The 72,089-nt window shown below is 36.0% G+C and overlaps 6 protein-coding genes, 1 long non-coding RNA gene and 1 pseudogene across 7 annotated transcripts; 2 read left to right on the top strand and 6 right to left on the bottom strand.

Moving 5' to 3' along the window:
• The first annotated feature begins 8,026 nt into the window (after window positions 1-8,026).
• LOC139839611 (probable alpha,alpha-trehalose-phosphate synthase [UDP-forming] 7) lies at window positions 8,027-13,237 on the top strand. Its single transcript, XM_071829722.1, has 4 exons — window positions 8,027-8,165; window positions 8,360-10,430; window positions 10,511-10,784; window positions 12,441-13,237. Exons 2-4 carry the CDS (start codon window positions 8,452-8,454, stop codon window positions 12,750-12,752), a joined length of 2,565 nt encoding a protein of 854 aa, XP_071685823.1. The 5' UTR covers window positions 8,027-8,165; window positions 8,360-8,451; the 3' UTR covers window positions 12,753-13,237.
• A 1,105-nt stretch (window positions 13,238-14,342) lies between these two features.
• Window positions 14,343-17,429, bottom strand: LOC139842553 (ATP-dependent zinc metalloprotease FTSH 2, chloroplastic). Its single transcript, XM_071832678.1, has 5 exons — window positions 17,401-17,429; window positions 16,462-17,311; window positions 16,062-16,375; window positions 15,641-15,881; window positions 14,343-14,829 (listed from the first exon to the last, which is right to left on the bottom strand). The coding sequence occupies exons 1-5, from the start codon at window positions 17,427-17,429 to the stop codon at window positions 14,488-14,490; spliced, it is 1,776 nt and encodes a 591-aa protein (XP_071688779.1). The 3' UTR covers window positions 14,343-14,487.
• Window positions 17,430-42,401: 24,972 nt separating this feature from the next.
• LOC139845279 (uncharacterized) lies at window positions 42,402-47,614 on the top strand. The gene is made up of 3 exons (XR_011758266.1): window positions 42,402-42,736; window positions 44,618-44,937; window positions 47,480-47,614. It is a non-coding gene; the product is annotated as an uncharacterized lncRNA (long non-coding RNA).
• Window positions 47,615-51,398: 3,784 nt separating this feature from the next.
• LOC139839610 (ATP-dependent zinc metalloprotease FTSH 2, chloroplastic-like) lies at window positions 51,399-54,716 on the bottom strand. The gene is made up of 4 exons (XM_071829720.1): window positions 53,526-54,716; window positions 53,126-53,439; window positions 52,712-52,952; window positions 51,399-51,894 (listed from the first exon to the last, which is right to left on the bottom strand). Exons 1-4 carry the CDS (start codon window positions 54,684-54,686, stop codon window positions 51,553-51,555), a joined length of 2,058 nt encoding a protein of 685 aa, XP_071685821.1. The 5' UTR covers window positions 54,687-54,716; the 3' UTR covers window positions 51,399-51,552.
• Window positions 54,717-56,665: 1,949 nt separating this feature from the next.
• Window positions 56,666-60,287, bottom strand: LOC139839608 (conserved oligomeric Golgi complex subunit 5-like). The gene is made up of 3 exons (XM_071829718.1): window positions 59,180-60,287; window positions 58,184-58,657; window positions 56,666-57,770 (listed from the first exon to the last, which is right to left on the bottom strand). Exons 1-3 carry the CDS (start codon window positions 60,263-60,265, stop codon window positions 56,832-56,834), a joined length of 2,499 nt encoding a protein of 832 aa, XP_071685819.1. The 5' UTR covers window positions 60,266-60,287; the 3' UTR covers window positions 56,666-56,831.
• A 1,197-nt stretch (window positions 60,288-61,484) lies between these two features.
• Window positions 61,485-64,706, bottom strand: LOC139839609 (uncharacterized). Its single transcript, XM_071829719.1, has 4 exons — window positions 63,536-64,706; window positions 62,588-62,699; window positions 62,436-62,500; window positions 61,485-62,220 (listed from the first exon to the last, which is right to left on the bottom strand). Exons 1-4 carry the CDS (start codon window positions 63,550-63,552, stop codon window positions 61,707-61,709), a joined length of 708 nt encoding a protein of 235 aa, XP_071685820.1. The 5' UTR covers window positions 63,553-64,706; the 3' UTR covers window positions 61,485-61,706.
• On the bottom strand, window positions 63,592-64,955 carry LOC139842552 (F-box protein At3g07870-like). The gene is made up of 3 exons (XM_071832677.1): window positions 64,894-64,955; window positions 63,662-64,668; window positions 63,592-63,608 (listed from the first exon to the last, which is right to left on the bottom strand). The coding sequence occupies exons 1-3, from the start codon at window positions 64,953-64,955 to the stop codon at window positions 63,592-63,594; spliced, it is 1,086 nt and encodes a 361-aa protein (XP_071688778.1).
• A 3,755-nt stretch (window positions 64,956-68,710) lies between these two features.
• Window positions 68,711-69,926, bottom strand: LOC139842551 (F-box protein CPR1-like; annotated as a pseudogene).
• Window positions 69,927-72,089: the final 2,163 nt, after the last annotated feature.

Here is a 72,089-nt window from a genome sequence, read left to right as displayed (position 1 = left end):
CACGATACTCGATTCACCCCGGTGCCAATAAGATGTACCACGACCTTAAACAACTATATTGGTGGCCGAACATCAAAAGGGACGTAGCTACTTATGTTTCCAAGTGTTTGACATGTTCCAAAGTCAAAGCCGACACCAAAGACCGTCCGGACTACTTCAACAACCCGAGATCCCGCAATGGAAGTGGGAAAGAATAACGATGGATTTTATCACCAAACTACCAAAAACGACGGGCGGTTATGATACCATTTGGGTTATTGTTGACCGTCTCACCAAATTCGCACACTTCCTGGCCATGAAAGAAACGGACAAAATGGAGAAACTTGCACAACTTTACATTAAGGAGATCGTAGCCCGACACGGTGTACCTTTATCGATTATCTCCGACCGAGATGGCCGTTTCGTTTCTAGATTTTGGCGTACATTGCAAGAAGCGTTGGGAACGCGTTTAGACATGAGCACCGCATATCATCCTCAAACCGATGGACAAAGCGAACGTACAATTCAAACCTTAGAGGACATGTTACGAGCTTGCGTGGTTGATTTCGGAAAAGCTTGGGACAAGCACTTACCTCTCGCCGAGTTCTCTTACAACAATAGTTATCACGCGAGTATTAAAGTCGCACCTTTTGAAGCGCTATATGGCCGAAAATGTCGTTCACCTCTTTGTTGGGCCGAAGTGGGCGACGTACAAATCACTGGACCCGAACTTATTCACGAAACCACCGAGAAAATCGTTCAAATCCGAGATAGGCTTAGGACGGCCCGAAGTCGTCAAAAGAGCTATACTGACAAACGACGCAACGATCTTGAATTTCAAGTCGGTGACCGAGTAATGTTAAAAGTCGCACCTTGGAAGGGTGAAATCCGTTTTGGGAAACGCGGGAAGCTAAATCCGCGGTATATTGGTCCTTTCGAAATCTTGGAGCGTATTGGAACCGTTGCTTATCGTTTAGATCTTCCGCCTCAACTGAGTTCCGTTCATCCTACCTTCCATGTATCTAACTTGAAAAAGTGTCTTGCCGAACCCGATATCGTCATTCCTCTCGAGGAACTTACTATTGATGACAAACTTCATTTTGTGGAGGAACCGGTTGAAATTGTGGACACCTCCGTCAAGACATTGAAACAAAGCCGAATCCCGATTGTTAAAGTCCGTTGAAACGCCAAAAGGGGACCCGAGTTTACTTGGGAAAGACAAGATCAAATGCAAAGGAAGTATCCTCATCTATTCGTGAATTCAGAAACGCAAGATCTCGAGGAAGAAACAACGACTACTATGCCTACTTAAATTTCGGGACGAAATTTCTTTTAAGGAGTAGGTAATGTAACATCCCGCCTTTTTCCATTTACTTTTCCGTTATACTAATTTAAACTCCGTTATATGTTTATAACATCTCCCGTTGATACGCGTTTTAAATTATCTCGTTTAGGTAATTCACGCACCCGAACGAAAGTTGAGGGACTAAACTTGACAAGGGATCAAACCCTTGACTAGGTCAAAGGGTCAAACCCCCTTCACCCATTCATTATCATCTCCATCTCTCTCTTTCTCTCTAGCAAGAACACACACCCAATTTCCAAATTCATTCAATCATCATCTAAATTCAATCTAGGAGGCTTACAACAAAATAAATTACATATTCGTGATCCTCTCTTCATCCTCTTCATTTTGGTACCAACTTCATCTCGTTTGGGTAACATTTCTAAAACTCTAGATTTCTCTAAATTCGTGTTTTTGACTTGAAATGATGTTAGTTAGTGTCTATGGCTCATTGTGATGTCGTGTATGTAATTTGTATGCTCGATCTCGTTGTTTTAGTATAACTAGCATGAACTTGAATTTTGGTGTGTTGTTCTTGAATTTTGGATGATCATATGTTGTTAGATGTTAAAAGTTCATGTTCTAATTGTGTTCCTAGTATCACTAGCTTCAATTTGATGTGTAGGTTGATTAAGGAAACTTCAAAAGCATGATTATTGATTTTGAGATGTTTGACTAGGGTTTGATGGTTCTTGACATGAATTTTTGGATGCTTGAATGCCATGGAATGTTAATTGTTAGTGTTTAGTTGTAATGTACGCCTCATTACCTTCAAAACGGCATATCATATGTGAGAATTGGATTCCCGAAACTCAAAATGCATTTGATGAACTTGAAAATTTGAAAATAGACTTTTATTGATCACTTGACGAGAAATCGGTTGTTGAAAATGATGTTTTTGATTGATGATACATGTTTAGTTGTGTTCCTTGTCAAAAGAGCTTTCCAACGGTATAAGATACGCCTTCTAGTTGCTTACGGTTTGCGTGTTATGGTTGTTTGAAGTTTTGACCAAGACTTGAACATTTGAAACTGACCAGGTACCAGGCCACGCCTAATGTCGCGGCGCGACACCTCTGGCCGCGGCGCGACATATGCCGTGGTCAGGTTCTGACCTCCATGTCCAAAATACGAAAAATGTTTGGCATACTACGGACCTCCGATTCACATGAAACTTGTTCTAACATGCTCATATATGATTAAAAACCTCAGAAAAATAGTTCGGGACCCGACCCGAACATGTTGACTTTTTCGTTGACTTTGACCCGACCAAGTTGACTTTTAATCAAACTTAATCAAATATTTGTGCAATCGTTCTAACATGTTTTTATACTTGTACCTTGCATGAAACATGACAATTTGATTCACATGCTATTATGATCGAGTCTTAACGAGCCATAGGACTAATTGAACATCTTTGACCTATCGTGTTTACCGTTATTGATACAACCTATTGTTTAGGTCAAGACTAGCATTGTTCTTTGCACACGTTTACTTGTTGAAGTACTTTACTACTCGTGCACTCAAGGTGAGATCATAGTCCCACTTTTACTCTTTTGAACTTACATTTGGGATGAGAAAACATAAACATTTCTTTACTAAGTGAACACAAGTACAGGAAAACAAACATTCTACATACGAGTTTAGAACAAAATCCTCAATTCGATTATCATTAGTTACACTTGCCGGGTGTAAGCGAGAACTTATGTTGTATGGATCCATATGGGTTTGACAAACCCTCATTCAAACGGTTCGCTACCGTTTACGAATGAAATATATTTTCGAGAAACAGTGTATGTTCTAGCTGTAGCGACCCCGACAAATCGTCAAATGACGGCGTCATCTACGTATGGTCCCATTACATGGTCGTAAGTCTTTATAACAAAGTTTGACCGAAAAGTATGTCGCATTCATTTCATAAATAAGGGTGTTTCAAAGTTTACAAAAGTAGTTTCCATAACAAGTACATAACAATGTTTAAAGTTTGTATGAAACACATGCGACACGATTAAAAGTAGTCAAAAAGACGCTCCACGTATGCAAGTATACTCGACATCCAATGCAAGTATCAAATAGTATGAGCGGAAGCATGTATCACCTAAGTTCAAGGACCTGAGAAAAACATAGAGAAACTGTCAACGAAAACGTTGGTGAAATCATAGGTTTAAATAAGTAAATGAGTAATAGTAAGTTGAACCACAAGATTTGCAACATCGATAAAGCCATAGTACATTCTAAAAGTTAATATTCACGAGCACCCAATTATCAAAGCTTAACGTTCCGTCCGTTGAATACCCCATCAATTAGTGCTAGAACAACACTGTTCCCGAAAATATATTTCATTCGTAAACGGTAGCGAACCGTTTGAATGAGGGTTTGTCAAACCCATATGGTCATATAACATAAGTTCTCGCTTACACCATCTGATGTAACTAATGATAATCGGATTGAGGATTTTCGTTCTAAACTCGTATGTAGAATGTTTGTTTTCCCGTTCTTGTGTTCACTTAGTTCAAAAGAATCGTTTATGTTTTCTCATCCCAAAAGTAAGTTTAAAAGAGTAAAAGTGGGACTATGATCTCACCTTGTATGCACGAACCAAAAAGTACTTCGACAAGTAACGTGTGCAAAGAACAATGCTAGTCTTGACCTAAACAAACAGGTTGTATTAATAACGATAAACACGATAGGTCAAAGATGTTCAATTAGTCCTATGGCTCGTTACGACTCGATTATTTAGCATGTGAAATCAAATTGTCAAGTTTCATGCAAGATACAAGTATATAAACAAGTTAGGAAGGTTGCAAAAATCATTTGGTTAAGTTTGACAAAAAGTCAAACTTTGGTCGGTCAAAGTCAACGAAAAAGTCAACACGTTCGGGTCGTGTCCCGAACTATTTTTCTGAGGTTTTTAATCATGTATGAGCATGCTAGGACAAGTTACATGTGAATCGGAGGTGCGTAGCATAGCAAACATTAATCGAAAATTGACCAAGTTGGACAGACCCAATCGGCGCGCCGCGCGGGTATATGGCGCGCCGCGCGGGTACCTGTGCAGATAATTCTGGCAGTTTTTAAGTTTTATGCACGAACCTAACTTCAAACAATCACCATTTATGATCCGCAAACAATCAAGACAAATATCTTATACCGTTGGGAAGGTAATTTGACGAGGAAAACAACTAAACACATTTCATCAATCAATCTACCTATTACAACAACCAAAACCGCATCTAATGCTTAACATTAACCGCATACAAGTTCATAAATGCAATTCAATGATTCGGGCAACCAATTTACATGAATGATATGCCGTTTCGAAGGTAATCAAGCATACAATCCAACTAAACACTTACCAATAATAATCCATGGCATTCAATGCATCAAAAGTCCATTTCAAGTTCATCAAACCCTAACCCAAATTCACCAAAATCACTAATCAAGTTCATGAAGTTTTCTAAGGCAACCTACACATCAAATTGAAGCTAGTGATGCTAGTAACACAATTAAAACATCAACTTTTAACATCTAACAACATATGATCATCCAAAATTCAAGAACAACACACCAAAATTCAAGTTCGTGCTAGTTACACTAAAACAACGAGATCGAGCATATAAATCATACATTCGTGTTAGACTTGAGCCATAGACACTAATTAACACTTTTATAAGTTAAAAACATCAAGAACACAAAATCTAGTGATTTTAGAAAGTTACCCAAATGAGATGAAGTTGGTACCAAAATGAAGAGGATGAAGAGAGGATCACAAATATGTAGTTTATTTTGTTGTAAGCCTCCTAGATCGAATTTAGATGATGATTGAATGAATTTGGTTTTGGGTGTGTGTGTTCTTGCTAGAGAGAAAGAGAGAGAGATGGAGGTGGAAATGAATGGGTGAAAGGGGTTTGACCCTTTGACCTAGTCAAGGGTTTGATCCCTTGTCAAGTTTAGTCCCTCAACTTTCGTTCGGGTGCGGGAATTACCTAAACGAGATAATTTAAAACGCGTATCAACGGGAGATGTTATAAACATATAACGGACTTTATATTAGTATAACGGAAAAGTAAATGGAAAAAGGCGGGATGTTACACTAGCACTAAGTGATGGGGTTCAATGGAAGGAAATGTTAAGCATTGATAATTGGGTGCTCGTGAAACAAACTTTTGGAATGTATTACTATTAATTCATTGATGCAAATCTTGTGGTTCACTTGTACTTACTTACTTAAACCTATGATTTCACCAACGTTTTCGTTGACAGATTTCTATGTTTTTCTCAGGTCCTTGAACGATACATGATACATGCTTCCGCTCATTATTTTGATACTTGCATTGGATGTCGAGTATATATGCATACATGGAGCGTCTTTTGACTACTTTTAAATTGTGTCGCATAAGTTTCATTTGTACTTAAAACTTTGTATCGTAACTTGTGGTGGAACTATTCTCGTAAACTTTGAACAATCTTTACATTTGAAATGAATGCGACATATCTTTTGGTCAAACGTTGTTTTAAAGACTTATGACCACGTAACGGGACCTAAGTAGACGGCGCCGTCAAACATGATTTGGTCGGGTCGCTACATACAAAACATGAAATCAAAGAAGATTATAAAACTTATGAACTTTTAGTCTTGAAAATACTTAAATGTAGAACCATAAACTAACAAGTTTAGGTTCTTGTTCTTGGTTCTTCATCAAACAAGAGATGGAAGTAACCAAGATCCATGAAGATTCAAACTAGGAAGTTTGATCTTTAACAACAACAAACAATAATCAAGTAATAAACAAATGATAATGATGATGACTAGTTCGGTTTTCAGAGGAGAAAAGAAGGAGAAGTAATGTTGCTACTTACTAAGTTTGAGAGGAAATGCTAGAGAGAAAAGTAAGTGCAAGTAAGTGTGTGTGAAAATGAAGTGAAATACAAGTAGATATGTAACAAGAAAATGAAAACGAACTCTCTCCTTGATGTATGAATGCCGACGGTTTTACAAGCAAAAATGGGAAGTGAAAACTTGCTTTCTAGTGTGGGATAATGATGTTAGCTAGAATGAGGTATAAGTTAAATTGCATGGGAGAAAGGTGTAGCATGCTTGAAGTGTTTTGTCTCTAAATTAAGTTTTTTTGGCCTCTGGATCAATTCAGCAACAATTAGAGAAAAGCAAAAGTGTATAAGTGTTTCAAATATCTCCGTGAATATACCTGCAAATTCGCAGATCCTAATTTGAAGTATCGAGCATGAATTTCGAGGTCAAAGGTTTGAAGAAAAAGTCAACTGTTTTGAGATTAATCAAATTCGAATGAATCTGTGTGTTTCAGGATCAAAGGATGAATGTCGAGTGTTATATGAAGGATTTCAAGCAAGTTTTGTGTTTATTTCATCTTCCAAAACGTCCTAGATCTCAACTTTGATTTTTGGTGTTCATTCTAAAACCGCTAATATTCATCATTGATTCGGGATTTGAAAGCTGTTATGAATCGAATGTTTTCACAAGTGAATTGAATTCATGATCAAATCACGATGTTAATTGAATCTGGACATTTACGAAGCTTAGGTTTTAGTTTTGATTCATGATTCTGAACTCAGGTTATATTGAGAAACACGAGGGCTGTGTTCTTAGATTGAGAAATCATCTGCAATTGATTCAAGGGTTGCGATTTATCCCTTAAATTTCAACTTAAATTAAGGATTCAAATGAATATTCGAACTATAGATTTGACAATTAATACTTGATAATTGGTATTTATAATTTATTATAATTTGATTATATTATAAGTATATTTTAATTATTATTATTATTATTATTATTATTATTATTATTATTATTATTATTATTATTATTATTATTATTATTATTATTACGGAGTATTGTATCATGGAATATATTATAAGCAAGGTTGTAAAAGACCCGAGTCGGGGACGCGCCGGTCAAGACCTTAGAGGGACGAGTCGGTCGAGACGGTGACTTTTCCTACTTTTGAGAATGTTTTTCACTTTGGGTGGAGAAATGACTTGTCTTTATTCTCGGATAGGGGAAGGATTGTCTACATCTCACCTCTCATACACCACTTATGTGGTATTGAGTTTTGTTGTTATTGTTTATTACAATTTCGATATAATATTATGAGGAATATTCATTTGAATCCATAAATTAAGTTGAGATCAAAGGGACCAATGAGAGCGTGACATGTGGCGCGAAATCACATGTGATTGAAAAAATTCCATAAAATATTTTTTTTAGAAAATTTTTTTTTGAATTTTTTTTTCTCAAATTCTTTTTCTACAATCACATGTGATTTAACTTCACAATCACATGTGATTGAATTGTACAATCACATGTGATTGAATTTAACATGCATAATCACATGTGATTGACATGCATAATCATATATGATTGGATTTAACATGCATAATCACTCTGATTGACATGCAGAATCACATGTGATTGTACAAAAAATTTCGAAAAACAAAATTTAAAAAAAAAAAATTGCGAAATTTTTTTTTTTCCAAATTTTTTTTTAAATTTTTTTTTTCAATCACATGTGATTTTCGCGCCACATGTCACGCTCTCATTGATCCCTTCGATTTCAAGCAACTCATTACTCCCTATATTATTTTATTCCTATGACGAATTAATATCCTCATCCATATATGACTTTACTTGTACACATTTCTACATCATTCGTTTCATATAAAACTACACTTTATTCATCAACAAACCCTAAATGTCCATTATCTTTCAAAACACACACACAAACACACAAGATATTAAAATCTTTCATTAGATTTTGAAGATCGAGCTTTATAGAGTGCAAAGATTTACAATTTGCCAAAGGTCAGTCTCGCAATCCCTTTTTTAGGGCGTTTGATTTGAATTTATTCTGTTTATATTGGTTAAATTCATGATCTGTGATCTTCTTGATTTACCTTATACTGTTATTATTATACTGATTATTTGTATATATCCGTTTGGATTCGATTGCGTTGTTAATTGTAATGAAAATGATATACGTCGAATTTCTGTTGTAGGTGTTCACTGAAATTGGCTCATTTGTTAGGGTTTTTAAGAGTTGTATAGGTTGGTATATTTAGGGTTTTTGTTTGAGACGTAATAAGGAAAGATGCAGTCGAGATCGTATACAAATCTGTTGGAGTTAGCTTCAGGAAATTTCCCTGTAATGGGGCGAGAACGGGAGAAACGAAAGATGCCGAGAGTAATGACTGTTCCTGGAAGTATTACAGAGCTTGATGATGATCAAGCTAGTAGTGTTGCATCTGATAATCCTTCATCACTTGCTATGGATCGAATGATCATTGTGGCGAATCAATTGCCATTGAAAGCTAAAAGGAGAGCTGATAATAAAGGGTGGAGTTTCACTTGGGATGATGAATCGTTGTATTTGCGGCTCAAAGATGGTTTTCCAGATGATATGGAGGTTTTATATGTTGGTTCATTGAATGTGGACGTTGATCCGATTGAACAAGATGATGTTGCTCAAGTTTTATTGGATAGATTCGGGTGTGTCCCGACTTTTCTTCCACCTAGTTTGATGGAGAGATATTATGATGGTTTCTGTAAAAAGCAATTATGGCCTCTTTTTCATTACATGTTACCGTTTTCTGCTGATCATGGAGGAAGATTTGACCGGTCAATGTGGGAGTCTTATGTTGCAGCAAATAAGCTATTTTCCCAGAAAGTTATTGAAGTGATAAATCCAGAAGATGATTTTGTTTGGATTCATGATTATCATTTAATGGTCTTGCCTACCTTTTTAAGAAGGCGTTTTAATCGTTTGAGAATGGGGTTTTTTCTTCACAGTCCATTCCCATCTTCTGAGATTTACAGGACACTTCCTGTTAGAGAGGAAATCCTCAAAGCTTTACTTAATTCCGACCTAATCGGTTTCCACACATTTGATTATGCACGACATTTTCTTTCTTGTTGTAGCCGAATGTTTGGTTTAGAATACCAATCGAAAAGGGGTTACATCGGGTTAGATTATTATGGAAGAACTGTTGGAATCAAGATAATGCCCGTCGGCATCCATATGGGTCAAATTGAGTCAGTGATGAAACTTGCTGACAAAGAGTGGAGAGTTGGTGAACTTAAACAACAGTTTGAAGGGAAAACTGTGTTTCTTGGAGTTGATGACATGGATGTTTTTAAAGGTATCAATTTAAAGCTTTTAGCAATGGAACAAATGCTTAAAGTTCATCCATCATGGCAAGGTAGGGCGGTTCTTATTCAGATTGCAAATCCCGCTAGGGGTAGAGGCGGGATTGATTTGGAAGAAATACAAGTTGAAATTCAAGAAAGTTGTAAACGTATAAATGATCAATTTGGAAAGCCTGGGTATCAGCCTATCGTTTATATAGATACCCCTCTGGCTATCAATGAACGGGTTGCTTATTACAGTATAGCAGAGTGTGTTGTTGTGACAGCTGTACGGGATGGTATGAATCTAACTCCTTATGAATATATCGTGTGTCGTGAGGGAATATCTGGGTCAGATTCAAATGGGCCTAAAAAGAGCATGCTGGTTGTATCAGAGTTTATTGGGTGTTCTCCTTCTTTAAGTGGTGCAATTCGGGTCAACCCGTGGAATGTTGAGGCAACTGCTGAGGCTATGAACGAGGCTATATCTATGAGTGAACCCGAGAAACAATTGAGGCATGAGAAGCATTATCGTTATGTTAGTACTCATAATGTTGGTTATTGGTCTAGAAGTTTCTTGCAAGATATGGAGAGAACATGTGCAGATCATTTCAGGAAAAGATGTTGGGGGATTGGTTTGGGATTTGGGTTTAGGGTTGTGTCTTTAGATCCTAATTTTCGGAAGCTTTCTATTGACGATATTGTGTCGGCTTACATAAAGGCTAAAAACAGGGCAATATTGTTGGATTATGATGGGACAGTGATGCCACAAAATTCGATTATCAAGACACCAAGTAGAGCAGTTATTAACATAATGAATAAGCTTTCAGGAGATGAAAATAATAAAGTGTTTATTGTTAGTGGACGAGGTAGAGAGAGCTTAAGCAAGGCGTTTTCTCCTTGCAAGAAACTTGGAATTGCAGCCGAACATGGCTACTTTATGAGGTGGGTTTTGATTGGTTAATGCCTGATTCTATAAATTTACAACCTTTTATAACGTATGTGACTATTATGTGTTGTTTCAGGTGGTCACAAGATGTAGAATGGGAAACGTGTGGTCAAAATAGTGATTTTGGATGGATGCAAATGGCTGAGCCGGTGATGAAACTGTATACAGAGGCTACAGATGGTTCTTCCATTGAAACTAAGGAGAGTGCATTAGTGTGGCAGTATCGGGATGCGGACCCGGGGTTTGGATTTGCTCAGGCGAAGGAGATGTTAGATCATCTTGAGAGCGTCTTGGCAAACGAACCTGTTGCAGTCAAGAGTGGTCAATATATTGTTGAAGTCAAGCCTCAGGTATGGTATTTTACATATTTAACCTTAAAGGTGGAAATAAAGGTAGTGTCAGGTTCTTGCAGACCACTTATATCTCACATGTTACATTTTTTAAAACCAATGATTTCAATTTATATCTATTTAATATTCTATTCTATATTCTATTCTATATTCTATTCTATATTACTATAATAATAATAATGCTCTAATTGTAGGAAAAATAGTTGTGGAGGTCTTATCACTAAGATACACGTGGTTGACTTTTGACCAGTTTGACCTTTTTAAATTTGAGCTATTAATATTTAATTTAGAAATGTACTTGTCATAGATGCATACATGTGATCCACTCATAGATAAAAGAGTCAAAATGATACCTTATTGTATAATCTTAACGCCTCATGTTGCTCTTATTTCGCTAATCAAATCACCTGCTAGTCTACTCTTCTAGATACATTTTAGATATTGGAGTTGGCTCTTTAGCCCTTTTTACAAAGGGTTGATTTAGCTAGATTCTATATCTAATGGATCAATTGGGTAATATATTATAAACAGCTAAAAGGGAATGGGTCAAATGCATTGAAAATTGGCACTGTTGTGCTCTAATTTTTACGTCTTAACTGTTTTACAAAAACAAATAGGTGATTGTAGTTAAATGTATTTTTTCTGTCATATGCCATAATTAAATATATTTATATTTTATATTATATATATTATATATAACAAGGAATAAGGATGGTGGAAAAACTGTCAGACGGAATGATAGGTCATCACAAATTTACCTGTCCTGTTTTTACCTCATTAGAAAATTACATCGCTACACAATCACTCTTCCAGCCTATTTTGTCACCTCTACTGGAGATGAATCAACCAACCCAGTGAAGTTAAAATCGGTCAGATAAGTAAATAGAATTTGTTAATAAGGAAGTGGACTAATATGCTCGAAAGTAAGCCAATGATATATTCAAGGGTTTACAACGATTTAAACTGCTTTATTTTGAAAATTCGGATGAATTATCTACTTAATGGATTTTGTAGATGAAATTTGAATAAATTGGGTATCATAGGGTCTGTGGGTCACCCCAGCCTGGCAGCCTGAAGTGACGTCTTTTGGACCGTGCTGAAGATGTGCCCTTTTTGACCCGGTTTTGTCTTTTCCTTGTTGAACGGAACCCTGGTGTCAACCTTGATAGTTGTTTCGTTATAACTACAGTTTGAGATAAAGTTTTAGGCCCACTTTGCCTAAAACTAATCATCCCTCTTACCCGTGATGACTTTTGTACTAAAGTTTTTAACATGTTGATTTCTTGACTTGTATCTTATCTTAAACCGTTAATGATTAAAAGGTTACGGTAATAACAGTTTAATATGACTACTTTTTGTTAATCCTTGCTTAGATTGTTGGGTCTTATTGACAACTGGGCCTCACCTGTGCCTGACCATACCTTCTTGGACCAGACCTCTCTGACTGTTACCAGCTGCTATATTACTGGTTCTTGCACCATTTATGCTTTTAGGCACCACCTTTCCTGATCGAATAAGTTACACTGCTTTTTTTGTAATTGTGTTTATCATCAGCGAAAGAAGTTTATATTCTGCTATATATAGAAAGTCAAGGTGTTTGACTTATACAATTAGTAAGGCGAGGTGCATAACATTTTTCACACTATATGATTGCAGGAAGCAAGTAAAGGTCTGGTAGCAGAGAAGATCTTCACATCGATGGCTGAAAAAGGGAGGCAGGCTGATTTTGTCCTTTGTATCGGTGACGACAGATCTGACGAAGATATGTTTGAGATTATTGGCAATGCTATATCGAAAAACATGATTTCAGTCAATACTAACGTGTTTGCTTGTACCGTTGGACAGAAGCCTAGCAAAGCCAAATATTACCTGGATGACACGAGTGAAGTCATCTTTATGCTTGAAAATTTAGCTGAAGCCACCGACACCCCTGTTACATCTGAAGATGAAGATGATGAAGATGAATAGGTCCCCCATTCAACTCTTTCATAATTTTTCTTTCTCAAGTGAACTCTGTCAAAAATATGTTTCTTTGCTGCTGTTAAAAGCATGTGATTCTTAGGTCAGGTTTTAGGTTTTAAAGGTATTGACTTTTTGACCAGAAGGTCACGGGTTCGAGTCTACCGGTTACTACTCATTTTAACCATCTTTGCTTTTGGTGTCCATTCTTGTCTACTTCATAAAGATGAAAATATTAGGGTTGAAGGGGGTGGTGGCTGACTTATGGTTTTTTGCAGCATGAAAATAAGTTGGCGTTGTGCCGAGGTGTAGTAAAATGGTTGAGATGAGGAGTCTGGCATGACCTTTTCATCTTTGTTTGATCTGTTTTTGCTTTTCTTATGTTTTCATTAATTACTATGCCTGTTTGGACATACTCTGTATATTCATTTGTTTGGAAAAAGGGATTAGTTTTGTACATTGTGTACCCTTGAATACATATTTCATTTTCTTAAGATCTAATTGTATACTAGCATGTTTGGAATTCTGACCTTTGATTGTGTGTTATAACCGGTTAATGTACTTAACAAGTTCTAGGGAATTAGACAGTCACACAAGAGCTAAATGTTGTCTGAAATCGGAATGATACGAATATGGAGCATAATGACTTGCAATATGAAATTTAACTGGTTTTTCTGATTTCAATAATCTAACATCTTCAAATCTAAATTCTTAAATTATACTGTAATTATTAGTAATATAAGTTACCATGGTCCATATTGTACCAATGCTATAATGGTTGAACTCTGAATAGATAGTGAAACATGAAAACCTGCAGCATCCCATTAGTCAATTGATTGATTTGGGTACAAGTCAGTTTGGGTTGTATTGGTGGATAATATTTTCTCGACTCGTGTTTAGAAAAACGACTTATGTTCTATTCTAAGGTAGAGAAATGATTGTCTACATCTCACCTCCCTCATACCTCGCACGTGCGGGATTGAGTATTGTTGTTGTTGTCAGCTTGGGTTGAATGGATCCGATTTGGCTACCTTTTGTCTGTTAAAGTTAAGAATAGGTGAAACTAAAATAAGTAGCTTTATAAATAAGGATTAAACGGCAAAATTAGAGTTGTTAGGATGCTTTCACAAATGTGTTGTATAAAAGCGGTTAATATTGACTTTGACACGACGGTTATTAAAAAGTTAACTGTTTTTTCGAAATCCTATAATGGTGTCAAATCCTATAATGATTTTTACATGCGGTTCCACTTACGATGTCAATATCGTTATGCCCCAAAGGTTGTCGTTAGAAGATCCTATAAATAAACATTTAAATTGATCAGGTATGTCAAAATCCGCCCGAAGTGTGTTCTTAATACATACATCTCAAATTAAATTATCCAAAGCATGGTAATATTAATTAATTGTTAAACATATTTGACACGCTAAGCTATTCTTATAACTGTAATTTGTTCCAGGTCAATCCAACTCAACTTAACCTGTTTAGACATATAGCAAAGGATTACCCATTTTGACTCGGTTACCCTAACCCACGTTTGTTTCGACTTTTGACACCATTAGTAGAACCAGATAACCACAACAAAAGAAACTATAAACATTAGGAAAAAGCAGCTATCTTTTATATGTATGAACCACTTGGTAGTTAAACATTACAATTTACTACCAAATAAACAATCAAAAACTGTAACCAAGAATTATATTACATATCACAGTGTTGTAATTTAATTAAAGTATCCTATCATTCATACACTTACTGGGCTCGGAGAAGCAGGAACAACCCGATTTTCAACTGGAATTTCAACGAATTCAGAAAGGATTGCCCGAAACTCATCTCCACTCATTGTTTCTTTCTCAATAAGAACCTCCACTATTTTGTCCATAGCTTCGCGATTGTTTCTGATATGCATCAATGCAATTTCGTATGCACTGTCTGAAAGCTTTTTAATTGCTGTATCAATATCTTCAGCTAGCTTTTCGGACATTGAGTTTCTAGCCATCATTCTCATTATAACATCTTGACTTTGACCAGATCCATCCATAAGTGACCATGGACCAATTTCCGACATGCCAAATGTTACAACCATCTGCATAGAAAGAATCAGTTAACCCACATCACAATATCAATCGGGCATAAACAATTAAAGCCAGGAATAGATAATTTTACATATATCCTGATAATTAGTTCTCTTACATTGGACATCTAGAGGTACCAATATAGAATGATCTAATTAAAAGTAAGGTTGCATTTGATAAACTGAATGATTTAGCGCTGAATGGTTCATAATGATTCGGAGTCTCTGAATAAACTTGGTTATGAATGAAAATAAGTTGTTTGAAAATTATTTTGAATTAACAATATTAATTGGGGTAAAAATACCTTTTTAGCGTGTTAAATGAATACAAAATTTAATATACTTGTTAGTTAAGTCATCTGCATATGATTTGAGGAGGATATTACAGAAAATTTAGGTGCTTAATCGTTAAGAGAGACTTTCAGTGAATGCTGAATGGTTCAACATTCAGCGCTAAACCATTCAATTAAGAGGTAAACAAGCACACCCTAAGTCTATCTAGGTAATGTATACGACCTGCTAATTTTTTTAAGAAAGAAACTACAGTTATTAAAAATACAACTTTTATAATCATCTTTGACTCGTTACCTTATTAAAAAAAAGATTAAACTTTTGTTGCACATTAAGTATTTCATGTCAAACCCAATCCGACCCATACTCAGCCCATTTTAACACAAATCTATTTTCACCCATTACCTGACCCGACCATTTTGCAACAGTGAAAATCATGATACCTTAGGAAGTGAAAGCACCCTAAATGTTAAATGGATGCAAATTTGTACGTTAGATAAAATTCTTATAAAAGATAAAACAAAACGATTACCTGTTTGGCTAAACCGGTGATCTGTTGCAGATCACCGGCTGCACCAGTAGTCACCTCTGGCTCACCAAATATGATTTCTTCAGCAGCTCTTCCACCAAGTCCACCAACGATTCGTGCAAACAGTTGTTGTTTAGAGATCAATGTGGGGTCATCAGATGGTATAAACCAGGTCAACCGTCTTGCTTGACCACGTGGGACCAGGGTCACCTTTTGGACCGCATCATGGCCTGGTGTTAGTGTTCTGCACCACAAACAACAAAATATCAACCTCTATATCTAAGTACTAGAATCTACATAAAGTGTCTTTTAGGTTTCCAATCTAGTCTCAAGAACTTATGTAGAGGTAAAACTAAGAACATTTAACCAGTAAAAATATGAACTTGTTAAAAAATAGATACATAACGATATAATTAGGACGTACCCACAAATGGCGTGGCCAACTTCATGATAGGCTACAAGACTTTTGCTTTTCCCATCTGTCATAACAGTTCCTTCCATTCCGGCAACGATTCTATCAATGGAGTCGTCGATTTCTTTGGATGATATTGCGGTTTTTGCACGTCGACCAGCTAATATAGCTGCTTCGTTTAAAAGATTTGCCAGATCAGCTCCACTAAATCCAGGCGTTCTCATTGCAATTACCTCAAGAGAAACATCGTTGTCAAACTTCTTGTTCCCAGCATGAACCTTCAAGATCTCTGTTCGTCCTCGAACATCTGGAACATCAACCGATACCTAACCCCACATGTTTCAAACATTTCATCAATTTCAATTTCAATACTAGTAATAAGAAAGTATTGTATATTCATGTTTATAAATACCTGTCTGTCGAATCGTCCAGGTCTCAATAATGCAGAGTCGAGAATATCTGCACGGTTGGTAGCTGCAACAACAATAATACCCGTATTACCTTCAAACCCGTCCATCTCAGTTAAAAGTTGGTTAAGTGTCTGTTCTCTTTCATCATTCCCCCCTCCAATACCGGTCCCACGTTGCCTTCCAACCGCATCAATTTCATCGACAAACACAATACACGGTGCGTTATCTTTCGCCTTTTTGAAAAGATCGCGAACTCTCGAGGCACCAACACCAACAAACATCTCAACAAACTCTGAACCCGAAATCGAGAAAAACGGGACACCCGCTTCTCCAGCAATAGCCTTAGCAAGAAGTGTTTTACCCGTTCCAGGTGGGCCCACAAGAATAACACCTTTCGGGATTCGAGCACCAACAGCAGTAAACCTCTCGGGTTTCTTTAAAAACTCCACAACTTCCATAAAATCCTGCTTTGCTTCGTCAACACCCGCAACGTCATCAAACGTGACACCAGTGTTCGGTTCCATTTGAAACTTTGCTTTCGATTGACCAAAAGCAAGTGGGTTCCCAGGCCCACCGGGCCCACCCATTCCACCACCAGACCGTCTCGACAAATGGAACAAACCACCAATCAAGGTCAACGGAAAAGCAAGATTTCCAATTAAATTGAACAAAAAGGAACCCGAATCCTCTTGAGCATTATGTGCTGCAAAGTCAATATTTTTCTCCCTAAACTTTTGTAAAAGTTCTTGACTAAGGCCCGGGAGTTGGACCCTAACCCTCTGAACACGGTTTCCCAATTCGGGAGAAACCGCCTCAACAATCGCTATCGTGCCATCGATGTGAAGATCTTCTCTGCTACCAGACCTTTACCGGCTGCTATATTACTGGTTCTTGCACCATTTATGCTTTTAGGCACCACCTTTCCTGATCGAATAAGTTACACTGCTTTTTTTGTAATTGTGTTTATCATCAGCGAAAGAAGTTTATATTCTGCTATATATAGAAAGTCAATGTGTTTGACCTATACAATTAGTAAGGCGAGGTGCATAACATTTTTCACACTATATGATTGCAGGAAGCAAGTAAAGGTCTGGTAGCAGAGAAGATCTTCACATCGATGGCTGAAAAAGGGAGGCAGGCTGATTTTGTCCTTTGTATCGGTGATGACAGATCTGATGAAGATATGTTTGAGATTATTGGCAATGCTATATCGAAAAACAGGATTTCAGTCAATACTAACATGTTTGCTTGTACCGTTGGACAGAAGCCTAGCAAAGCCAAATATTACCTGGATGACACAAGTGAAGTCATCTTTATGCTTGAAAATTTAGCTGAAGCCACCGACACCCCTGTTACATCTGAAGATGAAGATGATGAAGATGAATAGGTCCCCCATTCAACTCTCTCATAATTTTTCTTTCTCAAGTGAACTCTTGTCAAAAATATGTTTCTTTGCTGCTGTTAAAAGCATGTGATTCTTAGGTCAGGTTTTAAGTTTTAAAGGTATTGACTTTTTGACCAGAAGGTCACAGGTTCGAGTCTACTGGTTACTACTCATTACCATCTTTGCTTTTGGTGTCCATTCTTGTCTACTTCATAAAGATGAAAATATTAGGGTTGAAGGGGGTGGTGGCTGACTTATGGTTTTTTGCAGCATGAAAATAAGTTGGCGTTGTGCCGAGGTGTAGTAAAATGGTTGAGATGAGGAGTCTGGCATGACCTTTTCATCTTTATTTGATCTGTTTTTTGCTTTTCTTATGTTTTCATTATTAATTACTATGCCTGTTTTGGACATACTCTGTATATTCATTTGTTTGAGAAAAAGGGATTAGTTTTGTACATTGTGTACCCTTGAATACATATTTCATTTTCTTAAGATCTAATTGTATACTAGCATGTTTGGAATTCTGACCTTTGATTGTGTGTTATAACCGGTTAATGTACTTAACAAGTTCTAGGGAATTAGACAGTCACACAAGAGCTAAATGTTGTCTGAAATCGGAATGATACGAATATGGAGCATAATGACTTGCAATATGAAATTTAACTGGTTTTTCTGATTTCAGTAATTTAACAGCTTCAGATCTGAATTCTTAATAACTGTAATTATTAGTAACATAAGTTACCATGGTCCATATTGTACCAATGCTATAATGGTTGAACTTCAAGTATTTCGTGAAACATGAAAACCTGCAGCATTCCATTAGTCAATTGGTTGATTTGGGTACAAGTCAGTTCAGGTTGAATGGATCCGATTTGGGCTAGCTTTTGTCAAAAGTTAAAAATAAGTGAAACTGGAATAATTAGCTTTATCAATAAGGATCTAACTGTTTTAAATTTACCCTGTGTTCTCGAGTTTTTTTTAAAGTGGAAAGGAATGGAGTGAAAAGGGATTGAGAGAATAAGGATGAAAAGGATAGTAATATAAAATAATTTATATATATTCTTGAGATGAAGCGAAAGTAAAAGAAAAGATAGAGACATAACCACCTAAATATCTTGATTTGTATAAATTAATAACACTAAACAAATAAAAGCTACTCATAATATAACATAAACAAATATAATTAACAAGTGAAAAATAAAGAAAAAAAATATATTTAAGTTTCAAAAACGAAAAAACATGTATATGTTGTACTATTGTTGTTTAACAATCAGACATGAATTTATCTTCAATATGTAAATGATTTATTTATATATTTATTAAGTCAAATAAAAAATCAACACATGTGACGAGATAGGCTACTGCAATTATTTCGTAAGGATTGATACTCGATAGCCGTTCCATTTTTTTTAAGAATAAATATGGTGGAGCTGTTATAAGAGAGGTCAGAAAAGATAATCCCTTCAAATCACCCCAAAATTGAGGTGATAGTAATCAGGATGAAATGGCCTTATGTTTCCCCTCTAACCCTCTCCTCCCCTCTCTTTTCTATCATGAAAAAAACTAAAGAATGCTTAATTAGTGTTTTATCCTTCCCTCTCCTTTCCTTTCTATGCTAAAGCCCTCTCATCGGTTCCACCTTCACTCCCGCCCAGGCCACCGCCCTTGTGGGCGCTGATGGCAGGCCTCCGCCCAGGGCATCGTCTCTTGTTTCGTGCTTTTCTGAAATATTTGTGGACGGAGAATATTATTATTATTATTATTATTATTATTATTATTATTATTATTATTATTTTATTTTTATTTTTTGAGCTTGAAAGCCATGAAAATGGAAAATGGAAAATGGAAAATGGTGATGTATGTATCGTATCTTGTATCTGTGTATGCATATGTAGATGACTAGATGAGGAGGATGGAGACAAAGATATTTTTAATCTTTTATTATTATTATTGTGGGTCCCACAAAGTTGTGGTCAAAATATTTCCTTATTTTTTGTTTTATTTAGTTTTTGTGATATTTGATTAATTTTTAAGTTTTAAATTAAATGTAATTTAATAATAATTAGGAGTAATAATTCTTTTAATATTTTTATATATATAAATTGCGATAAATGGTCTCAAAATTTGATTGGCCAATACCTTCCATTAACAATAACTACTATCAATACCCATCTCCTTCTCTGACCCGACCCATCTTCCTTTAAACCCTATTATATCGCCAATATTAGTTCTTCCAGAACCTCCCGTACATCAGCTCCATCTTCATTAAAACCTAAAACACAACCCACGCTCTTTTTGTTAACCCTAAATTAAAAAATACTCATCCGCTCCCAAATCAATTACAAGTCCAAAATTGATTAACCACCTCAATTTTCATTAAAAAAAATCCTTCATTCGCTTACTTGCATATTACAATCAAAAGTAAATGGAAAAAGTCGAGGTTTCTAGTGAGTTAATTGGTGACTTTTTTATTGCTATACGGGGGAAATGGAAAAAGTCGGGTAATGAATCGATTATTGTCAATGTGTACGGTCCGCATGATGACGCTAACAAATGTAAATTTTGGGATTCGCTTGACAAGATTTTGTGTATTGATGGTGTGTCGTGGGTCATCTGTGGGGACTTTAACGAGGTTAGAGATAAGTCGGAAAGATTGAATTGTGAATTTTTTGATAATCGGGCTAAGAGGTTTAACGAGTTCATTGACAGAAATAGTTTAGTGGACATTCCTTTGGGTGGGAGGAAATTTACTAGGGTTAGTGATGATGGGATGAAAATGAGTAAGCTAGATAGATTCTTGATTTCGGACGACTTTCTTAACCTTTGGACCGATCTAAAAGTGGTGGCTTTAGATAGAAGTGTATCGGACCATTGTCCTATTTCGTTGTCGGATGGTGAGGTGGATTTTGGGCCTAAACCGTTCAAAATCTTTGATGATTGGTTCGTGGTTGAGGGTATTGACAAGGTTATTGCCGATTCTTGGTCTGGTCCAATGGGGGTAACCGGAAGGATTGCATTTTCCATAACAAGTTAAAAAGATTAAAAGGTGACCTTAAAGAATGGAGTAAAGTTCACTTTGGTAAGCTTGATAGTGAGATTGAGACGGTTAAAAAGGTAGTAACGGGTCTTGAATTGAAAGCTGAAGTAGGTTGTTTAAATGATGAAGAGCGAGCTAAATGGCTAAACTCGAGAAAAACATGGATGGAAAAAGAAAAAATTAAGACAGGGATGCTAAAGCAGAAAGCCCGTGTTCGATGGATGATTGATGGAGACGAAAACTCAAAATATTTCCATAATTCCTTAAAGAGAAAATATAATAAAAACAACATCCGGGGGATTAATGTTAACGGGTCTTGGTGTGAAAATCCTAACACAATCAAAGAAGTTGCTTTCAACCATTTTAAGAGCATTTTCGAGGTGCATAATTCGGATGGACCAAGCCTTGAAGGGCTGTTTTCTGAATCGATTACATCAGCGGATAATGAGCTCTTAGAAGCTCCCTTCACGGAAGAGGAAATTTGGGAATCGGTCAAATGTTGTGGTAGTTCGAAGGCCCCGGGACCGGATGGGTTCAACTTTAGTTTTTTCAAAAAGTTTTGGTCCATAATCAAAGATGATTTGGTAGGTGCAATCAACTGGTTTTGGGTTTTTGGTGAGTTTTCAAAGGGTTGCAATGCTTCTTTTATTTCCCTTATTCCGAAGAAATCGGATCCGCTGAGTTTTAGTGATTATCGTCCGATTAGTCTTATATGCAGTTATTATAAAATTATTACGAAAATGTTGTCCTTGAGAATTCGTAAAGTGGTACCTCGTCTTGTAGGGATGGAACAAGTGCGTTTCTTGGGGGTAGATATATTCTTGATGGTGCGTTAGTTGCTAATGAAGTGGTCGAAGATCTTAAACGAAACAAAAAGCACGGCCTAATTTTTAAGGTAGACTTCGAGAAAGCCTTTGATTCGCTTAATTGGGATTATCTTCTTGAAGTGATGAAATGTATGGGGTTCGGTACCAAATGGTGCAAGTGGATTTCCTCGTGTCTTTAATCGGCTACAATCTCCATTCTCATAAACGGGTCTCCGACAAGTGAGTTTAATCTTAAAAGGGGCGTTCACCAAGGTGATCCTTTATCGCCTTTTCTTTTTATTATTGCAGCGGAGGGACTTAATATCCTAACGAAAGTGGCGGTTGAGAGAGGAATGTATAAAGGGGTGGAGGTGGGTAAAGATAAAGTCGTCATATCTCATTTGCAATATGCGGATGATACGATTTTTTTGGCGAATGGAGTAGACGTAATGCGCGAAATTTAATGTACTAGTTGGAATGTTTTGAACGGGCTTCGGGGTTGAAGGTTAATTATAATAAAAGTCAATTATTTGGGATAGGCATTAGTAATGATAACGTGGAAGCTCTTGCGTCTTGGTGTTCGTGTCTCGGCGGTCGATTGCCTTTCATGTATTTGGGTATTCCAGTGGGTAATAGGATGAAGAAATTAAATGATTGGTCCCCGGTGATCGAGAAATTTAACAAGAGGTTAGCGGATTGGAGAGCGAAAATGATTTCTTTCGGTGGACGGTTAACTTTAGTTAAGTCGGTTCTCTCTAGCCTACCTCTCTATTACTTCTCGCTCTTTCGTGCCCCTACTTGTGTGCTTAATTCTCTCGAGAGTGTGAGACGGAATTTTTTGGGGCGGGACGGGTTCTAATTCTAAAATGTCATGGGTTAAGTGGGAAAAAATCCTTCTTCCTCACGAAGAAGGAGGTTTAAATATCATGTCCTTAAAAAGTAAAAATTTGGCTCTTCTTTGTAAGTGGTGGTGGAGGTTTAAAACCGAAACTAATGTAGTGACCCGAACTTTTCCATGTTTATATATATATTAAATGAAATTGTTATTTACATGATTAAGTGTTTCCAACATGTTAAGCAATCAAACTTGTTAAGACTTGATTAATTTAAATAGGTTTCATATAGACAATTGACCACCCAAGTTGACCGGTGATTCACGAACGTTAAAACTTGTAAAAACTATACGATGACATATATATGGTTATATATATAGTTAACATGATTTTATTATTATAAGTATGTATCTCATTAGGTATTTTAACAATGAGTTATATACATAAAAATGAGACTATTAATTTAAGAAACTCGAAAACGATATATATAACGATTATCGTTATAACAACGTCTTACTAGGTACATATGAATCATATTATGATATTGATACACTTGGTTAATTATGTTAAATGATAAGTAAATATATTATTAAGTGTATTAACAATGAAATACATATGTAAAAATAAGACTACTAACTTAATGATTTCGAAACGAGACATATATGTAAGGATTATCGTTGTAACGACATTTAACTGTATATATATCATACTAAGATATATTATATATCATAATATCATGATAATATAACAATTTAACATCTCATTTGTTATAATAAATAATGGGTTAACAACATTCAACAAGATCGTTAACCTAAAGGTTTCAAAACAACATTTACATGTAACGACTAACGATGACTTAACGACTCAGTTAAAATGTATATACATGTAGTGTTTTAATATGTATTCATACACTTTTGAAAGACTTCAAGACACTTATCAAAATACTTCTACTTAACAAAAATGCTTACAATTACATCCTCGTTCAGTTTCATCAACAATTCTACTCGTATGCACCCGTATTCGTACTCGTACAATACACAGCTTTTAGATGTATGTACTATTGGTATATACACTCCAATGATCAACTCTTAGCAGCCCATGTGAGTCACCTAACACATGTGGGAACCATCATTTGGCAACTAGCATAAAATATCTCATAAAATTACAAAAATATGAGTAATCATTCATGACTTATTTACATGAAAACAAAATTACATATCCTTTATATCTAATCCATACACCAACGACCAAAAACACCTACAAACACTTTCATTGTTCAATTTTCTTCATCTAATTGATCTCTCTCAAGTTCTATCTTCAAGATCTAAGTGTTCTTCATAAATTCCAAAAGTTCTAGTTTCATAAAATCAAGAATACTTCCAAGATTGCAAGTTTACTTCTTAGTTTTCTAAATCCATTTCAAGTAATCATCCAAGATCAAGAAACCTTTGTTACTTACAGTAGGTTATCTTTCTAATACAAGGTAATAATCATATTCAAACTTTAATTCAATTTCTATAACTATAACAATCTTATTTCGAGTGGACATCTTACTTGAAATTGTTTTCGTGTCATGATTCTGCTTCAAGAACTTTCAAGCCATCCAAGGATCCTTTGAAGCTAGATCTATTTTTCTCATTTCCAGTAGGTTTATCCAAGGAACTTTAGGTATTAATGATGTTCATAACATCATTCGATTCATACATATAAAGCTATCTTATTCGAAGGTTTAAACTTGTAATCACTAGAACATAGTTTAGTTAATTCTAAACTTGTTCGCAAATAAAAGTTAATCCTTCTAACTTGACTTTTAAAATCAACTAAACACATGTTCTATATCTATATGATATGCTAACTTAATGATTTAAAACCTGGAAACACGAAAAACACCGTAAAATCGGATTTACGCCGTCGTAGTAACACCGCGGGCTGTTTTGGGTTAGTTAATTAAAAACTATGATAAACTTTGATTTAAAAGTTGTTATTCTGGGAAAATGATTTTTATTATGAACATGAAACTATATCCAAAAATTATGGTTAAACTCAAAGTGGAAGTATGTTTTCTAAAATGGTCATCTAGACGTCGTTCTTTCGACTGAAATGACTACCTTTACAAAAACGACTTGTAACTTATTTTTCTAACTATAAACCTATACTTTTTCTGTTTAGATTCATAAAATAGAGTTCAATATGAAACCATAAAAATTTGATTCACTCAAAACGGATTTAAAATGAAGAAGTTATGGGTAAAACAAGATTGGATAATTTTTCTCATTTTAGCTACGTGAAAATTGGTAACAAATCTATTCCAACCATAACTTAATCAACTTGTATTGTATATTATGTAATCTTGAGATACCATAGACACGTATACAATGTTTTGACCTATCATGTCGACACATCTATATATATTTCGGAACAACCATAGACACTCTATATGTGAATGTTGGAGTTAGCTATACAGGGTTGAGGTTGATTCCAAAATATATATAGTTTGAGTTGTGATCAATACTGAGATACGTATACACTGGGTCGTGGATTGATTCAAGATAATATTTATCAATTTATTTCTGTACATCTAACTGTGGACAACTAGTTGTAGGTTACTAACGAGGACAGCTGACTTAATAAACTTAAAACATCAAAATATATTAAAAGTGTTGTAAATATATTTTGAACATACTTTGATATATATGTATATATTGTTATAGGTTCGTGAATCAACCAGTGGCCAAGTCTTACTTCCCGACGAAGTAAAAATCTGTGAAAGTGAGTTATAGTCCCACTTTTAAAATCTAATATTTTTGGGATGAGAATACATGCAGGTTTTATAAATGATTTACAAAATAGACACAAGTACGTGAAACTACATTCTATGGTTGAATTATCGAAATCGAATATGCCCCTTTTTATTAAGTCTGGTAATCTAAGAATTAGGGAACAGACACCCTAATTGACGCGAATCCTAAAGATAGATCTATCGGGCCCAACAAGCCCCATCCAAAGTACCGGATGCTTTAGTACTTCGAAATTTATATCATATCCGAAGGGTGTCCCGAAATGATGGGGATATTCTTATATATGCATCTTGTTAATGTCGGTTACCAGGTGTTCACCATATGAATGCTTTTTATCTCTATGTATGGGATGTGTATTGAAATATGAAATCTTGTGGTCTATTGTTACGATTTGATATATATAGGTTAAACCTATAACTCACCAACATTTTTGTTGACGTTTTAAGCATGTTTATTCTCAGGTGATTATTAAGAGCTTCCGCTGTCGCATACTTAAATAAGGACGAGATTTGGAGTCCATGCTTGTATGATATTGTGTAAAAACTGCATTCAAGAAACTTATTTTGTTGTAACATATTTGTATTGTAAACTTAAATAAGGACGAGACAAAGTGAAGTACGCTACGCATACCTTCACAGGTTCTGCGTTAACATGGTGGAATACCTATCTAGAGCAAGTGGGACAAGATGATGCGTACGCACTACTGTGGTCAGCATTCAAGCACTTGATGAACGAGAAGTACCGTCCCAGAACCGAGGTCAATAAGCTCAAGACAGAACTTAGAGGGTTACGAACCCAAGGATTTGATATTACCACGTACGAAAGACGATTCATAGAATTGTGCCTATTGTGTCCGGGAGCGTTCGAAGATGAGGAAGAGAAGATCGACGCGTTTGTGAAAGGATTACCGGAAAGAATCCAAGAAGATATAAGTTCACACGAGCCCGCCTCCATACAACAGGCATGTAGAATGGCTCACAAACTAGTGAACCAGATTGAGGAAAGAATTAAAGAACAGACGGCTGAAGAGGCCAATGTGAAGCAAGTCAAAAGAAAGTGGGAGGAAAACGGTGATAAGAATCACCAATACAACAACAACAACAGCAATTACAATAATAATCGCAACAATTATCCCAACAATCGCAACATCAATCGCAACTACAACAAACGGCCCAACAACAACAACAACAACAACAACAACAACAACAACAACATCAACTACAACAATCATTACAACAACAATAACAACCGCCACAACAACTACAATCAGAAGCAGCTATGCCAAAGGTGTGAAAAGTATCACTCGGGGTTCTGCACCAAATTTTGCAACAAGTGTAAAAGAAATGGTCATAGCGCGGCGAAGTGTGAGGTCTATGGACTAGGGGTTAATAGAACGATAGGAACAAATGGTGTCGAAACGAGTAATGGAGGAGCAAGTAGTGTCGGAGCAAGTTATGCCAATGTAGTTTATTATAAATGTGGAAAATCGGGCCACATTATTAGAAATTGCTCGAACCAGGAGAACACGAATGGACAAGGCCGCGGAAGAGTTTTCAATATTAATGCGGCAGAGGCACAGGAAGACCCGGAGCTTGTTACGGGTACGTTTTTTATTGACAATAAATCTGCTTACGTTTTATTTGATTCGGGTGCAGATAGAAGCTATATGAGTAGAGATTTTTGTGCTAAATTAAGTTGTCCATTGATGCCGTTGGATAGTAAATTTTTACTCGAATTAGCAAACGGTAAATTAATTTCAGCAGATAATATATGCCGGAATCGAGAAATTAAACTGGGTAGCGAAATATTTAAGATTGATTTGATACCAGTAGAGTTAGGGAGTTTTGATGTAATAGTTGACATGGACTGGCTGAAGAAGGTGAAAGCAGAGATCGTATGTTATAAAAATGCAATTCGCATTGTACGAGAAGAAGGAGAACCCTTAATGGTGTACGGAGAAAAGGGCAACATGAAGCTACATCTTATTAGTAATTTGAAGGCACAAAAACTAATAAGAAAAGGTTGCTATGCTGTTCTAGCACACGTCGAGAAAGTACAAACCGAAGAAAAGAGCATCAATAATGTTCCCGTCGCAAAAGAATTTCCCGATGTATTTTCGAAAGAATTACCGGGACTACCTCCACATCGATCTGTTGAATTTCAAATAGATCTTGTACCAGGAGCTGCACCAATAGCTCGTGCTCCTTATAGACTCGCACCGAGCGAGATGAAAGAACTGCAAAGCCAACTGCAAGAACTATTAGAACGTGGTTTCATTCGACCAAGCACAACACCATGAGGAGCTCCTGTTTTGTTTGTCAAGAAGAAGGATGGTACATTTAGGTTGTGTATTGACTACAGAGAGTTGAACAAACTTACCATCAAAAACCGTTATCCACTGCCGAGAATTGACGACTTATTTGATCAACTACAAGGCTCGTCGGTTTATTCGAAGATCGATTTATGTTCTGGATATCATCAAATGCGAGTAAAGGAGGATGATATTCCAAAAACTACTTTTAGGACGCGTTATGGTCATTACGAGTTTATGGTTATGCCGTTTGGATTGACTAACGCACCAGCTGTGTTCATGGACCTTATGAACCGAGTGTGTGGGCCATATCTTGATAAGTTTGTCATTGTTTTAATCGATGACATACTTATTTACTCAAAGAATGATCAAGAGCACGAAGAACATTTGAGAAAAGTGCTAGAAGTATTGAGGAAAGAAAAACTGTACGCTAAGTTTTCAAAGTGTGCATTTTGGTTGGAAGAAGTTCAATTCCTCGGTCACATAGTGAACAAAGAAGGTATCCAGGTGGACCCGGAAAAGATCGAAACCGTTGAAAAGTGGAAAACCCCAAAAACTCCGAAGCATATACGTCAATTTTTAGGATTGGCTGGTTACTACAGAAGATTCATCCAAGATTTCTCCAAAATAGCAAAACCCTTGACTGCATTAATGCATAAAGGGAAGAAATTTGAATGGAAGGATGAACAAGAGGAGGCGTTTCAATTATTGAAGAAAAAGCTAACTACGGCACCTATATTGTCATTGCCTGAACGGTTGTGTATTAATGCAACGAACGAAGGTGATTGCTTATGCGTCTAGACAATTGAAGATTCACGAGCAAAATTATATGACGCATGATTTGGAATTAGGCGCAGTTGTTTTTGCATTAAAGACTTGGAGACACTACTTATATGGGGTCAAAAGTATTATATATACCGACCACAAAAGTCTTCAACACATATTTAATCAGAAACAACTGAATATGAGGCAGCGTAGGTGGATTGAATTGTTGAATGATTATGACTTTGAGATTCGTTACCACCCGGGGAAGGCAAATGTGGTAGCCAACGCCTTGAGCAGAAAGGACAAAGAACCCATTCGAGTAAAATCTATGAATATAATGATTCACACTAACCTTACTACTCAAATAAAGGAGGCGCAACAAGGAGTTTTAAAAGAGGGAAATTTAAAGGATGAAATACCCAAAGGATCGGAGAAGCATCTTAATATTCGGGAAGACGGAACCCAGTATAGGGCTGAAAGAATTTGGGTACCAAAATTTGGAGATATGAGAGAAATGGTACTTAGAGAAGCTCATAAAACCAGATACTCAATACATCCTGGAACGGGGAAGATGTACAAGGATCTTAAGAAACATTTTTGATGGCCAGGTATGAAAGCCGATATTGCTAAATATGTAGGAGAATGTTTGACATGTTCTAAGGTCAAAGCTGAACATCAGAAACCATCAGGTCTACTACAACAACCTGAAATCCCGGAATGGAAATGGGAAAACATTACCATGGATTTCATTACTAAATTGCCAAGGACTGCAAGTGGTTATGATACTATTTGGGTAATAGTTGATCGTCTCACCAAGTCAGCACACTTCCTGCCAATAAGAGAAGATGACAAGATGGAGAAGTTAGCATGACTGTATTTGAAGGAAGTCGTCTCCAGACATGGAATACCAATCTCTATTATCTCTGATAGGGATGACAGATTTATTTCAAGATTCTGGCAGACATTACAGCAAGCATTGGGAACTCGTCTAGACATGAGTACTGCCTATCATCCACAAACTGATGGGCAGAGCGAAAGGACGATACAAACGCTTGAAGACATGCTACGAGCTTGTGTTATTGATTTCGGAAATAGTTGGGATCGACATCTACCGTTAGCAGAATTTTCCTACAACAACATCTACCATTCAAGCATTGAGATGGCGCCGTTTGAAGCACTTTATCGTAGAAAGTGTAGGTCTCCGATTTGTTGGAGTGAAGTGGGGGATAGACAGATTACGGGTCCGAAGATAATACAAGAAACTACCGAGAAGATCATCCAAATTCAACAACGGTTGAAAACTGCCCAAAGTCGACAAAAGAGCTACGCTGACATTAAAAGAAAAGATATAGAATTTGAAATTGGAGAGATGGTCATGCTTAAAGTTGCACCTTGTAAAGGCGTTGTTCGATTTGGTAAACGAGGGAAATTAAATCCAAGGTATATTGGACCATTCAAGATTATTGATCGTGTCGGACCAGTAGCTTACCGACTTGAGTTACCTTAACAACTCGCGGCTGTACATAACACTTTCCACGTCTCGAATTTGAAGAAATGTTTTGCTAAAGAAGATCTCACTATTCCGTTAGATGAAATCCAAATCAACGAAAAACTTCAATTTATTGAAGAACCCGTCGAAATAATGGATCGTGAGGTTAAGAGACTTAAGCAAAATGTTTCTGGACGTATGAATTACGTGTCTTTATTGCCTTTGTTGAACGACTTGTGTACTAGCTAGAATTATCTTCACAAATATCTTGTATCAAAGTTATTGTGTGCTATATTTCATGCTTTATGTAAAATAAGCGGTATTGTAAGTTTGTAAAATATTGTATAAAAGTTTGAACGCGAAATATTATTATAATCAGTTTTTCATATAGAATTGTAGTAGTTGAATTGTATATTAGCTACTAAGTATGAACTTAACGGGTAGGTACTACCCGAATTTAAACTTATAAAACGCTAATATGAAGAAAAAGCTTTTATAAATGAGTTCATATTATGCTACGAAATACTATTAACTACTCTTAATATTCTGTATGATTAACTTGTTCCATTTGACTATTTTGAAGGAAATGGCACCGACTACTCGACACACCGTGAATATGAATGAAGAGGAATTCCGTACTTTTCTAGCTTCAAACATAGCCGCAGTACAGGCTGCGCTACATACCAACAATAACCTTGGATCTAGCAGTACAGGAAATCGTGTAGGATGCACCTACAAAGAATTCACTGCCTGCAAACCTTTGGAATTTGATGGAACCGAAGGACCGATTGGATTGAAACGGTGGACCGAGAAGGTCGAATTGGTGTTTGCCATAAGTAAGTGTACTGAAGAGGACAAAGTGAAGTACGCTACGCATACCTTCACAGGTTCTGCGTTAACATGGTGGAATACCTATCTAGAGCAAGTGGGACAAGACGATGCGTACGCACTACCGTGGTCAGCATTCAAGCACTTGATGAACGAGAAGTACCGTCCCAGAACCGAGGTCAATAAGCTCAAGACAGAACTTAGAGGGTTACGAACCCAAGGATTTGATATTACCACGTACGAAAGACGATTCACAGAATTGTGCCTATTGTGTCCGGGAGCATTCGAAGATGAGGAAGAGAAGATCGACGCGTTTGTGAAAGGATTACCGGAAAGAATCCAAGAAGATATAAGTTCACACGAGCCCGCCTCCATACAACAGGCATGTAGAATGGCTCACAAACTAGTGAACCAGATTGAAGAAAGAATTAAAGAACAGACTGCTGAAGAGGCCAATGTGAAGCAAGTCAAAAGAAAGTGGGAGGAAAACGGTGATAAGAATCACCAATACAACAACAACAACAATTACAACAATAATCGCAACAATTATCCCAACAATCGCAACATCAATCGCAACTACAACAAACGGCCCAACAACAACAACAACAACAACTACAACAATCATCCCAACAACAATAATAACCGCAACAACAACAACAATCAGAAGCAGCTATGCCAAAGGTGTGAAAAGTATCACTCGGGGTTCTGCACCAAATTTTGCAACAAGTGTAAAAGAAACGGTCATAGCGCGGCGAAGTGTGAGGTCTACGGACCAGGGGTTAATAGAACAAAAGGAACAAATGGTGTCGGAACGAGTAATGGCGGAGCAAGTAGTGTCGGAGCAAGTTATGCCAATGTAGTTTGTTATAAATGTGGAAAACCAGGCCACATTATTAGAAATTGCCCGAACCAGGAGAACACGAATGGACAAGGCCGCGGAAGAGTTTTCAATATTAATGCGGCAGAGGCACAGGAAGACCCGGAGCTTGTTACGGGTACGTTTCTTATTGACAATAAATCTGCTTACGTTTTATTTGATTCGGGTGCGGATAGAAGCTATATGAGTAGAGATTTTTGTGCTAAATTAAGTGTTCCATTGACGCCTTTGGATAGTAAATTTTTACTCGAATTAGCAAATGGTAAATTAATTTCAGCAGATAATATATGTCGGAATCGAGAAATTAAACTGGTTAGCGAAACATTTAAGATTGATTTGATACCAGTAGAGTTAGGGAGTTTTGATGTGATAATCGGTATGGACTGGTTGAAAGAAGTGAAAGCAGAGATCGTTTGTTACAAAAATGCAATTCGCATTATACGAGAAAAAGGAAAACCCTTAATGGTGTACGGAGAAAAGGGCAACACGAAGCTACATCTTATTAGTAATTTGAAGGCACAAAAACTAATAAGAAAAGGTTGCTATGCTGTTCTAGCACACGTCGAGAAAGTACAAACTGAAGAAAAGAGCATCAATGATGTTCCCATTGCAAAAGAATTTCCCGATGTATTTCCGAAAGAATTACCGGGATTACCCCCACATCGATCCGTTGAATTTCAAATAGATCTTGTACCAGGAGCTGCACCAATAGCTCGTGCTCCTTACAGACTCGCACCCAGCGAGATGAAAGAACTGCAAAGCCAATTACAAGAACTTTTAGAGCGTGCTTTCATTCAACCAAGCACATCACCGTGGGGAGCTCCTGTTTTGTTTGTCAAGAAGAAAGATGGTACATTCAGGTTGTGTATCGACTACCGAGAGTTGAACAAACTTACCATCAAGAACCGCTACCCACTACCGAGAATCGACGACTTATTTGATCAACTACAAGGCTCGTCTGTTTATTCAAAGATTGACTTACGTTCCGGGTATCATCAAATGCGGGTGAAAGAAGATGATATTCCAAAGACTGCTTTCAGAACACGTTACGGTCATTACGAGTTTATGGTCATGCCGTTTGGTTTAACTAATGCACCAGCTGTGTTCATGGACCTTATGAACCGGGTGTGTGGACCATACCTTGACAAGTTTGTCATTGTTTTCATTGATGACATACTTATTTACTCAAAGAATGACCAAGAACACGGTGAACATTTGAGAAAGGTGTTAGAAGTATTGAGGAAGGAAGAATTGTACGCTAAGTTTTCAAAGTGTGCATTTTGGTTGGAAGAAGTTCAATTCCTCGGTCACATAGTGAACAAAGAAGGTATTAAGGTGGATCCAGCAAAGATAGAAACTGTTGAAAAGTGGGAGACCCCGAAAACTCCGAAACACATACGCCAGTTTTTAGGACTAGCTGGTTACTACAGAAGGTTCATCCAAGACTTTTCCAGAATAGCAAAACCCTTGACTGCATTAACGCATAAAGGGAAGAAATTTGAATGGAATGATGAACAAGAGAAAGCGTTTCAATTATTGAAGAAAAAGCTAACTACGGCACCTATATTGTCATTGCCTGAAGGGAATGATGATTTTGTGATTTATTGTGACGCATCAAAGCAAGGTCTCGGTTGTGTATTAATGCAACGAACGAAGGTGATTGCTTATGCGTCTAGACAATTGAAGATTCACGAACAAAATTATACGACGCATGATTTGGAATTAGGCGCGGTTGTTTTTGCATTAAAGACTTGGAGGCACTACTTATATGGGGTCAAAAGTATTATATATACCGACCACAAAAGTCTTCAACACATATTTAATCAGAAACAACTGAATATGAGGCAGCGTAGGTGGATTGAATTATTGAATGATTACGACTTTGAGATTCGTTACCACCCGGGGAAGGCAAATGTGGTAGCCGATGCCTTGAGCAGGAAGGACAGAGAACCCATTCGAGTAAAATCTATGAATATAATGATTCATAATAACCTTACTACTCAAATAAAGGAGGCGCAACAAGGAGTTTTAAAAGAGGGAAATTTAAAGGATGAAATACCCAAAGGATCGGAGAAGCATCTTAATATTCGGGCAGACGGAACCCGGTATAGGGCTGAAAGGATTTGGGTACCAAAATTCGGAGATATGAGAGAAATGGTACTTAGAGAAGCTCATAAAACCAGATACTCAATACATCCAGGAACGAGGAAGATGTACAAGGATCTCAAGAAACATTTTTGGTGGCCGGGTATGAAAGCCGATGTTGCTAAATACGTAGGAGAATGTTTGACGTGTTCTAAGGTCAAAGCTGAGCATCAGAAACCATCAGGTCTACTTCAACAACCCGAAATCCCGGAATGGAAATGGGAAAACATTACCATGGATTTCATCACTAAATTGCCAAGGACTGCAAGTGGTTTTGATACTATTTGGGTAATAGTTGATCGTCTCACCAAATCAGCACACTTCCTGCCAATAAGAGAAGATGACAAGATGGAGAAGTTAGCACGACTGTATTTGAAGAAAGTCGTCTCCATACATGGAATACCAATCTCTATTATCTCTGATAGGGATGGCAGATTTATTTCAAGATTCTGGCAGACATTACAGCAAGCATTAGGAACTCGTCTAGACATGAGTACTGCCTATCATCCACAAACTGATGGGCAGAGCGAAAGGACGATACAAACGCTTGAAGACATGCTACGAGCATGTGTTATTGATTTCGGAAACAGTTGGGATCGACATCTACCATTAGCAGAATTTTCCTACAACAACAGCTACCATTCAAGCATTGAGATGGCGCCGTTTAAAGCACTTTATGGTAGAAAGTTCAGGTCTCCGATTTGTTGGAGTGAAGTGGGGGATAGACAGATTACGGGTCCGGGGATTATACAAGAAACTACCGAGAAGATCATCCAAATTCAACAACGGTTGAAAACCGCCCAAAGTCGACAAAAGAGCTACGCTGACATTAAAAGAAAAGATATAGAATTTGAAATTGGAGAGATGGTCATGCTTAAAGTTGCACCTTGGAAAGGCGTTGTTCGATTTGGTAAACGAGGGAAATTAAATCCAAGGTATATTGGACCATTCAAGATTATTGATCGTGTCGGACCAGTAGCTTACCGACTTGAGTTACCTCAACAACTCGCGGCTGTACATAACACTTTCCACGTCTCAAATTTGAAGAAATGTTTTGCTAAAGAAGATATCACTATTCCGTTAGATGAAATCCAAATCAACGAAAAACTTCAATTCATCGAAGAACCCGTCGAAATAATGGATCGTGAGGTTAAAAGACTTAAGCAAAACAAGATACCAATTGTTAAGGTTCGATGGAATGATCGTAGAGGACCCGAGTTCACCTGGGAGCGTGAAGATCAGATGAAGAAGAAATACCCGCATCTATTTCCAGAAGATTCGTCAACACCTTCAACAGCTTAAAATTTCGGGACGAAATTTATTTAACGGGTAGGTACTGTAGTGACCCGAACTTTTCCATGATTATATATATTAATTGAGATTGATATTTACATGATTAAATGTTTCCAACATGTTAAGCAATCAAACTTGTTAAGACTTGATTAATTGAAATATGTTTCATATAGACAATTGACCACCCAAGTTGATCGGTGATTCACGAACGTTAAAACTTGTAAAAACTATATGATGACATATATATGGTTATATATATAGTTAACATTATATTATGATAATTAAACATATCATTAAGTATATTAACAATGAACTACATATGTAAAAACAAGACTACTAACTTAATGATTTTGAAACGAGACATATATGTAACGATTATCGTTGTAACGACATTTAATGTATATATATCATATTAAGAGATATTTGTACATCATAATATCATGATAATATAATAATTTAAAATCTCTTTTGATATTATAAACATTGGGTTAACAACATTTAACAAGATCGTTAACCTAAAGGTTTCAAAACAACATTTACATGTAACGACTAACGATGACTTAACGACTCAGTTAAAATGTATATACATGTAGTGTTTTAATATGTATTTATACACTTTTGAAAGACTTCAATACACTTATCAAAATACTTCTACTTAACAAAAATGCTTACAATTACATCCTCGTTCAGTTTCATCAACAATTCTTCTCGTATGCACCCGTATTCGTACTCGTACAATACACAGCTTTTAGATGTATGTACTATTGGTATATACACTCCAATGATCAGCTCTTAGCAGCCCATGTGAGTCACCTAACACATGTGGGAACCATCATTTGGCAACTAGCATGAAATATCTCATAAAATTACAAAAATATGAGTAATCATTCATGACTTATTTACATGAAAACAAAATTACATATCCTTTATATCTAATCCATACACCAACGACCAAAAACACCTACAAACACTTTCATTGTTCAATTTTCTTCATCTAATTGATCTCTCTCAAGTTCTATCTTCAAGTTCTAAGTGTTCTTCATAAATTACAAAAGTTCTAGTTTCATAAAATCAAGAATACTTTCAAGTTTGCTAGCTCACTTCCAATCTTGTAAGGTGATCATCCAACCTCAAAAAATCTTTGTTTCTTACAGTAGGTTATCATTCTAATACAAGGTAATAATCATATTCAAACTTTGGTTCAATTTCTATAACTATAATAATCTTATTTCAAGTGATGATTTTACTTGAACTTGTTTTCGTGTCATGATTCTGCTTCAAGAACTTCGAGCCATCCAAGGATCCATTGAAGCTAGATCCATTTTTCTCTTTTCCAGTAGGTTTATCCAAGGAAATTAAGGTAGTAATGATGTTCATAACATCATTCGATTCATACATATAAAGCTATCTTATTCGAAGGTTTAAACTTGTAATCACTAGAACATAGTTTAGTTAATTCTAAACTTGTTCGCAAACAAAAGTTAATCCTTCTAACTTGACTTTTAAAATCAACTAAACACATGTTCTATATCTATATTATATGCTAACTTAATGATTTAAAACCTGGAAACACGAAAAACACCGTAAAACCGGATTTACGCCGTCGTAGTAACATCGCGGGCTGTTTTGGGTTAGTTAATTAAAAACTATGATAAACTTTGATTTAAAAGTTGTTATTCTGAGAAAATGATTTTTATTATGAACATGAAACTATATCCAAAAATTATGGTTAAACTCAAAGTGGAAGTATGTTTTCTAAAATGGTCATCTAGTCGTCGTTCTTTCGACTGAAATGACTACCTTTACAAAAACGACTTGTAACTTATTTTTCCGACTATAAACCTATACTTTTTCTGTTTAGATTCATAAAATAGAGTTCAATATGAAACCATAGCAATTTGATTCACTCAAAACGGATTTAAAATGAAGAAGTTATGGGTAAAACAAGATTGGATAATTTTTCTCATTTTAGCTACGTGAAAATTGGTAACAAATCTATTCCAACCATAACTTAATCAACTTGTATTGTATATTATGTAATCTTGAGATACCATAGACACGTATACAATGTTTCGACCTATCATGTCGACACATCTATATATATTTCGGAACAACCATAGACACTCTATATGTGAATGTTGGAGTTAGCTATACAGGGTTGAGGTTGATTCCAAAATATATATAGTTTGAGTTGTGATCAATACTGAGATACGTATACACTGGGTCGTGGATTGATTCAAGATAATATTTATCAATTTATTTCTGTACATCTAACTGTGGACAACTAGTTGTAGGTTACTAACGAGGACAGCTGACTTAATAAACTTAAAACATCAAAATATATTAAAAGTGTTGTAAATATATTTTGAACATACTTTGATATATATGTATATATTGTTATAGGTTCGTGAATCAACCAGTGGCCAAGTCTTACTTCCCGACGAAGTAAAAATCTGTGAAAGTGAGTTATAGTCCCACTTTTAAAATCTAATATTTTTGGGATGAGAATACATGCAGGTTTTATAAATGATTTACAAAATAGACACAAGTACGTGAAACTACATTCTATGGTTGAATTATCGAAATCGAATATGCCCCTTTTTATTAAGTCTGGTAATCTAAGAATTAGGGAACAGACACCCTAATTGACGCGAATCCTAAAGATAGATCTATCGGGCCCAACAAGCCCCATCCAAAGTACCGGATGCTTTAGTACTTCGAAATTTATATCATATCCGAAGGGTGTCCCGAAATGATGGGGATATTCTTATATATGTATCTTGTTAATGTCGGTTACCAGGTGTTCACCATATGAATGTTTTTTATCTCTATGTATGGGATGTGTATTGAAATATGAAATCTTGTGGTCTATTGTTACGATTTGATATATATAGGTTAAACCTATAACTCACCAACATTTTTTTTGACGTTTTAAGCATTTTATTCTCAGGTGATTATTAAGAGCTTCCGCTGTCGCATACTTAAATAAGGACGAGATTTGGAGTCCATGCTTGTATGATATTGTGTAAAAACTGCATTCAAGAAACTTATTTTGTTGTAACATATTTGTATTGTAAACCATTATGTAATGGTCGTGTGTAAACAGGATATTTTAGATTATCATTATTTGATAATCTACGTAAAGCTTTTTAAACCTTTATTGATGAAATAAAGGTTATGGTTTGTTTTAAAATGAATGCAGTCTTTGAAAAACGTCTCATATAGAGGTCAAAACCTCGCAACGAAATCAATTAATATGGAACGTTTTTAATCAATAAGAACGGGACATTTCACAAGTCTTACTTCCCGGCGAAGTAAAAATCTGTGAAAGTGAGTTATAGTCCCACTTTTAAAATCTAATATTTTTGGGATGAGAATACATGCAGGTTTTATAAATGATTTACAAAATAGACACAAGTACGTGAAACTACATTCTATGGTTGAATTATCGAAATCGAATATGCCCCTTTTTATTAAGTCTGGTAATCTAAGAATTAGGGAACAGACACCCTAATTGACGCGAATCCTAAAGATAGATCTATTGGGCCTAACAAACCCCATCCAAAGTACCAGATGCTTTAGTACTTCGAAATTTATATCATATCCGAAGGGTGTCCCGGAATGATGGGGATATTCTTATATATGCATCTTGTTAATGTCGGTTACCAGGTGTTCACCATATGAATGATTTTTATCTCTATGTATGGGATGTGTATTGAAATATGAAATCTTGTGGTCTATTGTTACGATTTGATATATATAGGTTAAACCTATAACTCACCAACATTTTTGTTGACGTTTAAAGCATGTTTATTCTCAGGTGAATACTAAGAGCTTCCGCTGTTGCATACTAAAATAAAGACAAGATTTGTAGTCCATGTTTGTATGATATTGTGTAAAAACTGCATTCAAAAAACTGATTTCGATGTAACATATTTGTATTGTAAACCATTATGTAATGGTCGTGTGTAAACAGGATATTTTAGATTAACATTTAATCTACGTAAAGCTTTTAAAACCTTTATTTATGAAATAAAGGTTATGGTTTGTTTTAAAAATGAATGTAGTCTTTGAAAAACGTCTCATATAGAGGTCAAAACCTCGCAACAAAATCGATTAATATGGAACGTTTTTAATCAATAAGAACGGGACATTTCAACTAACATATGGAAAAAACGGGGCCGAGACGGAGTCGAAACGGATTAGGGATTTCTTTCTCTAATTCTTTCATACGCTCAATCGGGGACGGGAAAAGCACTTCTTTTTGGGATGACATTTGGGTGGGGAACGCTAGCTTTAAGGACAGATTCAAAAGACTACACATGCTAGAGATTGACAAAGATATCAACATCAGTAGCAAAATCGAAGAATTTAAGGGAGATGGGCTCGGCAATTGGGCCTATCCACCGATGGGCCGAACGAATAGTGAACTAAATGAGTTGCGTGATACTGTTCGGAACTTGCAGCTGACCGAAGGTAAAAAAGACTGTTGGAGCTGGAATATTAATTCGAAGGACATTTATACGGTCAAGGACTGTTCGGTTCTTGTCGTCAAAGTCATTCTACCACGTGCGGTTAATTCTATTGAGTCGTTGCGAAATAGTTTGGTTCCAAAAAAAGTGGAGGTGTTTATTTGGCGGGCGAGATTAGGACGTATACCGGTAAGATTCGAGTTAGATAAACGGGGCATCGACTTGAATAGTGTGAGATGCCCGATTTGTGATGGTGACATTGAGACGGTGGAGCATATACTTTTTTCCTGTCAAGTGGCAAAAGACATTTGGGCTAAAGTTCTTAAATGGTGGGGGTATAATTCGGCTATATTCAGGTTTGAGGATATTTTTAATGGTACTTTCGGTTGTGTAGCACAGGATCATAAAAAGAATCAATGGCAAGCGGTTTGTTGGGTGGTTTGTTACATTTTATGGAAGAATAGAAATGCAAAGGTGTTCAAGAATAAGCTCGAGACGATCCCATCTTTATTTAGCGAGGTTCAAGTTCTTTCATATGATTGGATTTCACGACGTTGCAAGGGTCATATTATGGATTGGCTACAATGGTTCTCACACCCTTAGTTTTAACTCCTTTTGTTAGTTGCAATCTTTGCAATTAGCTTAGGGTGATGTAATTTGTTTTTCTTATTTCTTTCGTGATGTATCGTGCTGTTAAGGGTGCCCAGTCAACCATGTACTATTCGTGATTGTTTAATATAAGTCTTTCTTGCTTTTCAAAAAAAAAAAAAAAAAAAAACAATCAAAAGTAAATGTGATGGTCGTGATTATGGTTAATCTGATGGATTATGAATTTAGTGACGATAAATTTGGCATTGAAACACGTTACCACAAACCACTCATTCTTTCAGTTCTAATTGCCAGCATATCAAAAAGGTTCAATTAATCAATTCTACTTCGTCATAAGCTATCATGTAATTTTCTACCTTATTTATGTTTAATTTGAGTTTTCTTGAAATTCATTGTGTTTATATCAATAGTAGGATTTTCTTATTTTACATGTGGTTTTGAAGTGAGGGTCGTTTTAAAGGCTTATGTGGTTATGTTTTTTGTTTTGCCGCAGGTTATCATGTAACGCCTTCAGCTTTGATTTTTGTAGACACGGCTTCTTTAAGATACACCAACTTGCGTGAGTTACTTATGGTTTATGGTGTGTGTACAAATGGGCATTTGTATGCTCCATATTGGGATAACAACGCATTTCAGTTCACCTGCATTTGTTAGTTAATCTTTTCTTACTTCTTTTCATAATTTGTTTAACCTATTTAGTATATGTATACAAATCATTAGTTAAGCTTGCTTTAGTTGAATTTGCTTCAGATCATTAGTTAAGCTTGCTTTAGATGAATTTGCTTCAAATTTATGGATCATTAGTTAATCTGCTCATCCTGCTGAGTATTTTATTCTGGTGACTTTTTACATGTTTTTGTTGTAGTTATCGACACTTTGCAATAGGTAATATATATATATATATATATATATATATATATATATATATATATATATATATATATATATATATATATATATATATATATATATATATATATTGGTAGGATCAAGAGGGAAGTAACCAATCGGGGGAAGCGGGGGGAAGCAAAAACTTTTTTTTTTTTTTGTTTTTTGAAAAAACTTTGTTCACGGACATTATAGATGGGATGAAAATATGAACATTTAGTAGAGACACTTTGTGATAAATGTTTTTATTTTGGCGGGAAAACGCTCGAAGAAGTAATATATAACAATTATCGTGTTTTTCGAGCGTATGATGAGGTTTTAGCTATTGGGGTTTAGATATTAGGGTTTATAGGGTTTAGATATTAGGGTTTAGAAATTTAGGGTTTAGGGTTTAGATTTAGGATTTAGATTGAGTTTTTAACACGAACGGTTTAGGGTTTAGGGTTTAGGGTTTGGTGTTTTGGGTTTATGGAATAAACCCAAAACACCAAACCCTAAACCCTAAACCCTAAACTGGGCTAACATAAACCCAAAACACCAAACCCTAAACCCTCAACCCTAAACTCTAAACCGGGCTAAATTTTACTTCCCCAAACATGAAAAAAAACGTTCATATTCTTCACGAACAATATTATCTTGAAAGTTGTTTTTGTCGATCGTTTTCCCGCCTAAATAATAACATTTATCACGAAGTGTCTCTTCTAAATGTTCATATTTTCGTGTGATCTTGATGCCGGAAAAAAAAAATTCCAAAAAAACGAAAAAAAAAAAATTGGTTCCCCCCGCTTCCCCCCGATTGGTTACTTCCCCATTGATCCTGCCCCTATATATATATATATATATATATATATATATATATATAAACTTACTGAAACTTTTGGCATTAGTATGCGATGATTGAAGGAAAAAAAATATCAGTTTAGTGGCTGTTGTTATTTAAAAGAAGCATTCACTATGTTATACATGCTGTTTTGTCGTCGACACAAACGGCTAATAGATATTTGTTCCAACAAAAAATAAGTTACGTAGTTCTTCAATGTGTGAGGTTGTCTATTACGAATTGCGCTGAATTGCAATGCGTAGACCGTCGTTCGCGAACCAACCTCGGGTAAAGAACATACAACACAAACACCTTCTTATCGTTTTTTGTGTACGGTATTTTCCCCCCTTTATAGGTCGGAGTCATGATTAGGATATGTCTTAAATATGTGTTTCGTACAAGAAGTGGTGAGGAATGGGATTGGGGTAAGATGGAAAAGTACCTGTCTAGATTCACTTGAAGCCATAGATAAGGATGTAGTACTCTAACTTTTAGTTGATTAAACGTGTTTCTAAGTACAGAACTTATATTGCATATATTAATATTAATGCTACTGAACTATCCACGCTTGACACGGATATTGACTTCCTTTTTCTTTAGCTGTACATATCAATTGAGTTTCTTAAAGCTGATTTTCATCAATGTGCAGGTATAATTTTTAAACCATTTTAATCCCTTTGTTTTTAATATCCTAAGGAACAAATAAGGGAGTCATCTCGAAAGACACAAAAGATCAGTTATTCGCTATAGTTGAATGGTTAAACACCCCCTCCTTTCTCTTCTTCCACATTAATCACTCTTCACCAGGCACCACCATCACCACCGTCACCACTGCCACCACTAGCGCTACACAAAGCCGACTGCTCAGCGACACAAATCGCCACCGGCCGGAATCAATTTCGTACTCCATAACAAGATTCAGGTATGTTTATTATTCTTCTTTTTTCGTTTTTTGCGTGGAATTTCGAGGTCGATTTGAGAGTTTTCGTTTCGAATTTCGACTGGGGTCATAAGTTGTTTTATCTATTTATTTATAATGGTTTCTATTTTTTTTTTTTTTTTTTTTAGGATACTAATATTGTTGTATCTGTTCTAAGTTTTGTAGCATGTGGCTTTTTTAATGGAGGAAATTTGGGACAAAAGTAGGTATTTTTATCTATATCTAGAATGAATTTTAAGACTATGCAGAATCTCAGACAGACACTTCAAGTTTAGTTGTAAAGGAGCCCTATTTTCTAAACTTTAAATATAGAAGAGCAGATGATAAGTCCTGCTCAGGGTCATAAGGTATATTGGTTTTGTAATCATACGATGGTTTGTAAATATCTATACTGCTAAATTTTGAAAAAAATTGATAGCCTTTTTGGGTGTTATAATGTTAAAATCCTCTTCGGTGTCAATTTAGATGAGTTCGACCCGTTTGACATAATGAAAATAGCAGTTTTTTATTTATCGTTATTGAATTGTAGATTGTGTTTTGTTTGCTTGAATATTTGTTATATCTTTGTTTTTAAAATTTAATTCAAGTGGTTTTTTTTTTTTTTTTTTTTTTTTTTTTGCATCACCATGTCTGCAAGTTAATACCTTCATGGTAGGTCTTGAAGTCCAATTGTAAATTTAGTCTTTTAGTATTGTTACCTCATGGTATATTGTGTTTAATGATTAGTTATCTTCTCTTTATTTGTGTATCAGTTCTTATTATGATAATATTGATCTTCATTTTGTTAAATGTTGTAGACTGATATTTCTATCCCTGTTATCAGGGAAGTCCCATTTTTTGCTACATGTTTACACGATTTAAAGAGTATACAACCCATGTATATAAAGACATGAGCTTTGTATACAACACCTAGGCCTTTTGGGTTTCAGGTTATATTTTGTTTTCAAGGCTCAAATTTTGCAAATGCTGACCATCTTATTTATGGCTGTAAATTTTAATTATGTATTTGATCGTTGTTTGCCATTGTTCTTATTTATATAAAACTATCTTGCCGTTATATATATATATATATATATATATATATATATATATATATATATATATATATATAAAGACGAGTCCTTAAGACGTGATGAGGTTTTTATTGCATGAAAGGGATCAACATGCAACTCTTATTACCATTTGCTGGGATCAAGTAGAGGCAGTTGTAATTATGCAGATCGATCTAAAGTGTCGTTATAGTCACAAGCACAAATCAAAAAGAAAAAGGAATAGTCCCCGCAGCTTTGGCTCAGTGGACATGTGGTGGTGCCTAGCACCCCCGCCGGGCTAGAGGTCTCGGGTTCGAGCCTCGTCACCTACAAAGGATATTATTTGAAAGAAATTCCTTGAGGGTGGCCCAAAGGGAAGGTTTTACCGACCCGCTCCGGGACTAAGGTCCGGCCCGCCTGTCCCGTATGTGATGGTTTAAGGGTCGGATCCCCTGAGTGTGGTTCAGGTTTCCTGCCCGAGCGCGTGTGTGTGCAAATGATTACTAGGCTTCGGTCCAGACTGATGCAAGCTTGCCGTTCAAAAAAAAAAAAAAGGAATAGCCAACTAGATGACAACCAGATTGCCTCCTAATGTTTCTTTATGCAGGTACTTTTGGATTCTTTTGGGTTAACTCAACATATTTATTTGGGTTGCAATTTGAGTTATAATGATTTCTATGTCGTGTTACCACCGTCGTTCTTACCTCATATAAATATATGTTACTTTGTGCTTTGTCGTGCTACTGTTTGGTTGAACTAACTACTGTTATTTGGTAGATATCTCTTAATTTGGTTCATAAACTTAATTTTTCTCTTATATCCGCATTCATAGGTGAGGATTCTTCTATTCCATGTCAACAATTTAGACAGTTATCTGCTCCAACACCGAAGAATGTCGTCGATCGTGCAACTTTTGTATTCATCTTGAACCTAAAGGTAACATCTACCCTGCTGATGGTTTGCTGATAGAAGAAGGGAGTTTTGTAAAAGCAACAGGAAAAATTGCTCAGATACCAGTGAGCGTGGTCTATTTGGGTCGTGTTGTAAACGTCATGCCTTAACCTATTGATGTTAGAGGTGAAATTTCATCTTTTGAATATAGGTTAATTGAATCGCCTGCTCCGAAATGAAAACCTCCCAAAACTGCAAGGGGTAAGTTGCAAATTTTTTTTAAATAAAATTCAGATTCCACACAAACGACCCTCAAACTTCGCCCAAAATACAAATACGCCCCCAACCAAGGGGGTAAAATGCCAACTTAATATTTTAATAAAAAAATCTTAAATAAACTTCACCCAAATCTACAACGAAACATATCTTCTTGCTCGCGACGAGTTAAAATCTTTCGACATGTAACGACCCGTCCTAATCCTCCTGGACGAAGTCATCAACATTTGGTTCCATTGCAATGATCGATTCCAAGATATGTCCTTAACATGAGCAAATGCACAGCGGAAGACTTAATTCGTACCTGAGAATAACATGCTTTAAAAAGTCAACATAAAGTTGGTGAGATATATAGGTTTGATGCTAGCAGCGTTATAACAATGGACCACAAGATTTCATATATAAAAATAATACACTCGCAAGTGTATGAAAAGCATTCCAAGCAGTGGGCACCCGGTAACTAGCCTTAACAAGAGTGTGTACCCCTGAGTTATAATAATATGTGCACCGAATCAAGTGCGTTCCGTTAACCTCGAAGTACTAAACACCCGTTCTTCTAGTTTAGTAGTGACTAGAACAACATCTGGGTGGGGGTGTAAAACCCGATAGATCTATCTTTAGGATTCGCGCCTACCAGTTCATAAACCAATAGTTAAAGTTACCAAGCTAGGGGATTTTTGATTCAAACCCATGTAGAACGTAATTTTAGTCACTTGTGTCCATAACGTAAATCATTTAAAAAAATAGCGCATGTATTCTCAGCCCAAAAATATTTAAAGTTTAAAAGGGATCTATATACTCACCTAATGTATTTTGTAGTAAAAATACATATAACATCATTGAACAAGTATAAGGTTGGCCTCGGATTCACGAACCTATATCACGTATATACATTAACACACGTACTTGTAATCGAATAGATATTCATATTTATATTATTATTTGTAATTTTCATTATATATATATATATATATTTATATATTATCATTTTATATTTATTAAAATAATAATATAAATAATACTGATAATAATAATAATGATAGCTTTAGTGAAATCAAAATAATGATTTTTAGTAAAAATGATAATAAATTTAATAATAACAATATTAATAATCATCTTAATATAAATAATGATAACCTTAATGATAATACTTATGTTATTTATAATAATAATAATAATAATAATAATAATAATAATAATAATAATAATAATAATAATAATAATAAAAGAGATTAAGTATACCCTTAAAATGTTGTGTAAAAAGAAATATTGCAAGTGAGACTCGAACCCAAGACCTTCCGCGGACATCGTCATAAACCATTCCTCTATCCTTGCACATCTGATTATAATGCGATTTAAATTTGTTTTAACCCTTAATCCGTGTTCGTTTTCTTCTCATTCTCACCATTTAATTACAATTGGGCGTCGGCCATATAGGAAACTGAATCATAGCCGCCAATCAACAGCCCAACAATCAAAGTAAAGGCCCAATAAATTTATCTGAGCCCAACAAATCAAAGTTTATGTGCGTTAGTATGTCTGGTTATTTAAATAAGTAATACGTTTTCTAAAAGAATAAAAGGGTTTCGGTACCCTTCTACCTCTTCTTTGATTCCAGCCGACAGGAAGTCAAGAACAGAGAAAAAAAAAAAAAAAATCTCCAGAGTTTATTATGCGATTTGGACAGGATGAAATATAACAGCAGCGACGGTGAGTTTTAATCTATCTGTCATCATCGATCTAATCATCTTCTATCGATTTTGATATCAATTTATCAAGTATATAATCGATTTATTTGTTTGGGTGCTAATGGATTTCACGATGATGGGTGGTTGTGTCGAATTCTCCTGTGATCCTTATTTTCGGTGTATCAACAATAAATGGTTTTGAAGTTTGAATCTTAAAAAAAAAACACCCAAGTGGTTTTGTGGTTCTGTGTTTCGAGAATAAACAGGAAACAAAAAAAAAAATGTTAATTGGTGAGGTGATGGTCGATTGTTGAGAGGGAGAAGAAATGAAGTGAGTTTCGGTTGTAATGATAGAAGAAAGTGATTTTTGAGCTGAAACCATCGAACCAGAAACAGGAAAAGTAGAACAGCTTCAAAGGTGTTCGGGTCTGGGTTTCATTATCTTTTCTGTTTTTTAATTCCCTAGGTTTAGAAGTGGTAGATGATACCTATATACTGGAATCGAAAAGTTGAAACAGAAATTTGATTGTAATTTTTGTTTGGAACTGGTGATGAAAACAAATAAAGGGTTCACGAGATAACAGAAATCAGAAACAGATATCAGATAAAGATAAATAAGATATTATTACACGTTTTACATTATATTAGATATAGATAAAAAAAAATTCGCATATAATAACTGATGAGGAGATATGTACACATAAATCTGATGTCCATATATTTGATGTTCAATAATATCAATTAAAAACATATTAAACGACACCACCATTCAACTCGAAAAACAACACTTCAATAATTATTTGTAACACGCATTTCTAATAGATTGCCGTTAACTTCAGGCAGAAAAGGGTGAGTTGCTACAAAAGGTGAACTCTACAAGGAACCGCAAAAATACAAATACTTCAGACAATGTTGTTCTGCTACTGTATGTCTTCTATACTAACAAAAATAATGCATGACTGTTTGTGGTGAGGTCATATTATGTGTTATAACAATAAAAATTTCTTTTCTATTTAAACAGTATGTTTCCGCATTAGCACAGTCTCGGATAAAACAATGAATGTTTAGCATGTTATCGCCAAGACTTTTCATTTCGTTTACATATTACCCGCCGAAAACATGGATATATATCCGCCGCAATGCGCGGTCCTCATAACTAGTTATTAATAATAAAAAGTATTTATAATTTAATAAGTTTTATGTTTAATTTTAATTATTTGATTTTTAGAAAAAAAATAAAAAGTAATAAAAAAATATGGAAGAAAGGTGTAACTATTGGAGTGTTTAGTCCTGAGAAAGTAGTGCTGATGTGGCGTCTAGTCCTGGAGGACTAAGACGAAACCATTGGGAACACTCTTAGGCCACTTGCTATCAACCGTTAACCACCACCGCCACCCATTGTTAACGGTTAACCGCCACTACCAGCATTCCGTGACCGGCCCCGTTAGCCAAGCCTGCAACGACTCTAACGGGCTGACATGTGGGCCCCACGTTTTTTTCCCAACGGCTAAAACTCAGTATTTTTTTATTTTATTTTTGTTTTTTGTTTTTATTCCCAACGGCTAAATGCAGCTTTTTTTTTCCCAACGGCTAGAATGCAGATTTTTTTTTCTTCATTTACTTTATTTCACTATATATACATACACATACTACACAAACTCAATCACTACACTCTCAATCTCAATCTTTATTCAAACACAATACACTCTCAATCTTTCAATTAAAAAAAAAAAATGTCTAACCCAAATAATGATTTCTTCAACCATATGTTAAACAATCTAATCCCGTCACCAAATCAATCATCTTCGAACCAAGCTAGCAATTCGTCTCCAAGCCAAACTAGTTTTTCTCAACAATCGGAAGCGTGAAGAATATCGGAAGCGTCATAGTGTTTCGTTTACGCATTACAAAGCATGGCAAGTACTTAAAACTTGTCCGAAATTTTGTGCCCCGGAAGGCGTCATGACATCTCGCCGGCGTCCAATACCGGAGTCACCGATCACTTTGGGGGACGAACAACCATTAAGGGTTGATCCAAACCCCGATCACTCTACTTCAAATGTATCGACAAAAAATGAAGACGATCTTGTTAACCGACGAAGACGAAGAAAACGCAAACACCTACAAAACGAAGACGAAGACGACGACCCGACACCACTCGAGTAGCTTGTTTTTTTATTAATAAGTTCGTATTTTTTTTATTTATTATGTAACGTTTTTTTTTTATGTATTGTCTTTTATTTTTTAATTATGTAATGCTTAAAATTATTATTAATGTAATGTTTTTAATTTTATTAAATAAATTGTTTTTTAATTATTGGTATTTATTTATTGTATTTAAATAATAATTTTAAATTGGTTAAAGTTTGAAAGTGAGTGTATGATAATGAGTGTTTAGTGAAAGGAATGTGAAAGAAACGTTAAAAAGTTTGTGTTGATGTGAAGCTGATGTGGCATGAAAAAAGGTTATGAAAGGATTAAACCATAGTAAGTGGCCTTAGAGCTGTTGTTAAGATGCATTAACTAATGTGTTGTACATAAGCGGTTAATATTAATTTTGACATGGCGGTTATTAAAAAGTTAACTGTTTTTTTTTTTGCAAATCCTATAATATGGTGTCAAATCCTATAATGACTTTTACATGGCGGTTATGCCCCAATGTAGAGATGGGCAAAAAAACGGGATCCAGATCCGATCCGGTGACCCGATCCGGAACCGGACAGAACCAGAACCGGACACAGCGAAATCCGGATCCGGATCCGAGATCCGATCCGGTTCCAACCGGATCCAGATTTTCAAGAGAACCGGATTTTTCCGGATATAAATCGGATTTTATCCGATCCGGTTTGGATCCGGATCCGGATCCGATCCGGTTTTTCAAAAAAATAGCCTTTTTTTTTTTTTTTTTTTTTTTTGCAGTTTCAGCCTTTTTTTTTTTTTTTTTTTTTTTTTTGCAGTTTTTTGAGTTTTTTTTTTTTACCATTTTAACCCCACAAAGTCCATTATAAATACATGGTTTAGCTTTGGTTGAAAATGCACCAACAAACATTCTCATATTTCTTTCTAAATCACTAAATATTCTCTAATCTCTACTTTGAACGATTGATGACAACAATATATACCAACTTTGATTGTGTGCATGGTATTTTCGATGACGAACCCAACTATCTTTTGAACCAAGTACACGCTTTTAATGATGTTTTTGAGAATATGTTTGGTATTTATGCAACAAAATATGGTCGACAATCAAACCCAATTGTTGACCAACCCGGATCATCTTCTCGAAGGAGCCGAGACCTCAAAATAAGTCTTTTTAACTTGGTACGTGAAGACGCTTCCAAACGTGCACGAACATCGGCACCCACAAGCGAGTTGAGAAATTATAAGATGGCAAACTTTGCACTAAAATGAGTGAAGAACAATTTAACAACCTTGACATTTTAAAATGGTGGGAAACAAAACAAGACACATATCCAATATTAAGCATTATGGCTCGTGACTTATTTACCGTTCAAGCTTCAACCGTAGCTTCCGAATCGGCCTTTTCGTTGAGTGGTCGAATTATATCGGAAAGAAGGTCAAGACTTACCCCCCAAGCCGTGAAAGTATGTGTATGTTTGAAAGATTATTTAGATGGGGTAGATAGGATACAAGATCAAACTTCATTAGAAGGTCCGTTATATAACGACATTGAAGAATGTATAGAGTATGAAGAAAATTTAGCGGGATTATCACCTACAACAACCGAAGAGAATTCCGACAATGAACTAAACGAAGTGGATGAAGGTGACTATGAAGCGTTTGATATGGACCAAACCGAAATGAATGTATCGGGTTACCAACAAGCTTACCTTTCTCTAGTTGATGACCCCGCTTTTGAAGACTACGATCGAAGGCACCGTCCTCAACGCGCTCAACAAGATAACACATTTGGGTCATTTGACGACTAAAGTATAACGGGTGATGGCAATGCCGAAGCTCGATATACTTTAGTCTTAATACATTATTGGGTGATGGCCATGCCGAAGCTTGAAATGTATTAATTATAATTGTATTGTTCGAATAAAAGTGTTGTTATTTTTATTATTGTATCGTTCGAATAAAAGTGTTATTTTTATAATTGTATTGTTCGAATATTGTTATTTATATTATCTATTGTGTTGAGCATTATAACTTTTCTTTATACCGATTATATTATTGTTGTCAAACGTTTAAAAAAAAAAATAGAACCGGTAAAAATTTAATTCGCAAAATCGAATCCTAGTCCAAGAAAAATCCGAAAAAATTCGATCGAGATCCGAAAAAGAACCGGTTCCGGAAAAAAATCCGAAAAAAATCCGACGCCGAGAACCGGATCCGGATCCGGAACCGGTTCCGAAAAATCCGGACAAAAAAATCCGGTTTTTTTGTGTGTCCGAATCCGGTTTTTTATCCGGTTTGTGCATCTATACCCCAATGGTTGTCGTTAGAAGATCCTATAAATAAAAATTTAAATTGATATGGTATGTCAAATATTGCCCAAAGTGTGTTCTTAATGCATAAATCCCCAAAATCATTTTACCTCAATTGTTAATCGTAGTTGACACAAAGTGTTGTTCTTATAACGTAACTTGTTCCAGGTCAATCCAACTCAACCTAACCTGTTTAGACATTTAGCAAAGGATTACCCATTTTGACTCGGTTACCCTAACCCCCGTTTGTTTCGCCTTTTGACACCATTAGTAGAACCAGATAACCACAGCAAAAGAAACTATAACATTAGGAAAAAGCAGCTATCTTTTATATGTATGAACCACTTGTAGTTAAACATTACGGAGTACAATTTACTACCAGATAACAACCAATCAAAAACTGTAAACAAGAATTATATTACATATCAGTACAATGTACTTTAATTTTAGTATCCTATCATTCATACACTTACTGGGCTTGGAGAAGCAGGAACGACCCGGTTTTCAACTGGAATTTCAACAAATTCAGAAAGGATTGCCCGAAACTCATCCCCACTCATTGTTTCTTTCTCAATAAGAACCTCCACTATTTTGTCCATAGCTTCGCGATTGTTTCTGATATGCATCAATGCAATTTCGTATGCACTGTCTGAAAGCTTTTTAATTGCTGTATCAATGTCTTCAGCTAGCTTTTCGGACATGGAGTTTCTAGCCATCATTCTCATTATAACATCTTGACTTTGACCAGATCCGTCCATAAGTGACCATGGGCCAATTTCAGACATGCCAAATGTTACAACCATCTGCATAGAAAGAATCAGTTAACCCACATCACAATATCAATCGGGCATAAACAATTAAAGCCAGGAATAGATAATTTTACATATATCCTGATAATTGGTTCTCTTACATTGGGCATCTAGAGGTACCAATATAGAATGATCTAATAACAAGTAAGGTTGCGTTTGATAAAACAGAATGATTTAGCGTTGAATGATTCATAATCTGAATGATTCGGAGTCTCTGAATAAACTTGGTTATGAATGAAAATAAGTTGTTTTGATAATTATTTTGAATTACGATGTGAATTGGGGTAAAAATACCTTTTTAACGTGTTAAATGAATACAAAATTTAATATACTTGTTAGTTAAGTCATCTGCATTTGATTTGAGGAGGATATTACAGAAAATTTAGGTGTTTAATGGTTAAGAGAGTCTTTCAATGAATGCTGAATGGTTCAACATTCAGCGCTAAACCATTCAATTAAGAGGTAAACAAGCACACCCTAAGTCTATCTAGGTAATGTATATGACCTGCTAATTTTTTTAAGAAAGAAACTACAGTTATTAAAAATACAACTTTTATAATCATCTTTGACTCGTTACCTTATTCAAAAAAAGATTTAAACTTTGGTTGCACATTAAGTATTTCATGTCAACCCAATCCGACCCATACTCAGCCCGTTTTAACAAAAATCTATTTTCACCCATTACCTGACCCGACCATTTTGCAATAGTGAAAAATCATGATACCTTAGGAAGTCAAAGCATCCTAAATGTTGAATGGATGCAAATCTGTACGTTGCATAAAATTCTTATAAAAGATAAAACAATGAATACCTGTTTGGCTAAACCAGTGATCTGTTGCAGATCACCAGCTGCACCAGTAGTCACCTCTGGCTCACCAAAGATGATTTCTTCAGCAGCTCGTCCACCAAGTCCACCAACGATTCGTGCAAACAGTTGTTGTTTAGAGATCAATGTAGGGTCATCAGATGGTATAAACCAGGTCAACCCTCTTGCTTGACCACGTGGGACCAGGGTCACCTTTTGGACCGCATCATGCCCCGGTGTTAGAGTTCTGCACCACAAACAACAAAATATCAACTTCTATATCTAAGTACTAAATAAAGTTTCTTTTAGGTTTCCAATCTAGTCTTAAGAAATTATGTAGAGGTAAAACTAAGAACATTTAACATGTAAAAATATGAACTTTTTAAGAAATAGATATATAATGATATAATTAGGACGTACCCACAAATGGCGTGGCCAACCTCATGATAGGCTACAAGACTTTTACTTTTCCCATCTGTCATAACAGTTCCTTCCATTCCGGCAACGATTCTATCAATGGAGTCGTCGATTTCTTTGGATGATATTGCGGTTTTTGCACGGCGACCAGCTAATATAGCTGCTTCGTTTAAAAGATTTGCAAGATCAGCTCCACTAAATCCAGGTGTTCTCATGGCGATCACCTCAAGAGAGACATCTTTGTCAAACTTCTTGTTCCCAGCATGAACCTTCAAGATCTCTGTTCTTCCTCGAACATCTGGAACATCAACCGATACCTAACACCACAAGTTTCAAACTTTTCATCAATTTCAATTTCAATACTAGTAATATGAAAGTATTGAATATTCATGTTTATAAATACCTGTCTGTCGAATCGTCCAGGTCTCAATAATGCAGAGTCAAGAATATCTGCACGATTAGTAGCTGCAACAACAATAATACCCGTATTACCTTCAAACCCGTCCATTTCAGTTAAAAGTTGGTTAAGTGTCTGTTCTCTTTCATCGTTTCCCCCTCCAATACCGGTCCCACGTTGTCTCCCAACCGCGTCAATTTCATCGACAAACACAATACACGGTGCGTTCTCTTTCGCCTTTTTGAAAAGATCGCGAACTCTCGAAGCACCAACACCAACAAACATCTCAACAAACTCTGAACCCGAAATTGAAAAAAACGGGACACCCGCTTCTCCAGCAATAGCCTTAGCTAATAGTGTTTTTCCTGTTCCGGGTGGGCCCACTAGAAGAACACCCTTTGGAATCCGAGCACCAACAGCAGTAAACCTCTCAGGTTTCTTTAAAAACTCCACAACTTCCATGAAATCCTGCTTTGCTTCGTCAACACCCGCCACGTCATCAAACGTGACACCAGTGTTTGGTTCCATCTGAAACTTAGCTTTCGATTGACCAAACGCAAGTGGGTTCCCGGGCCCACCGGGCCCACCCATACCACCACCAGAACGTCTCGACAAAAGGAACAAACCACCAATCAAGATCAACGGAAAAGCAAGATTTCCAATTAAATTGAACAGAAAGGAACCCGAATCCTCTTGAGCATTATGTGCTGCAAAGTCAATATTTTTCTCCCTAAACTTTTGTAAAAGTTCTTGACTGAGACCCGGGAGTTGGACCCGAACGCGCTGAACTCGGTTTCCCAATTCGGGAGAAACCGCCTCAACGATTGCTATCGTTCCATTCTCAAATAAATCAACTTTATTAACTCTATCTTTGTCCAAATACTCTAGAAATCGAGAATACGACATTCTTGAGTTAGAAACGCCTTGTTCGTCATCAGCGGCATACGCTTTACCGCTACTTAGCAACGCGGGAGCTGCGAGTCCCGCATTACCGAGTAGCAATTTTAGAAACCCTCGTCTTCCTTCAACGTTGTTCTTATCCAAAGATGCTCTCACAATGGTTTTTGGAACTTTGTAAAGGGAAGGAAGGCTAGGGGATAGTATTTTGCGCACGTCTCTTTTAGTGGATAGACCGTTTCCAACAATACAGGCGGATGATGCAGCCATTATAGATTACTGCCAAACAAATATGACTAACATATTAGTAGTGATGTAATAATAAATTCTGCATATGAAAATACAAAAAAAATTGGCAGCATTTTTTAGCAGCACATAATCTAGATTCTTTCAAACACACACTGGATTAAGATGAGAGTTACTAACTAAAACTTTCATACTAATAACTTCTAAGTTCAGACTCATACAAATATAAAAGTGGATGTATAATTATGGCCTAATACATTCGAAAAGAGTATTCACTATTTCTAAATAGGTTGATTTTTATAGTATTATCTTTCGGTGGATGTTTCTTTTGTGTTTACGGTGCAAAACACTGTAACTTTTCCAACCCTGTCTTATATTGTGATGTATCAGCTCATTATCTACTGGAAACATTTAAAGACGGTTTTCGTGACCTCTAAAGACGATATCTTTCATAATCACAAAACCAAAAGATAGAATGACATACAGTGAGAAAATCAAATTAACTACTCCAAGTAAACTAACTTTAACAAGCCCCTCAAAAGTCAAAACTTTAGATAAATAAGAAGGTTTTCTAGAAGTTGTTTTGGTACAAAAAACTATATCATGAAGGCAAATATTCACCCAATTGATATATTTCAAGCTCAGCTGCTGTTGCTGCTTCCACACAGTTAAACCACAATACTCTACTGTGTATCTACAGTAGCATTTAGGTTCCTACTCTAACAACTACAGTAATAATCAAATCAAACATCTACTACCATAGCTAATTTCACATAATTTGGAAGTGGAAAATTGGTATATCTCTAGCTCAAAAGATAGATCGTTCTAAAACAAAATAGTTGATTCGGATTTGACTTATTATCCATCCATCGTAGTATTGTACGGCACAAAAGAACGAATCTTTACTAATTAGGGTTTAATTTGAGATAATTAAGTATTAATATGCAGCATACCCAAACTACTATCAACAAATATTTTTTTTTTTTTTTTTTTTAGAAAATGCATGATTGGCAATCATAAAATAATAAGTGACGACTGAATCAAAAGTAAATTGAACATGAATCAAAAGGAAAGAATAGAGAGGTTGAATTAGTACCTTGTTTGAAGGAAGAAAAGTGGGAGTTGATTTTGAAAAGATGCAGGAGGAAATGAGTGATTATTATATAAGAAAAGGAAATGAACGAGTGATTATCAAAAAATCATATGGATGTGGTTTGCAGTGGTATACGTGTTCTTCTATTCTATCCATGTTTAAATGTTTCATCTTAAATAAAATAAAATAATGAGTATATTATTATATATTTATTTATATTTATTTATTATTTAATAAAATAGACTTGTTCACTTTTACGCCTCTTGTTTTTTATTTTTCAACTCAATACGTGTTCTAAATTCTATGATGATAGTGATACTTATAAACCTACAAGGTTTTAGTTAATCTACTGTCAAACAATCTGAAATGTGTACAGAGTTAAAAAGTAACGATAATATGCGTAAATACCAAGGCATGTTTGGCTCACGGAATCCAATGAGATTTCGGCGAAATTGGAATTGAATTTAGACACGACGCGTGTCTAAATTCAATTTCAATTCCGCGGATTGATAGATTTCTTTCTTTCGATTAGTTTAAGCCGATCATCCTCTCGAGGCAAGCCTTCCTAACTGAGAGTGAGACATTGTATTGTGTCTATGTAGCGATTAGACAGAAACGATTAGACAGAAACGCTCAACTGTGGCACAATTAGTTCAAATTCTTTCAGAAGCGAATACTAAGAACGCTCCCAAAGGCGACCCTCTCGAGTTTCCTACTGTTTTCTAGATTGAAGAATCTCATTGGATTTTGTGAGCTAAACATGGCCTAAATAGTCGATCTTATGAGTAGTTCATTCTACTTTCAAACAGAGAAAGTCGTCAAAAATACTACCTTAAATTGGTATAAATGAAAATAAAAGAGCAAAAAGTAATATATTTGTTACACACATTTATGCAGATGTGCACCGATCAAATGTAAGATTAAGAACTTTTACAAAAAACGTAACAATGAAAAGCTTGTACAGTAATCTGAATTTCATTTTCATCATAGCTTATGGTGAACAAGTTATAACATCAAAAATATCATGTCCCAAACAAACACTATAATCAGAAAAATCTATCTCAACTTCTGTTTTTTTATTTCCTTGAAACAGCATTATTATCTGATATAGACGAACCGAGACTCAACATAAGAGGATAAACAGGGCTAAACTCTTTATCTCCTCTCGATCTCACCTGAACCGCATAATCATCAAGAGTCGCTTTAATACCTTTCCAAATCTGTTCCTCTCCTTGAGAATCAAGCCATAACGAATACTGTACAGGCGTAAGTTTATTCCTCTGCATTGGCGACTGCAACTCATCAGGGCCTCGAGAATACAGATGGTGAAGAATCACACTCGGAGGCAAGTCTTGAAGAAGAGGTGATGAACCAAGTTGTGATGTTTCAAGAAAAATAATGGGCCGTAACGCTCTAAGGGCTCGATATGGTGCACCAAGTTGTTCAACCGGGAACAAATTCTGACCCACGGCTAGTTCCAACTCAGCCATGTCTCGTGCCATTCTGAGCTTACCTGATTCAGATAACGGTCTAACCAAAGACGCGTGTCTGATAAAGAATATAAGAACCCGAGAAGCCATGGCTTTTACTAGCCTGGTGCAAATGGTTTCGGTTCCTATTGAAATAACTTTAGCCGATGAAGGTAATAGTTTTGAGAGAAACTCAGTACGAAAATGAGAAATGTGTTTTTGTAATTCTTCCATGTAAGATGATGAGTTGTTGTCCATTGCAGCATCTGCACGTACGGGTGCGAAATTTTGATTGTGAATTTGGAGTATGCATGACTCGAGACGTTCGAGCATGGATTGGAATAAGGATGTGACGGAATCACATGCGACTTCGTATATGGTGTTGAGTGATGGGGATAAGACATCGGAGGCAATTGTAGGTAATCGGTTTGTCATGGTGGATATGCTTCCGTGAATGTCTTGTAAATGTTGGCATAACGTGAAGTTTTTGAGTTGAGCCGGAGTGGCGGGACCCGATATTTGGCGTGCTTCAGGACCAGTTGAAATCTACAAACAAATGTACATTATTGATTACTCAGTATATAATATATAATATAATATATATAATGTATAATGTATCCACAGAAGAAAAATATAACATTAGTGTTGTTATAAATTTCGAGGTGGCAAATTTGATCCAATAATCTGAAAATTCGACCCGCCCACCATCGTTTGCCTCTAACAGATAGTGTGTGTAAAAATTAAAGGATGGGCTAAAATGGAAGCATGTTAGATTAATCACATGGGTTTGATAATCATGCAAAACGTAAAAACAGAAGTGACGATAAGGAAAACAAAACTGATGATAAAGAATGAGTTCAAATGGAAACATGCGAAACATGTTAAAATAAGGAAAACAGCAACATGCACCACATATTGTCACAATTAGTCCTGATGATAAAAGGGTTAAAAGTAAGTACCTGGTACTCGGCTCGTTGAGCAAGTAAAAGCAAAACTTTGCTGATCTCACGCAAAACAAGAAGTGTCAACCTTGCATCTAATTGAACAGATTCAATCTCTTCTTGGATGCGTGCTATGATTCTTGATATATGTTCTTTTGAGGGAACAGTGCCACGGTTTGACATTGGGAATACACCATTGACAAGATCTGATAGGCGACTCAAGCACAGGGCCAAAAAAGCTGTCTGAAACACTTCAATGGCACTCACCATTTGATCTCTACCTTCAATTGTTATAGCAGGTAAAACCCCTTTAATGTCTGTGTCACGCTCAATTCTTTCAAGAAGATTATCAATCATAGAAAAGAGCTTTGGATAACCAACAGTAAATATCTCTTTAACAAAACTTGAGGCTGTAAAAGTAGATTTTATTTGGTTTGCAAATGCTTTTACAATTGCCTCCCAAACACGAGCAGTTAAGATAGGGTCACCTTCCTACAAAGAAATCAAAAGACACAAGCACATAATGGTAAATATGAATAGCTAAAGTAATTGTTTAAGAAACATTATATATGGTAAAGGTATGCACTACAAACCTAATGACATATGCTACATCATTATCTGTAAACAAGCAGATAGTAAACCTATTCAAAATCTTGGATGGTATGGAAGAAAAAGTTAGGCGGTCATTCCATTGAAAGCAACTACCATAACCTTAAGCAATAAAAGCAGAATCACACACTATCTCTAGCACCATCGGTTATTACCGATGATGATGATTTTTCAGTACCACACAATCACTTATAAAACATTCCAAAACAACTTGACCTAAATAGAGATCAGCCAACATGTATCATCAATTTACATAGCATAATCTTCCTTGCATAATACATATAATAAACACCACTTAAAAACACAAAAACTTCCAATAAAATGCTAGTGGGATATATAACTTAATCATGCGAGAACAATATATGATGAGTGATACAAACAAGACTAGGAGAAGTCCCAACTCACCTGCATAACCTCATCAAGTAGCAAAACATGTGTAAAAGGATCCCGTTTCTTCGATAACACCCTCTGCAAATGCCAAATCGCAACAATAATGGAATGTAGTTGATCCATACAAGCAGCCATCCTCTGCCACAACGCCTCCTTTGCCTTTGCCCCGCTACCAATCTGCGGTGTGCCACTTCTTTGTATCCCTCCAGGACCACCAAATACACCACCACCACCGCCGCCAGATGACGATATCGTCTTCATATCCAAAGCCACACTCACACTCTTGACACCTTGACTCTTATACTTATTAATTAAACCGTCAACCGTTAATTTCAGTTCACCTAAATTATAGAAGACCTGTAAACCAGCACCAACTTCAGCCTGATTAAATCCTTCTACACCTCTTTCTAACACCTTCATCCCTTGAGATCTCAACCTGTTTCCAGCTTCATATACTAATTTCATTTCCTCATCAATCACAACAATTCCAGATAAATCTTTTTCATTACACAAACGCATAATGTCACTATGCAATTGAGCAGCTTTCGATAAATCTAACTTCTCAACTTCAGGTTCCGCCATTACATCTCGAAGCTTCTTCGACAAACGGATAACACGAACAGTTGATTGAAGTAAATCAATGGTACAATGTAGGTTAGAAAGCTGCACCGTTTTAGATCTGATCTGACGGTTAGGATCAGCGATTTCGGATCTGACACGGCGTACGGACGATTGAAGAGATGAAACAGCTGAGCGAATCGAAGAGAGTGATGAATCAGCATCTTTTACGGATGATAATTGTGAGAGAAGATCGTCGTGACGTAATAATACCTCAGAACGGAGCTGTTTTTCGAGGAGATGAATGCCTTCTTGTATCTTTTCAGCGCGAGCTGCGGCAGTGCCGGAAGAAAGTGCTTCGGAGGAGAATTGTGTTGAATTGAAATCGGAGGTGAGGAATTTGGAGTAAATTGGATCGGATGTGAAGGAATCGAGGAGTGACGACGGATTTATGGTGGTTGTTGGTGTTGCTGATGAATTGATGGTGGTTTTGAAGGTAGGGAGACGTTGATTAGATGAACGTTGAACTGCCGGAGATGACATTTTGTACTCCGGTGAGATTTGTGAATTTAAGAACAGGGTTTATGGAGTTAACGATTGCAATCAGCGACTAGTAATATAAACTTTGTGATGGAGTAAAAACTAATCAACCAATTTTATGTGAAACAAATTACTATTTCTACAGTCGTTTAAAAAAACCTAAAAAGTCCGATCAAGGGTAAATAGTGTAAAAATGTAACGGTAAACTATCGATTTGATTCATGAATAATGTCTGGCACAACAATATATCGAACGTGTTAGTTTGGATTCATATCTTAATTAGACCCGGATATAAATAGGTCGAGCTACTCGCGAATTACTCGAACTCGGCTCTTCAAAAGCTCGATTCGAGCTGATTTTAATCGAGCTTGAACTTATTTTAAAGCTACAAACCGAACTCGAGCTTCATATCTCGACTCGAACAAGTTCGCGAGCGTAAACGAGCTTTTCATTTATATACAATAGATATTACTACTCCGTATTTTTTAATAATATAATTACAATAATTATATAATAATAATAAAATTACAACTACGTATTATATTATATTATATTATATTATACAGTAATAGTAAATCTTAATCTTATTTATGCTAATAAAAATTAAAAATTACAAAATCAATATATATATATATATATATATATATATATATATATATATATATATATATATATATATATATATATATAGTAAAAATAAATATAAAGAAACATTTGATTATACAGTCGAGCTCGAGCTTGTAAATATCAAACGAGCCGAGCTCGAGCTTTAAATATTATGCTCGAGCCGAGCCGAGCTCAAGTTTTAAGAAATCTAAACGAGCCAAGTTCGAGTCTAGCCGAGCTCGGACTCGACTTGACTCGTTTACAGCCCTACTCTTAATTAATCAGTGAAATCATTCGACCATGTAGCTTAATTTATTGAAAAAATATACCCTTGATAAATTTGTAAATACTATTCTAGAGGCTTAAAGCCTAATCAAACTAAACGAGTCAAGTAAACAAAAAGCTAATCTAAGGACAATGACTTTAGTATGCAAGTTTGTAAGTACATGGATCCAGTCAAAAACTCAATTTAAGGGTGTGCTGGGATTTGGGAAGTATATGGGATTTAAGCTTAATTACAACAAAACGACAAACAAAGTAAATTTTAAATCTTACTTTATAATTATAATAATTAGGGTGAATTACATAATATAGCACCTTGGATCTTCAACAAAAGTTGCAGAACTTGCATCTATTTTATTTTGATCATTATAGTACACTGTGATAACTAATAATACATACAATATTTATTGTGAAAGACAAAAGAAAATGAAAAAAATATGCCCCGTTTGGCTCACGGAATCCAATAGGATACCGACAGAATTGGAATTGAATTTAGACAAGCGTCGTGTCTAAATTCAATTCCAATTCCGAACGGGGCCCAGTAGTAGGAACCAAATCAACCCCGACCTTCCATGTCTCTTATAAAAGAAACCAAGTCTCGTGCAAACGGGTCATTGACTAACTCATTATTATCACTGCTTTGACTTCCTACGCGTTCTTTATTCCGGTCAATAATCACAAACCGGCAAGTTGGACATTGCCCATGGCTTTTGACCCACGGTACAATACAGTTCTCATGAAACATATGATTGCATGGTGTAAGAGTCACCATCTCTCTTGGTTCGAAGTCATCTAAACAAACCGAACATCTCTGACCATCATTATTACTTTGTTCTTCTTGTGATTTCGCTTTAAAATCATCATAATTCCTATAATAAAGGTTTACTCGTTGTATTCCAGGGTTGTAAATTTCTCGTCTGAGCTTTTCGAGCCCTTTGATTTGACCATCTCCCATTAGTATTGGATCAGTTGCTATTGATGATTGGCTGGTAGAACTTCGCCTTGGGTGCGCATCTGTAGGCATATTGAAGCTGCTTCCTAGGTTTTGCATTGAAGGTTGAGATGTAACCCTGAAAGCAACCCATAGATTATCAACTGTGGTTGTGATTATTTAAATTCTCTTTTATTTTTTGAAAATTAACCCAACCCGTTCTAGTAATCACTCAAAGTGTGAAAATTGGGCCAAGTGTATGTGATCATTGGCAAATGTAGAACTCTTAAGCAAGTGGCCAATGCAAACTCTTATGAATCAAGCACTAGAATACACAAACAGTTTAAATCTTACCTAGCTAAAGGAAAGGGAGGAACATACACTCTAGATCCAAAAGTACCCATTAGACTTGCGACACCCTGCAATTTTTTGTAGAAGAATATAATTAATGAAAAGGTACAAGCTTGATGAAAGTGAGTCATAACAAGAGGATAACAGTTACTTACAAATGTAGAGCCAGGATGAAGTGATCTTGAACAAACATGGATCCCGTTGAGGGAGCCATCGTCATATGGTGCATTGGCTTGCTGCGAATAGTCCATGTGAACCAAACTGTTGCTGTGATTGTTCATGTTGGAAGAACACTGCTACTCAATAAAGCTTTTAGGAGTATATGATTTTAAAAGAAATCGCTCATCAGAGTTATTTCTATTTTAGAATTTATTCCTTACATTTTCATAAAGCTTTAATGAGATTAAAGTTTAACACTTTATCTGTTTTATTCTCTTTTCACATTATTGGATCAAGTTGTATACAAATCACTTACGATAGGTTTAGTAAATTAGTGACAGTATCTTATTCTTTTTCATAGTGGAAGATTAACGATTATATGAGAAAAGAATATTGAGAAGTCATTATCATATCTTAATCTTAATGTATTATGTTACATACTTCGTATATTATATATAGTTATATACTTAATATATTTAGTTGAATATGTTTTCTCATTTCAATATAAACCCACTCAAGAACTGAGTTTCAGATGTAATCATGACTTTACTCCCCTTTCCTTCTTTATTTACTAGTAGAATGAACAAAATTAGAAGGATATCTTTCATTATTATATATTTATATTATAAAGTTTATTCTAACGACATACTCACAACTGCGTACGATTTGGGAAGCAACACTAATCATGCACAAAGTAACCTAGAGGAATCATTAGTCAATCAGCATTCTTTTTCGTTTTGTATATTGTAGAAGTCACAACAAGAGTCGCTATGAGAATATTTACTTCTTAATAATGTTTCCATTAGTCTAGTTAAACATGCAAAGAAGTGCAAGTCATTTCTTTAGAACAAGATAACTAACTCACGATATTTCTAACAGTTTCAACAGCCTAAACAAGGTAACTTAACAGCAAAAAAATTACAGATTAGCATAGAGAGGATTACTCAAGTGTCAACTTCATCTTCGAACAAAGAAAGCGTCAGGAACCACAGCCGATAAATTAGTCCTTCGGGCAACCTTTCCACCATTGATAGGAATTAAACTTGCAACATAATTAAACACCTGAGAACAATAAGCAACCTCTTGATTCCCCAAATTGATAACACTTTGTGAATGTGAATCCAAATCATACACAACTAGTTGATTATCATCTTTCTCAACTAGTTCATTATCATCTTTCTCGAACATAAACTCACCTTTCAATCCACACCCCAACCATTTACCAACTTTAGGTTTAAGTTCAAATGACCGATATTTCATCCACGATGAAACCGCCCCATATTCTTTCATTACCCACACCTCAAACATCTTCCTAGACCCAATCCTAACTGAACCGATCATTGCTAGTGATTCCTTCATCATAACAACCGAACAACTATCTATCTTTCCATTTATACGCCTACTAAGATCAAACTTAGGGGGCATTATGTAATTAAACGCCTCCTCGCGAAAATCGAATGTGGCAATCAGCTTCTTCCCATTCATCTCCTGAAAACCAGAAGCATTCCAATGTAACTTCCCATTCAAAAAAACACTACATGCCGAGATTAAAAATGGAACTCGAGTCTTAATCTCCCTCCAAGAGTTCGTACTCAACGAGTATATCTCAACTTGATCCACGGAATACCTATCATACATAATCCTTAACACCTTGTAATCCTTTACAACATCATCAAACCCAAACCCTATCACAACCTTAATTGGAACAGCTCGAGGAGGACGATCAATAGGCGAAATAGGCAAGTCTTTACAAACCCTAGTAGCAGGATTCCATAAAAAAATAATCGCACCAATAGGCAAAACACTCAAACAAATCAACCCATTACAGCTCCCACAAACACTAAAGGGTTTCAAAATGGGAAAGTCGATTTCGATTGGAATTTTAATTGATTTGTCTGATGAATCAGAAAAGATAAAACCAACTTTACCATCAGATGTGGAGGGCGAGTAGGTAGGTGTAAAAAGAAAAGATGGATCTGGAATAGTGGATTGATTTTTGAAATGTTTAGAGATGAAATTAGGGTTTTGAAAAAGGGCGTTCCATGATTTGGAAACAGATTTGAAACGGAGAATGAATCTGGTAGGAACACGCGAAAGTATATCTATTATTACATCTTCTGGGTTTTAGTGAAGCTTTTGGTTAGCAGTGGCAAACGAGTATTTGCACATATACTTTAACTTCCTTCTTCTATTCAAATTCACCGATCATCTCAAGCATCGTTGACTACGTACGTATTAATTTAGGGTTTAGCTTACTTACTCTGTAAAATAGCTGCTTATACACCACTCCCCTCATAACCACCGCCTCTCTTCCAGATCTATCAGATCCCGTTGAAACCAGAGCTCTTCAGCAATTAATTTCATCTGGGTCAGTTTCACAATTCATAAATTTTTCATCTTTTTTGTTTAATTTGTATAATTGAACGAATTTGTGTCATATATATGTGTGATTTGTTGGGGTTTTGGTTATGCACGCAATGTGTTTGTTTAAATGCCTGAATGAGATATGACCGAAGATGATGTAATCCCTATGTCGAAGCCAAATGGCTTTTCGCCTACAAAGTCGAGTGATAGTCGTGTTACATCGTTTTTGATTTTCAACTTTCCGGATTCTTGGTCTCGTGATGATTGTCGGAGAGTTTTCGAGAATTATGGGGCTCTCAAAGACGTGTACTTTGCTCGGAAGAAATTGTCGAGCGGCCAACGCTTCGGGTACGTCCGATTCGATGGCATTTCCGACATCGATTCCTTCACGAAAGTTTTAAACAACATACATGTTAACGGGAGGTGGATTCGTGCCTATAAAGCCTTGGAGAGAAATGTAACCAAACGAGTACTGAATAAAGGTCGTGTTTCTAACCTGAATGCTGAATGCTGATGTTTGTGGTCGTGTCCCAATCTAAATGTCGATGATTATGATGAATTTCCACATGCTCCTTGGAGTCGTGCTTCGTCAAACCCGTCAAATCCAATTAGTCGGGAAGGTAAATCCTTCGCAGATTCTGTTGTTGGGTCTAACCAACAACCCAATGTGTCTCAGCATAATAATTCAAATCGTATCGAGATAAAAGTCGGAGGTAAATGGATCGATTTTGATCTTCCGGAATCGGTGAGCAATCATAATCTTGTTTTTAGTTTTAACAAGGATCGGATTTCGTGGTCTCTAATCGAAGTAAATAAGTTCCGATTCGAAGATGCTGATAGTGGGATTCATTCGAAGCAGGCCAAGGGTTATAATTTGGGTGATAATAAATCGTCAGATATGGATTCAGTTTCGTCACGTGAGCTTAATGTAACGGCGGAGGGGGATGTGCATTGTGAAGAAGTTAAGATGGGATTTCAGGGTGATAATCTTACCGTGAATATCGATGTTGTCGTTGATGAAGAGGTTGAAGAGGGAGAGATCACGACGGTTGATTTTGGTGATAACGTAGTTCCGCCACAGTCCGACGACCCTCTAGACTCGACATCCACACCGGATTTCAAATTAGGAGGCGACTCACTGCCCAAAAATTTACAGTCGCCGATGTCTTCTGATGCAATTTCCAACGTTGATGGTGTTGTGTTCGAGGAAAGCAAGGGCACGCGTGTGCCTGTTTATCCGATTCCCCATTCGTGCAGTTCCCAAAATCAACATCAAACTGGGCCAGTTCCTCATGTTGGGCCAGTTCCTCATGTTGGGTCAGACTCTCCATGTGAATTTGCTATGGACAATCAGGCCCTAAACAGGCTGGACCTGGGCTTAGATGAACGTGAAGTGGGTGATCCTAGCCCAATAGAAAATGTTCATGCCGACTTGCAGGACGTACCTCTCTGTCCTGCTTTTACCGCGGTAGCTCGGTTTCGTGTTAAAAGGAAAAAAGCTCCTCCTTTGATCAAAAGTCATTTTATTAAACATGTGTGGGGTAGGAATAATTTGAAGCGTAACCGACGTCGAGATAATTTTCGGTGGCACGATAGATATTTTATCGAGAATGTGATGAATAACTCGGAAGAGGATATTGGTTGTTGCTCGTGTTGCTCTTCTTGCGCGTCATCGGACTCGGAAACATAGTATTTTAGTTGTCGTGTCGTGTCCTCGTGATTGTGTGTCTTCTTTAGTTTCGTGCCTTTGTATGTGCGAGCGTCCTTTTTTTGCGGTTGTGTGTTGTTTCGTGTAATTGTCTAGCTCCTTGCTAGTCTTTTTTCGTGTCTAGCTCAATGCTAGTCTTTTTTCGTGTACTGTTTTATTCTTAATAATAAAATCTGCTTGTCTTTCAAAAAAAAAAAAATATTACATCTTCTGGCAGCTCTTTTGACATCGAAATTGTTTCGATTATTTTGGGTTTATGATAAAAGATTATCACTCGGAGGAGTTAGAATGTCCTGCATATATATAGATAAAGATAAAGACTGGTCAAGATTTGAACGAAAAAAAAAAAAAAAGGGTGTCGCTGAACATACTCCCAATCTCCCATACCTTACATGATACGAGTACCTCTTAATATTAGAGTCAATTCATGGTCAAAGTTCAAATGAAGTCGCATCAACCACTTCTATAGCGAATTAATTTTAGTCAAATTTGAATTTACTAGTCGATACTTATAGACCAATAATTTTACTCTTTTCTATAAATTTATCAATGTATGTTCAACTTCAAAATTTTCATCTTCCATGGCCATATATATTAAGGTTTGTTGCTTACCTAATGTCTTAAACCGTGAAGTAAATGGTGGCGGTGCTTTAAAACGGAAAGTAATTGCTTTTGGATGGTCTAGAATAAAAAACATATATGGGAGGGACTGATGGTTGGGTTCTAATGGCTCTCGAAATGTTAAGACAACTATTTGGTCAAAAATAACCACTGTACACACCGATATGCTTACATGTTGAGTCAATTTTGTTTCTTCATTTGAAAGAACAATAAGTAGATGACAAAGATACAAGATCTTGGGATGAATGTTGGACGGGTGATCAATGTTTCAAGGTCAAGTTCGTGAGGTTATATAGACTAGAGTTGAATAAGCAGGTTATGGTTGGTGATCGGCTGATTAGAAGCGGATCAGAAGCTCTTTCTGCTACTGTTGGAAATGGGTCCGAAATCCCTTGGGACGGGTCAGAGATGAAGTACAAACACTTGAAGCTATACTACAATCTGGGTTAGTGAGCAACACGACTTTAGATGGGTGGAAATGGTTACTTCATAACGACGACAAGTTCAAGGCAAAGTCATTGGTGTGACTACTCAACAATTGCATTCGAATAACAATATATCAGCAACAGAAAAAGCAAGGAATAGACTGGTACCAGGAACTTTGTTACTGAGATGAAGGCTAAAGAGGCTTCATGTTATCAAAAAGGTTAAAAAACGAAATTGGAGTGGCATCAATGGATTTAGAATCCATCATGCTACTACAGGTCGAGCTATTCAAAAACAAGTGTAGGCTGAAGTTTTGCAACTGGTCTGTATGTAGTTTTTGTTTGCTCAATGAGTCAAAATGACCGCTACTGACATCAGGCGGAGAAGTTAGACAACATGTTAGTAGCATTTTTAATTATTTACGATACATTATATCTTACAAAATTTATAATACTATATACTGTGCTTTCATTTCAACAAATTTATTTCAACGAATTTATTCTCAAACATACCCTTAAAAAACCCCGCGAGATGTCATTATCATATCTTAATTGCATATGTCTTCTCATTTCAATTACAGACCTACTACATAACTGACTTTCATATGTAATCAAGACTTTACTCCCTTTTTTTCTTTATTTACTAATAGGTTGAACAAAATTAGAAGGATATCTTTCATTATATTATATATCATAACATAATATAGTTTAAGGTTTATTCAATCGACATACTCACAATTGCGTACAATATGGGAAGCAACACTAATCATGAACAAAGTAACCTAGAGGAATCAATCGGAAATTTTACTGTTTTGTATATCGTAGAAGTAGAAGTCACAACAAGCCGCAATATGATAAGCTTTACTTCTTAATAGTGATTCCATTAGTCTAGTTTAACATACAAAGAAGTGCATGCCATTTCATTAGAACATGATAACAACCTCAAGATATTTCTAATAGTCATTAACAAGATACTGCGTATGAATTAAATATACTCCAACTTAAACAAGGTAACTTTCCTTATAAATCAAAACGGTAACATTTAAAGATTAACATACAAAGAAAGCGTCACGAACCACAGACGATAAATTAGTCCTATTGACAACCTTCCCACCAATGATAGGAATTAAACTTCCAACATGATTAACCACCATAGAATTGTAAGCAACCCTTTGGTTCCCCAAAATAATAGCACGTCGAGAGTCCGAATCATACACAACCAGTTGATGATCATAATCCTTCTCCAACAAAATCTCACCTTTCAATCCACACCCCAACGGTCTACCAATCTTAATTTTAAGTTCAAATGAGCAATATTTCATCCACGATGAAACCACCCCATATTCTTTCATCACCCACCCCTTAAACATTCTCCTAGACCCAATCTCAGCTGAACCGATCATCACTAGTGATTCCTTCATCGTTACAAGCGACCAACTATCCATCTCTTTATTAAAATACCCACTAAATACAAACAAGGGTGGCATTATGTAATTAAAGGCCTCCTCACGAAAATCAAAACACACAATCAACATCTTCCCCTCCATCTCCTGAGATCCAACAGCAGTCCAATGTAACTTCCCATTCAAAAACACATTACTTGCGGACTCAAAGATAGAAAATGTAACACGAGTCTTAATCTCCCTCCAAGAATTCGTATTCAACGAGTACATCTCAACTTGAGTCAACGAATTAGCATAATACACAATCCTCAACACCTTGTAATCCTTTACAAGGTCATCAAACCCAAACCCAAACCTAACACAACCTTAACTGGAGTTAGTCCAGGAGGACGATTAATAGGTGAAATAGGCAAGTCTTTAAAAACCCTAGTAGCAGGATTCCATAACAAAATAATCATACCAAACGGCGAACCACTCAAACAAATCAACCCGTTACAACTCCCGCAAACACGTAACGGTACCGTAATGGGAATGTCGATTTCTATTGGGAATTTGATTAATTTGTATGATGAATCAGAAAAGATAAAACCAACTTTACCATCAGATGTGGAGGATGGATCTAGAATAGTGGATTGATTTTTGAAATGTTTAGAGATGAAATTAGGGTTTTGAAAAAGGGCGTACCATGATTTGGAAACGGATTTGAAACGGAGAATGAATCTGGTAGGAACACGCGAAAGTATATCTATTATTACATCTTCTGGCAGCTCTTTTGACATCGAAATTGTTTCGATTATTCTGGGTTTATGATAAAAGATTATCACTCGGAGGAGTTAGAATGTCCTGCATATATATAGATAAAGATAAAGACTGGTCAAGATTTGAACGGAAAAAAAAAGGGTGTCGCTGAACATACTCCCAATCTCCCATACCTTACATGATACGAGTACCTCTTAATATTAGAGTCCATTCATGGTCAAAGTTTAAATGAAGTCGCATCAACCACTTCTATAGCGAATTAATTTTACTCTTGGTTCTATAAAGTAAATCAAATTTGAATTTACTAGTCGATACTTATAGACCAATAATTTTACTCTTTTCTATAAATTTATCAATTTAACTTTACTTAGTCGATACTTATAAAACAATAATTACTGGTAACGTATAAAGAAAAACAAAAATAACTCAATGTTTGAAAATATGAACATTTAACAAAATACACTTTGTGATAAATGTTTTTATTTTGGCGGGAAAACGCTCGAAGAAGTAATATATAACAATTATCGTGTTTTTCGGGCGTATGTTGCGGTTTTAGATATTAGGGTTTAGATATTAGGGTTTAGGGTTTAGATTTAGGATTTAGATTGAGTTTTTAACACGAACGGTATGTATGTGTGTGTGTGTGTGTGTGTGTATATATATATATATATATATATATATATATATATTAACTTAAAAAAATTATTTTACGACATCCCTACTTTAACTCGAAAAGGGGATATTTTTTTTTTTTTTTTTTACAAAACCCCTATGACTGTCGTTAGTGTGCTTAATAATATTTTTTTTGTTAACAAGTTGTTAGCATGCACTTTCGGACAGGAAATTCGAGGGGCGGCAATCGGACCTGAGTCGTGAATATGGGTTGTTACAACCTTCCCCGGGACAATCCGGCCTTTAGAAAATAAATTTCACGAATATTTTTCATCAGATATTCTATCCGATCTCTCTCATCTCATTCATTATCAAAATTAGGGTTTTCTATTTCTTCATCTCTAAACTGTGAGATAAGGTTCATAATTACTCGAACCTTTGAGAGCTTGTGAGGTTGTGACTATACGAACTTGTATATTCATACAATCGTTTTGATTGTATAATTTTTAGTGTTTTTGGCTTCTTGTGATTGGAAGATTTAAATCACTTATTTTTTCAATTTCGGTGTGTAATTTTTTTTTTGGTAACCAAAGAAACCCTCCTATGAACGAGCACATTGGCTCCCCCACAGAAAGTAAAACCTCGGGTAATCAAGCCTCCCGAGCGCGAGACCTGGTACCGGGTGAATTGCGCATTATGCGCATCAAAGGACCCGTTCATATAGATTATAAACGATTCACAATAGTTGATTACATCGCGAGGTATTTGACCTCTATATGATACGTTTTACAAACATTGCATTCGTTTTTAAAAGACAAACTTTCTTTACATCAAAAATTGACGGCATGCATACCATTTCATATTACATCCAACTATAATTGACTTAATATTAATCTTGATGAACTCAACGACTCGAATGCAACGTCTTTCAAAGTATGTCTTGAATGACTCCAAGTAATATCCTTAAAATGAGCTAATGCACAGCGAAAGATTTCTTTAATACCTGAGAATAAACATGCTTTAAAGTGTCAACCAAAAGGTTGGTGAGTTCATTAGTTTATCATAATCCATCATTTCCGTAATAGTAATAGACCACAAGATTTCAGTTTCTATAAATATCCGTACACTCGCAAGTGTATAAAAGTATTCTATAAGTTGTAGGCACCCGGTAACAAGCCTTAACGTTCATGTTTTACCCTCTGAAGTACACCAGATCAGGTGTGTTTAAAATAACCTCGAAGTACTAAAGCATCCCATAGTCAGGATGGGGTTTGTCAGACCCATTAGATCTATCTTTAGGATTCGCGCCTACCGTACATAGACAAGTAGTTTAATGTTACCAAGCTAAGGGTATATTTCTGGTTTAAACCCACATAGAATTAGTTTTAGTACTTGTTCCTATTTCGTAAAACATTTATAAATCAGCGCATGTATTCTCAGCCCAAAAATATATATAAAAAGGGAGCAAATGAAACTCACAATACTGTATTTCGTAGCAATTATGTATATGACGGCACTGAACAAGTGCAAGGTTTGTCTCGGATTCACGAACGTATCAATATTGTGATTCAATATTGCAGGAAAGTACGTAGACGCAACGAAAATG

Source organism: Rutidosis leptorrhynchoides, chromosome 4 (assembly GCF_046630445.1).
Source record: "Rutidosis leptorrhynchoides isolate AG116_Rl617_1_P2 chromosome 4, CSIRO_AGI_Rlap_v1, whole genome shotgun sequence".
NCBI lineage: Eukaryota > Viridiplantae > Streptophyta > Magnoliopsida > Asterales > Asteraceae > Rutidosis > Rutidosis leptorrhynchoides.
This window is presented reverse-complemented; position numbering and strand designations above follow the sequence as displayed.

Bases quoted from the DNA above. Each gene is read 5' to 3' on its own strand.
- LOC139839608 (XM_071829718.1), bottom strand. From the start codon at position 60,265: ATGTCATCTCCGGCAGTTCAACGTTCATCTAATCAACGTCTCCCTACC. The intron at 58,658-59,179 runs GTGAGTTGGGAC...ATTTCTTTGTAG, and splicing joins TACTTGATGAGGTTATGCAG to GAAGGTGACCCTATCTTAAC. The intron at 57,771-58,183 runs GTACTTACTTTT...ATTTGTTTGTAG, and splicing joins CTCAACGAGCCGAGTACCAG to ATTTCAACTGGTCCTGAAGC.
- LOC139839610 (XM_071829720.1), bottom strand. From the start codon at position 54,686: ATGGCTGCATCATCCGCCTGTATTGTTGGAAACGGTCTATCCACTAAA. The intron at 53,440-53,525 runs GTATTTATAAAC...TTGTGGTGTTAG, and splicing joins CTGGACGATTCGACAGACAG to GTATCGGTTGATGTTCCAGA. The intron at 51,895-52,711 runs GTATTCATTGTT...CTTTCTATGCAG, and splicing joins TCACTGGTTTAGCCAAACAG to ATGGTTGTAACATTTGGCAT.
- LOC139839611 (XM_071829722.1), top strand. From the start codon at position 8,452: ATGCAGTCGAGATCGTATACAAATCTGTTGGAGTTAGCTTCAGGAAAT. The intron at 10,431-10,510 runs GTGGGTTTTGAT...GTGTTGTTTCAG, and splicing joins GAACATGGCTACTTTATGAG to GTGGTCACAAGATGTAGAAT. The intron at 10,785-12,440 runs GTATGGTATTTT...ATATGATTGCAG, and splicing joins TTGTTGAAGTCAAGCCTCAG to GAAGCAAGTAAAGGTCTGGT.
- LOC139839609 (XM_071829719.1), bottom strand. The intron at 62,501-62,587 runs GTAAGTAACTGT...AAAAAATTGCAG, and splicing joins TTCATCCTGGCTCTACATTT to GGTGTCGCAAGTCTAATGGG. The intron at 62,221-62,435 runs GTAAGATTTAAA...GGTTGCTTTCAG, and splicing joins CCTCCCTTTCCTTTAGCTAG to GGTTACATCTCAACCTTCAA.
- LOC139842553 (XM_071832678.1), bottom strand. From the start codon at position 17,429: ATGATAAACACAATTACAAAAAAAGCAGT. The intron at 17,312-17,400 runs GTAACTTATTCG...GTCTGGTAGCAG, and splicing joins ACAATTACAAAAAAAGCAGT to AGAAGATCTTCACATCGATG. The intron at 16,376-16,461 runs GTATTTATAAAC...ATGTGGGGTTAG, and splicing joins CTGGACGATTCGACAGACAG to GTATCGGTTGATGTTCCAGA.
- LOC139842552 (XM_071832677.1), bottom strand. From the start codon at position 64,955: ATGAAATTAATTGCTGAAGAGCTCTGGTTTCAACGGGATCTGATAGAT. The intron at 64,669-64,893 runs GTGGTTATGAGG...TGTTCCTACCAG, and splicing joins ATAGATCTGGAAGAGAGGCG to ATTCATTCTCCGTTTCAAAT.